Source organism: Amborella trichopoda, chromosome 6, assembly GCF_054954075.1.
Source record: "Amborella trichopoda isolate Santa Cruz 75 chromosome 6, AtrichopodaSantaCruz75HAP2 v2.0, whole genome shotgun sequence".
NCBI classification, from domain to species: Eukaryota; Viridiplantae; Streptophyta; class Magnoliopsida; order Amborellales; family Amborellaceae; genus Amborella; species Amborella trichopoda.
Window position 1 is genome coordinate 28306963 of NC_142341.1, and position 72089 is coordinate 28379051.

Here is a 72089-nt window from a genome sequence, read left to right on the forward strand (position 1 = left end):
ACCTTGGGAAGCTAAGGTGGGAGTTTACTGGAGTACCCCATTGTGCGGAGAGGATGATGATAGGTGGTTGTGCTCCCCACGTTTCGGTTTCTATGGGTAGGAGACCGTCCCATAGGGGGAAGGTCCCTGTGGAGGAGGATGGCGCTGCTGAGTTAGTGATGGTGAATCTAGTCAGCCTTCGACCAGAGGTGCTGCTCGATCATCAGGGGATGCAGAGGGAGTTGGGCGCGACACTCCCGATCTTGGTGATGGGAGCGCATTTTTTGATGAGGATACAGTGCCTCCTCAGGTGTTGCTTACTGATGAGGAGTGGCGAGAGCAGAAGAGAATGAGGATCCGGGATGCACATGAGTAGGCTATGATCGAGGACAAGCTGGAGGCGTTTCGGCAAGAGGTGGATCTGATCATTGATCATGGTCCTCTTTCAAATAGTGAGATATATTCCCTACGGGCAATCCTTGCGTACTTGTTCGGGGAGTTTCTATTTGTGGATCGATCCAAGGGTCGAGCCCATTTGTCAATGGTTTGGACAACCAGGCAACTAGACTACTTGGAGTGAGTGGCGTGGGGTCTAGCGATCGTGGGCTGGCTGCATCATCACCATTGTAGTGTGGCTAGAGGAGCCTGCTACTTAGGGGGTTGTTCAATCTTCCTTCAGGATTGGGCGTGGGAGCACATCACCATTCCTCGCCCTCTTCCCGGTCGACTGACGCCATCATTCTCGATGATTCATTGCTGGTCATATGGAGTGTAGGATTCTTAGAGGATCCCTTTGCAGTTGTATTGCTCACTGTTCTTGGACACTCAGGCCGTAGGGGAGATGAGTTATGTGCTTTATTTTTCCTTTCTTCATTTTCTTCTTCTTCTTCTCCCCTTTATCCTTCTTTATTTGACTTTGACATATCCTTTTTTGATTTCCAGATCGACTGGACTATCATGAGAGTTGAGCCCGTCCATGCTGCCTACACGTCTTCTTTTCAAGCTTTCAGGACGATGATTCACCTGATTTGCATGTTTCTAGTGACGCCCACTTTCTCTAGTCGAGTCCGCCATCAGCTTGGCCTTCCTCAGACATCTTGTGAGATTACCCTGCCCTGGACTCCCATTATGGTTAGCATCTCTGGTGAGGATGCCTTTCTGAGAGAGATGGCTCCTTGGATAGAGGAATGAAGTAAGGCTGCCCGAGTTATTGGCGAGGAGGAGGAGGAGGAGGGTATCTCCCTATCTCAGTATGAGGATAGATAGAGGGCTAACTTGAGGGATATAGCTACTCTGACTGATCATGGTGAGGGGGTGATGCAGGAGCTGAGGACTGCTTATCTTGATGAGGGCCGATCTTCTACCGATGAAGTCGCTTCCATTCGTGCTGAGCGTGATTGTCGAGGAGCGGGATTCGAAAACAGAGGATTTCGAGCATCCACACCAGATTTTTGATAGGATGGTGGCGGAGCATGACTCCACGAGGGATGAGCTGGAGAGAGTACGATCAGCACCATCCTCTTCTTTGTTGCTCCTACCCTTCCTGGACCATCTCCCGACCGCATTAGAGATTTAGAGAGACATGTAGACCGCTATCGATCGGAGAGGGTATGCTTTGCTGTTATATCTTTATATATATATATATATATATATATATATATTACAACCTCTCTCATGTCATGTTGCTGTTTCAATAGGATTCGGTCAGAGATGAACATCACAAGCTCCTATTGGCTGTAGGTGGAAACCCTTCTTAAGTGGATATGAATCCTTATGTGAGGGTGCCATTACCATCTTCTATTCGAAGTCAGTCACAATCACGGGCGTCTACTCAGATGACAAGGGATCCGAGGAAGGTTTGATCGAGGTTGGAGGGAGTGGCGAGCAGTCGTACAACAGCGGTCAAGGAGGATTCAATATCAAATATGTGACCTTGAACACGTTTCTCTTTTCTTTTTTTTCTTTTTTTTTTTTTTGTTTTTTTTGTGTAGGGACTACTCTGGAACTTCATATATATATATATATATATATATATATATATATATATATATATATTGCTTCGCTTTTCTTTCTACTCAGGCTTCTTTCTCTTGCTCGGTATGCTTGCTCTTTTTTCTTTCTTTTTCGTGTGTGATTGATTCATCGAAGTAGAGGGAACATGTTAATTACACACTTTTTAAACTGAATTTTTTACAAACTCTGCCCCATAGTTGTGCGGTTTTTTATCTCGAATTCCTGGCTATTGGGTCATCGCACGCACACACAGGGATAAGTTTACGTCATTTTTGCCTCAACGGATTCAGTCGAGAGAAAAACGCTCCCAGACTAGCCAATTTCGTCATTGGCGAGGGTCACCTATCTCTGATATGTGGTAGTTGGTAGTTATACTCATACAACCATCGAGTTCCTGACTAGTTTTAAGCCTTTATAACAGACATAGGAAGTTGGCTTCGAGAACGAGGCCAGATTGAGTAACAGTTTAGCCTCTTGTATTGATGGAGGAAGTCCTTTATAAAAGGGTTTTTGAAAACAAATGGTTTTAACAAATCAAATTGAAAAAAAATTTCGAGGGGTAGGTGAACATCAAAGATTTCTTCTTGAGGTCACGTGGTCAGAGGGCACACCAACTATCCCTCCAAGTCATTGTGCTCATCGAGCTCACCCACCTAGGGCATTTTTCCTCCTAGGGTTTTCGATGTGAGATGTCGATGAGTTACACAAGAGGCTGAGGAAGACACTTAAATTGAAAAACTTAATTTGGACAAGTTTTGGTTTGGGCGACATGGGGCGTGCCGCCCAGGCAATACAGGGCATGTCTCCCAAGTCATCCTACAATTGCCCTATTTTACCAAAAAAATCATTAAAAATAGTAAAAAAATTCGCTTCGATCCAAAGTTTCTTTGAGAGCTTCACAAGAGACTGAGGAAACAATATGAAGTGAAAAAATTTAATTTTGACCAAAATTTGTGTGTACGACATGGGGAGTTCCGCCAACACAACCAATGCTACCCAAATACATGACCCTCAAAACGTGCATCTTTGACCGAGGGATTTGTTTGTTTCGTGTGCATATCTTTCCCAAGAGATTTTGACCCCTATAAGGCCACTTTTCATGGTCATTTGGAGGGAGGAGAGGGAGAAAAACCCTGCATAGAGATAAAAACCCTAAGAGAGAGATCAGAAAACTTTAGAGAGATAGAAACCTTAGAAAAATTCAGAGAGAAACCCTAGCCTTCAGAGACAAACCTGAAGCCAAAAGAAAGCCTAGACTAACGGACACCTAGAACCATCTATAGGGCCCAACCACCCTATACTGAAGAGACTTGCTGGCTAACATCCGGATCAGAGAGACAAAAGAGGACCGGTTCTGATACGGGCAAGCCCTAAAAGGCTCGAGAGCCCGGGCCATCCAGCCTGGTTCAGTATCATTTTTCCTCCCATTTCATTTTTGTTTCTTTATTATTTTCATCTTATTTTGATCTATTCTTTTTCTTAAAGATGGTGTTTTGGAGGTTTTGGATCATGCTGGCTCTACCACAGATCTGAGAACAGATCTGCTTGTTTTCGGGGCAGATCTGCCCTCAGATCTGAATTTGATTTGTCTCACCTTCTCTACCACACCATGTCAATCATTTATTTTTTATCTGTTTAAGGTGTCAGATCTGAGAGATCTTCATTGGAAGATCCGTTAGATTTTTTCATTATAAACAAGTCAAAGCTATGGTACGCCTCTGAGAGACGAGCGCATGCCTTGATGATTACATGCTTTTGCTTCAAAGCCTCACAGTCGAAAGTGTGATACGCCTCTTTGAGATATGGCTTTGTAGACGCGGGCACATGCTCTGCTTTGAAGCCTCACAGTCATGATTGAGGTACACCTTGATTTGGGAGGATACCTCAAAAGGGTGGTGTCCTTTCACTGGGAGCTTATGAAGAAGGATATAGTAGAGGCTGTGTAGGAGGGTGTCATGCGGTAACCCCATGGAGACATGTAGGAACAGGAAGCAGTTTATAGTCGTGCGAATGGACTATATGTGTGCAATTTAACATCCTGCTACAGAGGCGTTTGATATTTTTACTCGTGATGACCCGTAGGGGAGGATCAACATACCAGTCATTTTAGAGTGAGTGCCCCGAAGGGTTTTCATCGCACTCCCTTTATTGTGACAATCGTGCCCATAGTGCCCTTGCATGGTTTCACTATGCCCGTCTCTTTTGTTTTTCTTTTTTACATATTTTGCCCATGGTGGCCTTTGGGGGGCACACCGTGTCCGTCATCTTTTTTTTGACATTTTTTTAGGGGAAGCATGTTTAAGGTGATGCCACCATGACCATCAATTTGGCATGTTTTAAGGTCATCCGCCGAGACCTGAGGGCATGTTTAAGGTCCTTCCTCGGAGACCGTATGTTTTGCAGTTTAACGTCGTGCCACTAGGACATGTGCTGTAGTTTGGCGTCGTATAGCTTAGACCATACAGTTTAAGGTCGTGCAATTAGGCCTCCGCTACAGTTTAAGGTCGTATAGTTTGGACCATGCAGTTTAAGGTCGTGCATCTAGACCGTGGTATTTGACCAAACCTTCAATTTGAACTGCCTTGTCGACCATCTCGGTGAATGTATTGGGCCATGATGAAGGGGCATAATGAGCCAATTCTAGGTGCATCCTGTCTATGCAGTACTTTATCTCCTGTGGCTCACTTATCGGTGTGGCCAGATTGATGGCCAGATTATGCCACCTTTCGATGTACTCAATCACTGGCTTGTGTGGCTTTTGTTTCACCTCAAAGAGTTCAAAGAGATGCACTTTCTTTTCTATGTCCCAGAAGCACTTAAGGAATTCTTCCTCCATTTGTGCCCATGATGAGATTGACCCTAGTAGTAACCGAGAGTACCATTTGAATGCTACTCCTGTAAGGTTTCCCACAAATTTCTGAAATAGTAGGTGCTCATTATTCGTTGTATTGCCAAAGGCTGCAATGAAATGGGCTATGTATTGCCGCGATGAGCCAGTACCGTCAAACTTGGGGAAGTCAGGTCTTTGATAGCTCAGTGGAAATGGTGTTTGATCAACATACACTGGGTAAGGCTTTTGATAGCGATTTGGCTCTTCCATCACTGGGATACTATACTTTTTCAATGCTTCAGCTACCATGCATTTCACTAATTCTTCATTCCCGATCTGAGTTGATAGGGAGGAGACCAACAATGACGGAGGCGAGGGTGCGAGGCTGATTGCCCCAAAAGCTTCCCTTTCATTCAGGGTAGTACCGTCCAATAGAGTTCACTCACCACATGCCTCTTGCTGGGTTTCTCGACCATGGGCTCAACTGCCGCTGCTTCGACAATCTCATTGATGAAGGTCATTGAGCCATCGTTCAGGTTGGCTTCATCTTCCAAGGCTTGGATATCTTCATCATCTAATGAGATACTGAAACTCTCACAAGATGGTGAGGTCACTTGATCGTCATTGGGGAAGAAATTTTCAAGACACGGGGTGAACACGTGATCAGCCTCATAAGGAGCCATGATCTTCAAGGCATGGAGGTCGTATGTAGTCAGCCTCATAAAGAATGGTGGCATTTTTAAGAGCTAGAGGCGTCGTTTCAATGAGGTGGTAAGCGAAGGGAATGTTGCCTATCTCATCCTCTATCAGGGAATGATTTTCCTCAAAAGAGAGTGACAAACTCTCATCAGAGGTAGGAGTCATTGGATACATGAGGACGAGGGATGTGGCCCCATCAGAATTGGGCTCTTCATCACCCAATGGGAATGTGAAACCCTCATAGGACAAGGTCGTACTATTATTGTTAGGAGCACACATGCAGCACACATGAAATGGGGGAAGCATGCAACTGGCTTTGCATGGAATCATTGTGCCTTCAGGGTACAGAGGAGTTTTTTCAATGGGGCTGTCAGCAAAGGGGAAGGGGTTCTCATCATTGGAAGAGAAGTCTTCGATCACTTTCTTTACTTTGCCCCTGAGATTGGCCTTCAATGTCGTGGTCTCCTGGCCCCATTTCCGGGCTTGACCTTGATTTCCCTTCATCATGGCTTGGTAGTACTGCCGTCGGGCGAAGGTGAGTTGTTCTTCCAACTGTTCTCGTGATTGCCCTTGAAACTGGATGTAGTGCTAGATCTGTGCGTGTGCACATGGTGTAAAGGTGTGCTACGGGTACGTGGGGGGATTGACGCTTGTGCGCCCCCAGAAGAAGGACTTCAGGTGACCTAGGGTCGACCCGGGCTCGAGTAGCGTGTCCGGCCTTAAGAGGCCCGGTTCTATGAGCATGTGTGTGTGATGGAACGGTCGTGTGACTGTTCCTCACAGAGTGAGTAGGCATGTGCTGGGAAGGGGTAATAAGAGGGTCCCACTCGTGTGCTCGGGCAGGCGCAGCAACAAGGCTACCCCGAGTGATGCAATGCATATGCAAGGGGTGTACAGCACCAGTCCGAAGAAGAGCTGAACCTTGAGGGTGTCCCGAGGTAACTTGAAGGCTGCCCCGAGGATGTGTAGGGCAGTCCAAGAAGACCCGAACCTTGACAGTATCCCTAGGTAACCTGAGGATTGCCCTGAGTGGTGCAGTATGCATGTGAAAGGGGTGCAGAGCTAGGTCCAAGAAGACCTGAACCCTGACTGTCCATTTGGGTAACCTGACGGTTGCCCAGAGTGGTGGAATGTGCGCGCAAAGGAGATGCAGGGCCAAGCCCAAGAAAACTAGAACCCTGACCGTATCCCAATGTAACCTTAGGGTTGCACCGAGGTGTAGCTAGAATGGATGGTCCACTAGCTTTGGTGGATGTGTGTGAGGTGGTGGCTTCAGAGACTCCTCCTTTTGATGTTGTGCCTCTTGTTACAGGGGACAAATGTGATAGAGAATGGGGGGTAGCCTAACGGCGACCCGCAGGATCAACGACAGATGAACTGTCAGTTGCGGGAGAGAGAGGGGCGACCTTCGGGCTGCCTCGAGCAGTGGGACCAGCAAGTGAGTTGCTGGTAGTATGGTGTGTGCGGTGTGTGTTGGCATATGTGCCACCAATGCAAGGTGCGTTGGCAGAGGGTCCACCATCACAAGAAGGTAAGGAGCGAGGGACTTTTAGGTCCATCCTCACCTTTATCCAGGTGATGACCTGGGAGCGCGACCCACGGTTGACGCTCAAGAGAAAGATCGAAACCTGTTCCCGATGAAGACTCACGAATGCAGGGATTATGAAACCCCCGACTCGGATAAAGGGGTTAAGAAACCCTGAAGACAAGTGTGTGTATAGTGAACATGAATAAAATAAAAGGAAATTCAAACAAGAACGATCCAAAGATGGGGTAGGGTGTCCCCAGTGGAGTCGCCAAGCTGGTTAGATGCTTCGATCTCGCCTCCCCGGTCGCACGTGTCTCGGATTCGAAAGACTCAGGACCTGAGATCGCTCTCTCGGGAACATTGTTCACAGAACAAGGGTAGGTGTCCAACTAGTGAGAGAGGAATTTGGGTCGTGAGGTGGGACTCGCTTCATGTAAGTGTGTGACACACAGGGGCTAGCTCGTGTGGGCTCCCTCTTAGATCACATTGGAAAGACCCCCTAGCCTATGGCTGGTTTGGACTCGCTTCCTTGGATCTATTTCTCCTTTCCTGCAAACACACACACACACACACGTAAGACGCCCCAACAAGTGGGTCTAGGGACCCTGACTTGTCGAAGATAAAATAAAATAAAATGAAGTGAAGTGAAAAGTAAAGTGGAATAAGATGAAATGGAAATTAAAGAGATGAATTGAAATAAAATAAGATTAGAAGATGGAGTTAGGATGAAATCAAAATAACGTGAATTAAAATAAATGAAGTAAAGGAAAATAAAAATAAAGGGGATAAAAGAAAATGAAATAAAATAACATGGAGGAAATAAAATAAAAGAGGCGATTGAAATAAAATAAATAAACGAAGATAAAGTAAGGTGTGGTAGGATAATTTAAGTAAAATAAAATAAAATGATGGAAAATGATTGAAATGGAATAACATGAAGAGAAATGGGTGAAAGAAATAACATATGATGGTTTAATGAAATAGATTAATCAAAGGAGAAAGAAAGAAGGGCGTTGGGCTATTGGGTAAAAGAAAACAAAGTATACAATAATTTGATTAAAAGAAAAAACAAAGAAAAAAGGAAAGAGTTGTATATTTGGGTTATTTTATTGAGAAAGAGAGAGATGATGTGTCGTTGTTAGTTTCATGTGAATAAAAGAAAAGCGTGATATATATATAAAAAAAAAAAGAAAAGAAAAAGAAAGTGGGTTCGTGAGGAGGGCGAGAGACTTCGACGAGATTTGCCTATGAAAGACGGTGTGGACGAAACGAAACGAAATGTGAGAAAAGGGGGTATTCATTTATGGGCTTTTAGAGTGAGAGAGAGCGAAGGTTGCAGAGAGGGGAATGAGGCGCACGAGCTTTCGGAAGGTTAGTACGAGAGGAGAGCGCGAGGCTGCTTGAGGTCGGAGAGGGCAGCAGGAAGCGGTGAGTAGAAGAGACGGAGGTTGCTGGTCACGGGGTGGCGGAATTGGCCTCAAAGAAGAGGGGTGGAGAGACGGAGGTTGCTGGTTGTGAGATGGCGGAGCAGCGAGGGATTAAGTGGTTGGCATGGCAAAGGTAGCAGCCGAGGTTAGGGCTGGTATGGTTCGCGGTTGGTGTGGGAAGATTAGTTGCAGGTGGCTGGTTACAGCAGGGTGGAGAAATGGAGAGTTGGGCGCAGCTGCTGGTTGCGATTGATAGAAAGGCGGAGATGAGAAGTTTGCATTGCTGCTGGGCCGAGGGCGTGATTGAGGTGGCTGCAGCAGTAGGGAAGGAGATAGGGGAGCGATGAGTACAGCAGAGGCGGTGAATTGGGGGAAGGGGGGGGTGATAGCTTGGTGCGTAGCAGGCTGCAACAGACGATTAGGTGGATGGAGCTTGAGGAAGGTGAGTGAAGAACATAAGAACGAAGACTGTTACAATTGGAATGAATGGAATGGAGGAGTAAGAAATTGCTACGTGAGGTGAAGCGTAGCAGGGGTAAAGGTGAGTGGTTGGAAAAGATGGGGCTGTTGGTGCACAAGGGTTAACACAGGGAAAAGGGAATGGGGGCATGGAGACGGCGGTGGAGTTGGGAAGAGTAGAAGCTGGCGGCGATGAGCTTAGGAAAATGAGCGCACGGTGATAAGGTTGGAGGATCGCACGAGACGGCGATAGGGTGGAGGGAAACGCGGCGTACGGCGATAGGGAAGGTGTTTGACCAGCGTTAGGGGGAAAAAGGATTTGAGGAACGGCGGTCTCACAGGATCATGGGACGTGAGAGAGAGGATGTCGTGAGCTGCCCAGCAAAAGAAGAAAAGGCAAGATGGAGGTGAAGGATTACCAGAGAAAAGAGGGGGATGTGGACATGAGGTCCACATGAAGCAAATGGTCATGAAGGACCACAAAGAGGGAAGGAAAATATGAAAGGTAGAAACACTGACACAGATGGCGATGGGCCTCCGTCGTTTGTGAAAGGGGAGAGAGAAAGAGAAAAAAGAGAGAGAAAGAGAGAAACACTAAGCCTAAGGGTACCGATCCAAAACTTTCTCTCTCCTTCCTTTCTCTTCCAAGATGTGACCGAACAATGAGAAGAAAGAGAAACTTGTATTAAGTAAAAACTCTCTCTTTTGTGAAAGGTTGAGTTATCTGGTGCGTACAATGCTGGTACGTATATATAGAATTTACTCTAAACATTGGTGGATGATCAAAAGTAACCCAAATTACTGAAAATTAAGATTAAATTGAATTAAAAGAAAAATACGGTGCAAAATGATAGATTTGCCCCTTCTTAACAATTCATGGAATTTCAGAGCAGTTCCTGTGTTGCCCTAGAACTTGTGTGATGTTGCATGGATGATCCGGGGTCGTTTTGATGCCCGGTTGATTGCAAGATGATTGTTTTCTAGTAGGGCTCAACATGACGATCGATTTGATATCAACTTCGAGCCATGGATCATGTTTTTAGTGCATGATCAGGTGACTTGAAATTTGAGAGGATCTTGTAACTTTGGATCGATAGTGTACTCGTTCCTTGATGTTTTTCGGTGATTTCTTCGGTGAACTACACTGAGCATGTCGTTACGATCGTGGGGCAACAAATGCAACTCGACTTCATGCCCGAACGAATATTTCACAACTTTGGAATTTTGCCCGGAATCTAGAATTCTGACGACCAAATTTGTAGTTGCTTCGTCGAATTCGTGTGTAGAATCCGACCATTCATCATGTACAGGGATCGGGTTAGTGATACCCTGAGATCTTACGCGCACAATGGAATTGGTCCCTTGTTGTTTATATCGAGCGATCTAACGATGTAGATCACCCTGATTTGACACTTCAAATTGATAAAAATGAAAAGGAAAAGTTATGGTAGAGAAGGTGGGACAAATTGAATTCAGATCTCAAGCTAGATCTGCCGAGAAAAACGCACAGATCTGCGGCGGAGCCAGCATGATCCAAAGCATCAAAAACACAATTTTTTAAAGAAAACTAATCAAAATAAGATCAAAATAAAATTAAAACAATAAAAAAAGAGAGGAAGAAAATGATACCAAACCGGGCCGGATGGCTCGGGACTCCGGAGCCTTCGAGGGCTCGCCCGTATCAGCACCAGCGTCCTCTTTGCCTCTTTGATCCAGATGTTGACTAGCAACTTGTGCCCTGGGGATGGTTCCATAACTAGGGTTGTTGTGCCCTAGAGATCTAGGCTTTTGGCTTAAGGCTAGGGTTCAAGGAGGCTAGGGTTTTTGAAGCTAACTCTTTCCTAGGACTTTCATCTTTTTCGAAGAAGTTCATCTATCTCTCTTGTTTCTAACTTCATCTGCCCTTAAGTAGCCACAAAAAAGGGATATACAAGGGTCCAAGACCTGTTGGAAAGGATATACATTCATAATCAACAAATCCCGAGTCAAACATATCAAATTTTGGGGCACGGATTTGGGCGGCATAGGTCGAGTCCCCACAGTCTGGGCTGCACAGGTCCTGTTGCCGGCGTAGCACGCCCCGTGTCGAACAAACCAAATTTGGTCCAAATGGAGATTTTTCACTTTCTGGTGTGTTTCTCAGCCTCATGTGAAGTAAAAAAAAATAGGGTCAAAATAGATTTTTTTACTATTTTCAATGATTTTTTTTGTAAAATAGGGCATTTGCAAGATGACTTGGGCAACACACCCTGTGTCGCCTGGGCGGCACACCCCATGTCGCCCAAATCAAAACTTGTCCAAGTTGATGTTTTTCAATTTGGGTGTCTTCCATAGCCTCTTATGAAGTGCTCAGAGAAAATTTGGGTCAAAACTAATTTGTTTACTATTTTTAATGATTTTTTTCGGTAAAATAGGGCGTTTACAAATATCTTGGTCAAAACAGGGTTTCTACAGGGTTTCGAGAAGGCAAACTGATTCCGGGTCACAAGATAGGCTTTGTGAACTATGGATTTGGGTTTCTTAGGTTAAGTAGGATCCTAAAGGTTCAAGAAACCACATAATTTGCCAGATTTAAAATGGGGTGTCTACAGTTTGTCCTTCTTTGGCACTCCCTGTCCTTCTAGAGACAAGTGAGTGGCAAAGAAGTAGATACTCTGGCGTTCCCTATCCTTCGGGGGGTAGATGAGTGTCAAACATAAAGCAGACATTTTAAATTTCATCATGAAGTCATGTGATCAGGGGGCAGACCAACTATCTCTCCAAGTCATTGTGCTCACCGAGCTCACCCACCTAGGGTTTTCGGCTTGAGATGTCGATGAGTTACACAAGCTTGAAACTAGAGTTGGGTTTTCTGGCCATGCCACTTAACTTCATGGGTGTTCACAATTTAAATTTTTAACCCTTGCATTTTCTTTGATCTCCTTATGGTTTCCTAAGGCTGTCTATAGGGAAAGGCTTTCTATAGGAAGAGACTTGTCTGACCTAATCCGAAGTGAGAGACGAGGCAGCGACGCGGCAATTGCAGCAAACGCGGTATTCATCCTATACGGGTGTCCAAGCTCCTTTGTTTTAAAGTACTTTTTAGAAATTTTGAAAGTAGGAGGAGATTTAAAGTAGAACCTACAACAGGGACAGGCTACGATTTTAACAAAAGAATTAAAGTTTTTTAATTCACAAGACATATAGTGAAAATTTTGAAAAGAGAGATATTTTGAAACACAAGGTTGGTTAGCAATTTTAACTCCTATAACTATAGAGCCCTCTAAACAGTTTAATGTCATGCAGCGATGGACCATACACCTGAGCTCTTGACTTCCCAATCCATAGCCAAGTTGGAAGCCTTGAGAGAGGAGCATGTGCCAGGCTTCGAGGGACCCAAAGCCGTATCGATGTTGGCATTGGATAATCTCCTCCATCGATGCGGAAGTTTACAAATTTGAGGAATGGGGTCGCCGGCCTCTTTGCCGGCCTTTAGGTGTAAAGTAGCACAATCAACTTGCTCGAAGGAAGCGAGTGGGATTTCCTCGAGCTCGACCCCTATGGCTAGCTTTTCGCTATGTGTGCTAGGATTAAGAAAAGAAGGGGGATCGGCACAACCTTTGGAACGCCATTTTTTGTTCGAAATTTAGGCATTGATGTAGCGTGGAGGCGACCACGAGGTTTTCGTGGAGCTAGGGTCTTCTTAGCAGCATGTTGAAAGAAGGTTTTATGTCCAAGACATAAAACTTCACCAGCTGAATGGTGGGGCCAATCTTGAGTGTGAGAGGCAATATGCCCTCAGCCTGCCTCTTGGTCCCATCATATGTAGCGATGGTTGGCTAACATGGTTAAAAGTCATCTAGGCTTTTGCCTATCTACTTCACCATTTTCATAGGGCATATATTTCGGGATGCCTCATTATCAACCAGCACTCTCCTTATCTCATATCCTTTCATGAAAATAGTGATATGAAGAAGCTAGACGTGAAAGTGATTGACATTAGCCGGGATGTTATCGTTTGTAAAATTGCTTGGCATTGGTGCCATTAGTTGGTTGATCATCCCGGACAAATCTGGTTGTGTGTTGCTCGGGATGTGTGTCTTAGCAAGAACCTTTTCAATTTGTGCTCTATGTGCCGGAAAATTCACAAGCAAGATGGAGATTTGAGCCTGTATCTTCCTGAGATGAGTCGGTAGATCGTAGGTGGTTGCAGATCCTTGATTTCTTTTATTAGGTTCATGATCTGCAACACCTGCTGGTGGTTTGGCTGTTGAATTGGCTTCCATTCTTTCATCAAGAGTGTCCGCCATCAATTGGCTAGGTTTGAAGACTCGACCTCTTAGGGTTAAGGAATAAACTTTGCCAGCTTGGAGCTTGATAGGGTCAGCCCCTAATGAGAGTAATGGGAGACCTCGGGGTGTTGGCCCCTTGTTTGGAAGATGATCCCTTTTCATAAGCTTTGACCATGTCAATCTCGAGGGCATCATCTTCGTCATATTGGTCCCACTTAGGAGGATCATCAGAGTTCGAGGACGAAGAATTTCCTTTGAGAAGGTTCGAAAGATCTTCTTCAACTTCTTGGAGACGAGTCAGCCCCTAGCGAGAGTAATGGGAGACCTCGGGTGTTGGCCCCTTGTTTGGAAGATGATCCCTTTTTATAAGCTTTGACCATGTCAATCTTGAGGGCATCATCTTCGTCATACTGGTCCCACTTAGAAGGATCATTAGAGTTCGACAACGAAGAATTTCCTCTAAGAAGGCTCAAAAGATCCTCTTCAACTTCGTGGAGACGATGATCACAAGCAACTATGAATTGGCTGGGATCATCTTCTTTGTCTCCGTTTTCAATCATGTGAATGATAACGTCCTCCTTTGAGTTACTCGGAGCTCCTGTTTCTTCGGTCATTATGGCCGTATTTTTGGGGAGGGGGTTTGTAAAGATACCCATCTTTTGATTAGGTTCTTCAATAGGTTGATTTCTAGGTTCGATAGTGATGTCACCCCTATTAATCAAACCTTGAATCACCCGCTTCAAGTAGAAACAATTTTGGGTATCATGGGCATAGATTCTATGCCACTTGCACCATCTGATCTTATCCTTAACCTCAAATGGTGGTTCAGATGGTGGCGGGAGTTGAACCATGTTTTTTTTTTAGAGTAACTCCAGCACTTTTTCTAGCTAGTCTTTGAGAGGAGTGAACTTGTCATCTCGCCTTCGATTGTTATTTTTAGCGTTAGCTTTAAGCTGACCCATTATTGTGCTGGGTGGATGAACCTTGAGCCGGTTCGTTAACGACAATTTTGTTAACCTGACCGGAAGCTTTCCGCTTGCTGTTGCTCTTATTTTTATTTTGGGGAGTCGCGATGGGTTATTATCGGGCCTAGTACTGAGGGGTGTCCCTCTCGCCCTTTCATGTCGTGCCACCCGCTCGATCATGGAGTCGAAAGAGTGGGGGATAAGTCCATGGCTAAAGAAGGTATTGTATTCATGGAGATTTTAGCTGAGTCCATAAGTGGTGATTCGATGACCCGCATCGCCGCGTCACGGAATCGATCGATAAAATACTCAAAGGATTCTCCTGGGTTTGGTTTGGTTGCATTGAGCTCGCCTTGGGAAAGTGGTCTTGGTGTCAACTCACGTTAATGAGAGATGAACTAGTTGAACATTACATCTGGAGTTATGTGTGGTTGAGCGGTCATTATTCTCCGATGCCAATTTAAAGCCTCACCAGTCAAATTTTGTGAAAACAGGGCCTTCAACTAGTTAGGCCTGTCTTGTAAGGCTCGAATGGAGAGGAGGTACTCGTTGACGTGAATATTTGGGTCATTCTTCCCATTGAATTTGTTTTTAAACTCTGAGATGACGAACCCTGGGGGAAGGTCTTCCATTCCTCCAAGGGTCTCATGAACATAGGCCTTTGGGGGTAGGATTTCATGCATACCCATCCTTACAAGCATAACTTGTATCGTTTTTAAGGTGCCTTCTTGTTAGGCATTCGACATGAGAGTAGGCCCACCGGTCGGTGGGTTCCCAAGGGTAGAATGGTAAGTTGAGATTTGGGGTAGATGTGGGTCTGTATGGGCCTGAGGTTGATGGGCCACGGTCACCGAGACAGTTTGATACATTTGTGCCTGAGGGGTGTATTGACCCATAGGTGTAGCCACCGGTTGCGAAAATGGCACAGTTTGTTGGACTGGGTGAATTAGGGGGACTGATTGAAGAATCGGCTGACTCGGTTGTGCTAGGGGTTGGCCTATACCGCTAACTTGGTTTGGGTTTGACCCGTGAGCTGGGGCATGAACAATATAACCTAAGTCAATCAGACTTTTAAGGGTAGTTTGGATGCCCATCTCGCCAAGGGTTGATCTAAATTGATGCCTCTTCTCTATACAGTGTTAAGAACATCGTGAGCAGTACTATGGTGGCTCGAGGTTGGATTGAATCTCCTAGACTTATGTGGGTCTTGGTTCTAAGACTGCTGCATCTCGGGGTTATCTTGGTTCGAGTTGTGGGAATTAACATTAGATGCCTCATGAACTTCATCCTTAGGATGGCTCCTGTTTTGGTTGCCTAAGGTCAGACCACTCCTACTGTGGCTACATAAGGTTCCTTGTAGGACAATGTCCGGCTGGACCCCTTGATTGTTCAATGTTTTTTGGGCAGAGCCAACTTTTTGAACCATACATAGCTCAGGGTTAGGAGTGGATCCCTGGGACTCGGCTTCTAATTGAAGACCTGGACGATGGATAATGGATTGGCCCGAGTTCTGGTCGTAATCCCAGGGGATTGCGGCATACTGGTTCCTAGGTTTGGGAAGGTTATTTGGCTGGTTCTAGAGTCGAGGCTTAGGTAAGATCTAAACTCGATGACCTGGGGCATACTCGGCCTGACTCTAGGGGCAAAACCTTAACTAAGACCAAGGCTAAGATTAGGCCAGAATTTAGACTTGCTAGACTCAGTGGGTTTTGGTTCAGACCCTAAACTAGGGTAAGCCTAGTCTAGCTTTAGAGGCAACTCTAAGCTCAGACCTATGCTAGAACCTAGACTAAGATCTAGACTAGATGAGTGCGAGTCTCGGCTTGGACCAAGAGTGGGTCTAGGTTCGGACCTGGCTGTGAGCCTGGTAAAGACCTGAACTGAGCTGGGTGCAAGCCTGAGCTTGGACCTAGAGGGTTGTGAAACTTAGAATTGGTGTAGACTCGGACTAGATCAAGATTGAACTAGGAACGAGCCTTCGGCTCGGACCAAGAGGGGGCTTAGGTTCGAACCTAAGTTGGGTACAAACCTAGACTTCGACTCAGAGAGTTTTAATGATCAGACCAGGTGTGGACCTGGAATGGATCAAAGATGAGCCAGGAAGAAGCTTTCGGCTCGGACAAAGAGGGGACCTAGGTTCGGACCTGGCTGTGAACCTGGTTTGGATCTGAGCCAGGTAAAAGCCTTAACTTGGACCCAGAGTTCAGCTTGGACCAAAGACCGGTCCTGGCTAAGATCTAAGATTAACCAATCAGAAATAAGCAAGCAAGCACACGAAAGTGTTTGACTTAGTATAGTATTATAGGTAGGCTTGACTTGAGAGTGGGTTCCTAACTACTGAAATGCGGCTAGGCTGATATATGTCCCTGCATAGGTCCTGGCCTCCTGTTATAGGATTTTTTCAGGTTCTACTATACGTGGAGTTTCTTTGAGGCAAAGGATTACGAAAGGGCGCTCACAGTTAAAGTTAAGCGAATCCCAACTGCCTCGGCTCTCAAAGCTGGGTTCCCCTCATGCCGTTAACGAGGATTTTGGGATTTCGAAAAATTGTTTTTCTGGCTTTTCAGGATTCCCGGTCGGTGTGTGCTAGAGTGTGAAAAGAACATGCAAATGAAAATAAAGTCAAGCACACAAGCACACAATAAGAAAGAAAACAAATGAGCGCTCGACGCTGATTGCGCCTAGCGATGTGCGCTTCGAGGCGAAACTCGCTCAAGATACAATATAGATGGAGGGATGAAGAGCCCCTAAGAATGTATGGTCAAAGCAATGAAACCAGGCACAGTTCGTGCTAAGTTGAGTGTGAGCCGAGTCGAGGATTATTTGAACGGGACACGGTTCAAGGAGGGTGTGAGCAACACTCGATGTATTCTGTTTTTGTTTTTTGTTTATAACTTTTTTATCTTTTTAAATTTTGATGAAGCATAGTTAAACTAAGCGTGGTGAAAGCAGGAAAAACATGGTATCAGTCAAAATTAACAAACTAAAATAAAAAAAGAAAAAGTCAAGAGTAGGACAGACTTATTTGAAGCAAAATATTTCTTTATAATTTTAAACAATTTATTTTAAGCCAAAAATTGGTGAACAAGCACAAAACGCTCTCTGGAATAGGCCTGTGGGGGTCCCAAAATTTTTCTGGGACCTCTGTGATAGGGCAACACTAGTCGTGTCGTCCCTGTAGGTTGGACGGCATAGGTCGTGTCGCCCAAAAAAAAGAAATTTTTTTTGGTTTGTTCTATTTTTATCTTGTTTATCTTGATGAAATAAGGCTATTGAAAGTTATAGAAATAGAAAAATCAGAATTTTTGATGAAATAAAACTAAAACAAAGAAAAAGAAAAGAACAACAGATAGAACAGACCTGTATCAAGAAAAATATTTTTTTGATATTTTTAAAAATTTTGTTTTGCTCTAATTGTTTTTGAGTAGTCATAAAAACGTCCCAAGACCTAGCCTAAAAAATTTTAAAAAATTATGAATTGGGCGATGGGGGGAACCAGAGAGCGTGTCGGCCTGGACCTGGGCAGCACGGTCCGTGTTGCCTAGGCGGCATGCCTTGTGTCATCAACGCGGCACGCCTAGTGTCACCCTAAGAAGAATTTTTTTTTATATATTTTTTCTTGTATATATTGATAAAATAAGCTTACTGTAAACTTGGAGAAATAGCAAATAAAATTGTTTTGATGAAAATAAATTAAAATAAAGTGACAGCAGATCTAATAGAAAAATATTTTTTTGTGTTTTTAAATATTTTATTTTGAACTTAAATTTTGAGAAAAATCACACAATGGTACCTAGAAAATTCCAGAAATTTTCAAAAAAAATTTTTTCGAAATTTTGATTCTTGGATCACGCTCATTTTGCCCCACGGTGGGGGCCAAACTGTTTACAGCACAGAACCAACAGATCTGTGATCTACAGGGTGGTTGTGCCCTGGAGATGGTTCTATAACTAGGGTTGTTGTACCCTAGATATATAGGCTTTTAGCTTAAGGTTTGGGTTTCAGAAGTCTAGGGTTTTTGAAGCCAACTCTTTCCTAGGGTTTTCAGCCTTTTTCGAAGAAGTCCATCTGTCCCTCTCGCTTCGAACTTCATCTGCCCTTAAGTAGCCACAAAAAATGGATATACAAGGGCCCAAGACGTATATGAAAGGATATACATTCATAACCAACAAATCCTGAGTCAAACATATCAAAATTTGGGGCACGAATTTGGGTGGCACGGTTCGTGTCACCTAAGGTTGGGCAGCATGGGTTGTATCGCCTGGGCGGCATTCCCCATGTTGCACAAACCAAATTTAGTCCAAATTGAGAATTTTCACTTCTGGTGTGTTCCTCAGCCTCTTGTGAAACTACTAGAAAACATTTGGGTCAAAAGGAGTTTGTCTTACTATTTTCAATGATTTTTTTGGTAAAATAGGGCATTTGCAGGATGACTTGGGCGACACCCTTTGTCGTCTAGGCGGCACACCCCATGTCGCCCAAACCAGAACTTGTCCAAATTGATGGTTTGCAATTTGGGTGTCTTCTTCAGCCTCTTGTGAAGCCTTCAGAGAAAATTTGAGTCAAAACTGTTTTTTTTTTTCTAATTTTAATGATTTTTTTGGTAAAACAGAGCGTTTACAAAAATCTGGGTCAAAATAGGGTTTCTACAGGGTTCCGGGCAAGCAAGTTGATTCTGAGTCACAAGATAGGCTGTAGGAATTATGGATTTGGATTTCCTAGGTTAAGTGTGATCCCAAAGGTTCAAGAAACCACAAAATTTCTCAGATTTAAAATGGAGTGTCTACACGCGTCAATCGGGCTCGCGAACGACGTCATCCGATCGCTTGAGCGAGGTACAACACTGCTGAATTTCATACACTTTCTTCACGGATCAACAACTTCTCTCTAGTTTTCTTCGCGCTCGATTGTCGTCAAGGGGCATGCCACATATCGAATTGCTCGTCTTGACTAGACGAACATGCTCACAAAATTTATCGTGATCTGACTTGAGACGGGTGAGATATGGGTGTCGAGAGTCACTGGTTGTGACTGTCCCTTTCATGGTGTGGAGTTGTACGGTGGCCGCATAGGAATAGCGTGCGGCCCCTCCTGTTTCACTCATTCACCTATAACTTCTTCTTGGAGTGTCCATTTGAGATGAAATTTGACCCCTAGGGGTTTTCAACTGTGCCGATTCTAATGGTAATGGTGGTGGTCCCACAACAAATTGATACATCGAAAATATAGCTCTAGTTATAGGGTCTGTTTCTGGCTGTGAGAGGTCGATTTTGCTGACATTGTTTCTCAGTTTGCACTGCCTTAGACATGTCAGAATACTAACCAAACTTGGCATGAGACTTTTGAGAGACCTCATGAAGATCTGGGCCAGTTCTGGGGCTATTCTGATAGTGTCAGAATTTCCACTGTTGCTTGGCCTTTATTGAGCAGAGGCCCCATGTTGATGAAAAATACCTTCCAATAATGAGAAGAAGAGAGAGAGAGATAGAGATGAGAAGAAGAGCGAGAGAGATAGAGATGAGAAAAAGAGAGAGAGAGATAAAGATGAGAAGAAGAGAGAGAGAGATAGACATGAAGAGGAAAGGATAGAGAAAGAGGGGAGGAGAGAGAAAATTACCTTACAGAAGGATATCGACCCACCCTTTTCTTCTCTCTCGTCTCTCTCTCTCCAAGATGCACCCACGAACTCAAGAAGAAATTGAAACTTTATTGATCTTTTTGTCAAATGCATCGAATGTTTCTTTACAAATTGGCTTTGCATGTTTATATAGAATTGGGCCTAAACATGGGTGGACACTCAAAAACTAGCTAAAATTGAAGAAAACTACAATTCAATTGAATTAAAAGAAATTCTAAAAATGGGTACAAAAGGACTATTTTGCCCTTGCCTAACAATGTCTGAAATTCTAGAACAGCCCCTGCTGCTGCCTGAGAACTAGCATAATCTTCGATGACTGATCTGGGTTGTTCTGATGCTCGGTAGATCGAAAGATGATTATTTCCTTGTAAAGCTCGGCATGACGGTCGTTTTGTTACCAACTTTGAGGCATGATCATGAGACTTCAAATTTTCTTAAAACTTGAAAACTTTGGTTTGATAGTGTGTCTGTTTCTTGATGTTTTTCTTTAGTTTCTTCACTGAATCATATTGAGCATTCTGTCACGATCACGTTACAACAAACATGGCTCGATTTTTTGATCAGATGAAGATTTCGTCATCTTGAATTTTTAGCTGGAATCTTGAAATTAGCTGCTGGAATTTAAGGCAACTTTGACTCCTTCGTGTGTGAAATCCAACTGTACATCATATGCTAGGTTTAGACCGAGTATATCCATTGGACCTTATGCGCATAATGCAATTGGTTTCATGGCAATTGGGTACGCGAGCGCCATGATATGGCCGCTCGAGTGAGGCATGTTGCAGCTGAATTTTTTACAATTTTTTGCACAGATCAGTAACTTCTCTCAATTTTTTCCCCTGCTCTGGCATTGTCATGGGGCATACCAAATATCGAAACACTTGTATTGATGAGACGGACATGGTCACAAAATTTAAGACTTATCTGACTTGGACCGAGTGAGATATAGACCCCAAAAGTCACTGCCTATGACTAAAAAAAATATCCACCTTTAATGGTGTTTTGGTGCAGGGTGGCCACACGAGAATAGTGTGCAGCCTACCCTCTTTTGGTATTTTACCCATAACTTTGTCCTGAAGTACCCGATTAAGCTGAAACTTGACCCATAGGGGTTTTTGACCATGTAAGATCCAGGCGTCCCACAGTTGTTTGACATACCAAAAATATAGTTCTTGTTACGGGGTCCATTTAAAGGTGCTCGAGGCCAATTTTTTTGAAATTGTTTCTCTGTGTTCATTGGCTTAGACATGTTTGATCATGAGGAGACTTGGCAGGTGGCCTTTTGGAGCACTGATGAAGATATTGACTAGTCCTGTGGCCACTATGAGAGTATCAAAATTTCCAATATTTTGTAGGCTTTATTGACCTGTTTCCTCTTTATTCCGTATCAAGGACCAAGTTGCTGACAAATGCGTTCAAACAAAAGGGTACGTGTCGAAGGGGGCAAGGTTTGAGAGAAAAAGTAGGGAAGGACAGTGGGTCAGGGAGATAAAGATTTGGGGAAGAGGGAAGATTTATGAGAGAAAAGAGGAGAAAAAGGTCGCGGGAGGTGGAAGGGAGAGAAAGCCAACGTGGAAGAGATACTGATTTGGGTATGCAATATGTGAGGGGAGAGCAGGTTTGAGAGAGGAGAGATGAGACAAAGGTGTTGGAGAGGAGAAAGAGGCACGTGAGGAGAGAGAAATATTTGAGAAAGAAAGAAGGAGAAGGAAGTTGTGTGGTAGAGAGAGAGACAGAGGTAGTTGAGATAATGATGAGGGGGGAAGGTTGCATGGGAAGATGTGCACGATGCACATGGATAAGGGAGAGAAAATATTAGGGGCGGATAGGAAGTGTTGGGTGATAGGCGCGAGTGGAGAGAAAATAGGAAAGGGGTTGTTGGGAACGCGCTGGTAGGAAGGGAAAGTAGGGAAGAGAGTGTGCGTTGGCAACAGATGGAGAGAAAATAGGAAAAAGAGAGAAAAATAAGGAAGAGAAGGGCAAGGGCAAGGTATGGAGAGAAAATAGGGAAGAGACAAAAATAAGGAAGAGAAGGGTGTCGCTCCAGATTTTCCAGCAGGTAGGGGATGATAAAGAGGAGAGAAATAAGAAAGAGAAGGGAGAGAAGAGGTACAAGGGCAACTACCCAAGGTGGTAGAGTTTTCTCTCTCCTCTCTCTTGAAGTGAGAAGCTATACACAATGCAAGCCTTGAAAGGGCAGAAGCCCAATTTTTATTACGCTTCACCAACTTAGTTTTTACAATGACTTGAGCGCTCTTATATAGAGCAACCACAAAACAGGGGTGGCATGCTCAAAACTAAGATAAACTGTGAAAAATTAAAATTTGACGAAATTAAAAATAAATGCCTGTTTTATGACAAAATTACAAAATACCCATTAGTTCTTTTGAGTAAATGACAAAATCATCCCTCCATGAGGAGACTCATGTTCTGGCCTGTCTTCGGGAGCTTCTCCGGGTTCTTGTAGTAGTGATCTGGATGATCCATCATCGTAGAATTGATGTTTGGTCTATTCTAAACATTTTGATGGCCTTTGATCTTCTTGAAACAGATTTTTCACAAAGGAGGTAATTTGGTACCATGCGTGTTCTTCCAAGTCCTTTTTTTGGTCTTGAATTGAAGAGGACACTGTGACAATCATTTTGCACCTAATTCCATTCGATTTGGTGTTCGTTTGCATCTTTTCCAAATTTGTGAAGTCGTCGGAAAATGGGACTCCGGAGACAAGGAAAGCGTGTTTCCTTTCAACCTTGAGTCTACGCTATCCAGCCATTAATCGAGCATAAAACTTATACCTGCTTGTAGCCCTTCGTGATGCAGTACCAACAGACCCAATTTCATGCCAATCCGATTTATGGATCTCAAGTTATCTCCTCACGAAGCTCTAGATGTCTTCCTTCAAAGTTCTATTTTTTTTGGTTTTGGGCTCATCTTTTCTCTCGAAAATCTCTCGCCTCAGGTCACCTCACGGGTCGTTCCATATATCAAAATGACCGAGCCGTCGAGACCTAGCTTGTGTCAAAATTTGAGCTTGTTCTGATACTAGACGAGCGATTTGTGAGTGAAAATTTTCCCAAGAGGTGAAAATGCAGCCTCCATTAGTGGGTAATGGTTCACTAAGGCCACACAGCAACAGTGTGAAACCCCCCACTTTTATGGTAATTTGAGCACAGAATAGTCGTGGGAGGTCCTATCGAGCCCAAATTTGGTCTCTAAGGGTTTTTTGAAGTTCTGGATCCAATAGATGTGGTCTTTTTTAGTTCTTGAAAATGGGGTTGTAGTTATAAGGACTATTTTCAGCATGATATGAGCTAGAGTTGAGAACTGAGTTTCACCTTGATTGTACCAAAACATATTGGAATGTGACGAAACTTTGTGAGCATCCTTCGAGCAACCCAAGCTACCTTTTCATGCTTTTCACAACCGTTTGAGTGCATTTTCAGAGGTTTCCCAGTTTTAGCCTTATTTTGCTGTGTTCCCATGGTCTGGTGGTATCTTAGGTATCGGCAAGACTAGATTGTCAATGGCTCTCTCCTTATTCACCTGGGCTCATGGAAGTACATCAAAAATGACGTACAATAGTGCTGCTCATGCTTGTCACGTCCCCGACCCCTTACCCCTGCCATACTAGCCGGAGGGCAGTAGGGTGCGGGCCTGTGATCAAAGGTAGCAAATTCCACTCAGATGGGACTGTCCTCAATGCTTTTAAAGAGAATGAATCAAAGCAAATCACAAAAGAAAACAAAACTCCAAACAAAACTTGGCAAACTAAAATCAGATTATATACAATTTCCAGAGTATTTACAAATTATCCAAGGCACCAAACGCCTAACAACAAAATACATAGCTTCAAAGAAAAACAACCATATGGCCAACTGCCATCTAACACCTGCAATCAAAAGGAAGCTTCCTCGTCAAGTTCGGGGCTCCAACCGTCAGCCTCAATCACCAACGCCAGTCTTCACACCACGAGATATCACTCTACAGAGATGAAGGTTAAAGGAATGAGCTATAAAGCTCAGATATAAAGTTTAGGACCAGATTGGTGCATCCCGTAAACCTCGGAATGGACTTCCTTGAGCACACGTTTCACCTCTTTCTGTTTGATACATCTGAGCAACATATCGTTACAGGAAGTTCGAAACAAAGCATTGTCTCAACACACATATCGTGTGGCTGATCTTCGGATCCTGTTTTGTTTGATAAAATCTTCAGGAAGTCGATTTTGCTACAGATACATTTTGATGGGGCCGTGTCAATCTGTTACCTGCTCTACTTCCACACATACGTGCTTTAGTGGTTCTGATCCTTCTCCCTCCTCTTCTTATTCTTTGATCATAGCAGATTTTGGGGAGATGGATGAGCTTTGCACATCAGCAGTGTTCGCCTCGATCGATTCAGGAGAGCCATGTTTGGGTGATTGCTCTTTGCCTTCTTCCTCGAGTACTCTAACGAATTCGTTGCATCTCCACTCCACCACCCATACCAGCGTGGGTCCTTTTAGTGCCATTTGGATTGTCACTCCTAGTTTGGCGAGTGCGTCATCTTGTGCATTAAGCCTCCGGAGTACATGTTCTAGGACAACCTCTTAGAAATTGGTGATTATTAATTTGGCCTCATTGAAGTAAAGTTTGAAATTTTCCTTCCTTACATTGTATACCCCTTTGAGCTGTCTAATAAAAAATTATGAGTCACCGTAGATGTTCAAACATTCAATTCCATATGGGGGGCGATCATCAGGCCTATGATGAGTGCTTGATATTCTGCTTCGTTATGTGACTCTATTCCTGAGAGAGAGAAGGACGAGGGCACGAGACCGTCATAGGGGGTAGAGAACACTACTCTTGTGCTGCCTTTCTCAGATTGGAACTCCCCGTCAAATGCATCTTACATCCACACAAGTTTTCAGTGTGGAAGACCTCTTTGTAAGGAAAATCATCGATCAAAGGAGTAACGACCTCTGCAAGGTCTTTCCCTTTGACAGCTTTTTGCGGCATGTTTGAGATGTCAAACTTCATGAGGAGTAACGATCATTTTGCGAGTCAACCTGTCAGACAAGGGCACGATAGGAGGAATTTTATTGGATCGTTCGAGAAATGAGCTGAACCGGCTATGCGAGCAGATAGTGATGCAGTTTTTGTACTGCGAATTTAAGAGCTAGGCACATCCTTTCTATTGGTGAGTAATTTTCTTCTGCCCCTTGCATCCTCTGACTTAGGTAAAACGGGGTCGTCTCTTTTCCCTCATCATTATTTTGGGCCAGCAGAGGCCCGAACGACTTGTCGAGCGCAATCACATAATGGATGAGGGGTCTCCCCTGGATTGGAACTAAGAGAACAGGGGGTTTGAGAAAATAACTTTGAATGTCGTCGAAAGCCATTTGACATACCTCATCATACTCAAGGGGCATGTCTTTCTTCAAAAGGTGGGAGAAGGGCTAGCATCATCCTGGCAAGTTAGAGAAGAACCTCCTTATGTAGACCAACTGGCCTTGGAGAGACCTGAGCTCTCGGAGGTTCCTTGGCGGTGACATCTCTTAGATGGCTTTAATATTGATGGACTCGATTTCCAAGCCTCTATACTTGATAATGAATTCCAATAATTTTTCGGACCGTATGCCAAAGGCACACTTTAGGGGATTCATTTTGAGTTGGTGAAGGCGAAGCCTATCAAAAACGTTTTCAAGATTTCTTCTATGATTGCTTCTATTGTCAGATTTGACCACAAGGTCATCCATGTAGCATTCTACTTTCTCATGGAGCATGTCTTCGAAGACGGTGGCCATAGCCCTTTGACATGTGGCTCCGGAATTTTTGAGACCAAAAGGCATCACATCCTTTTGTGGCTAGAAAAGCCGTAGACTCTTCGTCTTCCAGAGCCATCTTTATTTGGTTATAACTAGAGTAGACATCCATTAAGGAGAATGCTTGACAATTGGCGGTCGAATCAATCAACAACTCTGTGAAGGGTAGTGGGAAATCATCTTTGGGACAAACTAAATTCAAATCCTGGAAGTCAATACAGACCCTGATTTGTCGGTTCTTATTTTTTACTGAGACAACATTAGCCAACCATTTTGGGTATTTGACTTCTCGAATGAATCGTGTGGCTTTAACCTTGTTCACCTCAGCTTCGATCTGGATTTCCAAGTCCGCTCTGAATCTCCTCAGTTTTTGCTTGACCGGCTTATGTGATGGGTTGATCCCTAATTGGTGAATCGCCACGCGCAGATCAAGACCCGGCATCTCCCCATAATTCCAAGTGAATACCTCTCGGTTAGCCCTTCAGTATATTCTTATTTTTCTTCGGGAGACATGATGGCTGAGATGAAAGTGGGCCTTGGATTGGTCTCATCGCCTAGGTTTATTTCTTCTAAGTTGTCAACCGTGGCTTGCCCACAGTCTTCCAAGACTTCTGGGGCCTCTTCTATTTCTTCCTCATCTGGAGGTGGTGAGTCGTCAGCCGTTCCACGCATCTCGGGCATCTCAACTATTTTTTTCATGGTGGTTCTTCTTCCTTTGTCTCTCTTGCTTCCAGTCCCGCAGACTCTTATACTGCTTGGCTAACCTTCATCATCTCTTGCAGTTCCTGTGTAGGGACTTCCTCAAGAGTAAATTTTTGAGGGGACGACAATGGTTTTTGAGACACTGTTATGTGAGTAATTTGCTCGGTAGGGAGTGGCCATGGGGGTAGGCTTGGTCACCCCAGATAACCAAGGCCTTACTTTTGATGGTGCTGAGACGATGTAATTTCGACGATAGCAAAGGGTGTCAGCATTCCTATACCATTGTTCAAACCATGATTATTAGACAGCTCGTAGTCTATCTTTTTAATGATTTGACCTATCTCATGGCTGTATAAGTCCCATCTAGATATGATTGTGGCATCTAGTAGGGGATCAATTCACGGATTTAACCGAACAACCATATCTCGAGTTTTTGGGGTCAGCCCTAGCAAAGAAATGGTAGTGGACTTCAAAGGGGCAACCTCCTCCATCTTAGCCTTTCCTTTCCTTATAGCCTCCTCTTGGTCAGGAAAATATTTTTTTTTGTTCCTTTGGCTCTGGCACCATGACTTGTACTTGAGGCTCATAATGCCGATTGAAGGTATCAGTGAGGTTGTGGACGTGGGAGGCTGGACCACTCGTCGCCCTCCGGTAAGTGAGTTGAGCCTCTAATAAGGAGGTCAGGAAGTGCAGAGTCTTTAGAGAGTCTTAAGTATGGTAAACCTGTATTGTGAGATTGGTATCATTTCTTCCTTTTTCAAGGTCGGGGATGGATAGGATTTCGGGGATTTGTAGGGTTTTGAAGGAGCTTTTTTGATGTATTGCGGGGTATTGGGATAAGTCACCTTTGTCCTTTCCAACGTGCAACACCTTAAGCATTTGCAAAACTTTGAGCCGATTTGTGGGATAACCGGCCTGAGGAGTGAAAGCATCCTCCCCCTCTTTTAGAGGGATAGGGATGCGTAATACCCACTGGTCAGCTTTTTACTCTACCTCAGTTGCACGTGCGGCCTCAACTTTGAGAAGGGGGATGGGGATATGTATCACTTTCATGTCTTCCTGAGCATAAGTGACTGTAGATGTCAGTGGGCTCAAACTTGTAGCTGCGCCTTGTTTATAGTGCAAAATCAAAGATATCTTCAGAAGAAGAATCCTTAGATCTGAACACCACCAACTGATTTTAAAAAAGTGATAAAGAATATGGGGAAAATAGAAGTCTGATCTGAGGGCATATCAACTCTGAAATGAGCAGATCTGCTCTCAGATTAGTGGCAGAGCCAGCATAGATTCGAAATATGAAACATTGAATAAAAAAGCAATAAACTAATTATTTCTAATTAAAATGTAATGAAAACAGAAAAGGAATAACAAAAGAGTAAGAAACAATACCAAACCGGGCTAGATGGACCAGGACTCTCGAGCCTTTGAGAGCTCGCCCGTATCAGAACCGGTGTCCTCTTTGTCTCTCTTTCTCCAAGTATTGACCAGGCCCTTAGGCTGGTTGAATGGTTTTTCTGATCTAAAGATAAATTAGAACAAGGGTTTCTTAGGTCTAGGATTTTCTTTGTCTGGGCTCTCTCTCTAACTTCTTGCCTCCCACGTCCGAGCTCCTCCCCTTCTAACCTACACATCACGTTTTAAGAGGTGTCCCTAGTCTCCCACATCCCACCTCCTTCCCAAAAAAGGGACGTCAGTTTTATTTTTCTTAGAGACTTAATAAGGATGTTGAATAGATAACTACTAAGACATGGGAGTTTGCTAGGTGTGGAACGGATAACTACTAAAAGCTGAGGATTTGCTAGGAGTAGAAAGGATAATTATTAAAAGCTAGGGATTTGTTAGATGTGGAATGGATAACTATTAAAAACTAGAAGATTTTCTAGGTGTGTATCATAGGATGGGACCATGGATTGTGGTGGTCTATGGTTTAGGGGTTTACTGAAAAAATGTGGTCAAGAAATCATGGAGTTGAGTTTGCCAATTTTAAAATGGGGTGTCAACAGTTGCTCCTTTTTGGAACTTCTTGTCCTTCGAGAGACAGGTGAATGGTAAAGAATTAGATACTCTTTGGCGTTCCCTATCCTCTGAGGGGTAGGTGAACGACAAAGATTAATGTAGACATTTTAAATTTCATCCTGATGTTTCATGGTCAGAGGGCAAACAAACTATCCCTCCAAGACATTGTGCTCCCCGTTCACCTACCTACGACATTTTGCTCCTAGGGTTTTTGGTGTGAGATGTCGGTGAGTTACACAAGCTTGAAACTCGAGTTGGATTTTCTGGCCATGTTAGTTAGCTTCAGGGGTTTTCACAATTTCAAATTTCTTAAACTTGACATTTTCTTCGATTTCCTTAAGGTTTCCGAAAGGTCTTCTATACGTTTTACCTGTTTAGGAAAAGGTTACGCCAAGTCTATTCTGAAGAGAGAGATGAGGCGGCAACGCCGTCATCATCATATATGGTTGTCAAGGCTTCTTCTTTTTTTTTAAGCCTTTTTAAAATTTTTAAAATAGGAAGACATTTGAAATAGAACCAAGAACTTGGACAAGTTACAATTTTAGCAAAAAAATTAAAGTTTTTGAAAACATAAGGCTTATAGTGAAAATTTTGAAATGAGAAAGATATTTTGAAAAACAAATTTTAGTTAGCAGTTTTAGCTCTAACAACCATAGAGCCCTCTAAGCAGTTTAACGTCATGCAGTGATGGATGGGGTAGTCGTCAGTTATACACATACGACCGTGGAGTTATTATTATTATTTTTTTTTATTATTATTATTATTATTATTATTATTATTATTATTATTATTATTATTATTATTATTATTATTATTATTATCATTATCATTATCATTATCATTATCATTATCATTATCATTATTATTATTATTATTATTATTATTATTATCATCATCATCATCATCATCATTAGTTGTTGCCCCTGTTCGAGGGTCGTTTTCTTTTAATGTAAGTCTTACTGTTTAAGCACTTGTGACCCCTTTTGTGGAACCTATGTGAGCGTATCAGGTCCTTGCTTGAATCTTCAGGACGAGAAATCATCAAATATTTCTGTCTTCCAACCTCAGCTCTTGTATTGCAATTCAAGGTGAGTTCTCTGAGAGACCTAATAGGGATATAAAATAGATAACTACTAAAACATGGGGATTTAGTAGGTGTGGAATGGATAGCTACTAAAAGCTGCGGATTTACTAGGTGTAGAATGGATGACTGCTAAAAGCTGGGGATTTCTTAGGTGTGGAATGGATAACTACTAAAACCTAGAAGATTTGCTAGGTGTGGATCATAGGTTGTGACCATGGATTGTGGTGTTTTATGATTTAGGGGTCTACTGAAATAGTATCGTTCTATGTCAGGAAACCCATGGAATTTGCCATTTTTAAAATAGGGTTTTTGCAGGTTCCCCTCTTTGGCACTGCTTGACCTTCGAGAGACAAGTGAATGGCAAATAAGTAAACACTTTTTGACGTTCCCTATCCTTCCAAGGGCAGGTGTATGACAAAGATAATGCTGACATTTTAAATTTCATCTTGATGTTTCACGGTCAGAGGGCACACCAACTATCCCTCCAAGACATCGCGTTCGCCGTTCACTTACCTAGGGAATTTTCCTCTTAGGGTTTTCGGTGTGAGATGTCAGTGAGTTACACAAGCTGGAAACTTGAGTTGGATTTTCTAGCCATGCTAGTTAGCTTCAGGGGTTTTCACAATTTCAAATTTCTTAAACTTGACATTTTCTTCGATTTCCTCAAGGTTTCCTAAGGCCTTCTATACGTTTTACCTGTTTAGGAAAACTTAGGCCAAGTCAGATTTGATGAGAGAGATGAGGCGGCAACACTGTCATCATCATATATGGTTGTCCAAGCTTCTTCATTTTTTTTAAGCCTTTTTAGAAATTTTAAAAATAGGGAGACATTTGAAATAGAACCAAGAACTTGGAAAAGTTACAATTTTAACAAAAAAATTAAAGTTTTTGAAAACAAAAGATTTATAGTGAAAATTTTGAATTGAGAAAGATATTTTCAAAAACAAATTTTAGTTAGCAGTTTTAGCTCCTACAACCTTAGAGCCCTCTAAGCAGTTTAATGTGATGCAGCGATGGACGGGGTAGTCGGCAATTACACACATACGACCATGGAGTTATTATTATTATTTATTATTATTATTGTTATTATTATTATTACTATTATTATTATTATTATTATTATTATTATTATTTTATTTATTATTATTATTATTATTATTATTATTATTATTATTATTATTATTATTATTATTATTATTATTATTATTATTATTATTATTATTATTATCATCATCATCATCATCATCATCGTTATTATTAGTTGCCCCTGTTTGAGGGTCCTTTTTTATTAATGTAGGTCTTACAGTTTGACCACTTGTAACCCCTTTGGTGGACCCCATGTGAGCGTATCAGGTCCTTGCTTGGAGCTTCAGGACGAGAAATCATCAAGTATTTCTTTATCTTCCAACCTCAGCTCTTGTATTGCAATTCAAGGTGAGTTCTCTGAGAGACCTAATTGGGATGTAGAATAGATAACTACTAAAACATGGGGATTTGCTAGGTGTGGAATGGATAACTTCTAAAAGTTGGGGATTTGCTAGATGTAGAATGGAAAACTGCTAAAAGCTGGGGATTTCCTAGGTGTGGAATGGATAACTACTAAAAACTAAAAGATTTGCTAGGTGTGGATCGTAGGATGGCACCATGGATTTTGGTGGTTTGTGGTTTAGGGATCTACTGAAATAGTGTGGTCCTATGGGTTAAGGAAAACTATGGAATTTGCCAACTTTAAAATGGGGTGTTTACAGTTGCCCCTCTTTGGCACTCCTTATCCTTCGAGAGATAGGTGAATGGCAAATAAGTAAACACTTTTTGGCGTTTCCTATCTTTCCAGGGGCAGGTGAATGACAAAGAGAATGCAGACATTTTAAATTTCTTCCTGATCTTTCATGGTCAGAGGGCATACCAACTATCCCTCCAAGACATTGCGCTTCCTGCTCACTCACTTAGGGAATTTTCTTCCTAGGGTTTTCGGTGTGAGATATCGATAAGTTACACAAGCTTGAAACTAGAGTTGTATTTTCCGGCCATGCTAGTTAGGTTCAAGGGTTTTCACAATTTTAAATTTCTTAAACTTGGCATTTTCTTCGATTTCCTTAAGGTTTCCTAAGGTCTTCTATACGTTTTACCTGTTTAGGAAAAGGTTAGGCCAAGTCAAATCTGAAGAGAGAGATGAGGTGGCAACATTGTCATCATCATATATGGTTTTCCAAGCTTCTTCATTTTTTTTAAGACTTTTTAGAAATTTTGAAAATAGGGAGACAGTTGAAATAGAACCAAGAACTTGGACAAGTTACAATTTTAACAAAGAAATTAGAGTTTTTGAAAACACAAGACTTATAGTGAAAATTTTGAAATGAGAAAGATATTTTGAAAAACAGATTTTAGTTAGCCGTTTTAGCTCCTACAACCATAGAGCCTCTAAGAAGTTTAACGTCATGCAACGATGGACGGGCTAGTCGGCAGTTATACACATACGACCGTGGAGTTATTATTATTGTAATTATTTATTATTATTATTATTATTGTTATTATTATTATTATTATTATTATTATTATTATTATTATTATTATTATTATTATTATTATTATTATTATTATTATTATTATTAATTTCATCATCATTATTATTAGTTGTTGCCGCTGTTCAAGGGTCGTTTTCTTTTAATGTAGGTCTTACAGTTTAACCACTTGTGACCCCTTTGGTGGACCCTATGTGAGAGTATCAAGTCCTTGCTTGAATCTTTGGGACGAGAAATCATCAAGTATTTCTTTATCTTCCAACGTCAGCTCTTGTAGTGCAATTCAAGGTGAGTTCTTTGAGAGACCTAATAGGGATGTAAAATAAATAACTACTAAAACATGGGGATTTGCTAGGTGTGGAATGGATAACTACTAAAAGCTAGGGATTTGCTAGGTGTGGAATAGATAACTACTAATAGCAGGGGATTTGCTAGGTGTGGAATGGATACCTACTGAAAACTAGAAGATTTGCTAGGTGTGGATCATAGGATGGGACCATGGATTGTGGTGGTTTAAAATGGGATGTTTACAGTTGCTCCGCTTTGACACTCCTTGTCTTTCGAGAGATAGGTGAATGGAAAATAAGTAGACATGTTTTGGCGTTCCCTATCCTTCCAAGGGCAGGTGAATGACAAAGATAACGCAAACATTTTAAATTTCATCTTGACGTTTCATGATAAGAGGGCACGTCTACTATCTCTCCAAGAAATTGCGCTCCCTGCTCACCCACCTAGGGAATTTTCCTCTTAGGGTTTTCGGTTTGAGATGTCGGTGAGTTACACATGCTTGAAACTCGAGTTGGAATTTCTGGCCATGCCACTTAACTTCGGGGGTTTTAACAATTTCAAATTTCTTGAACCTAGCTTTTTTTTTTATTTTCTTAAGGTTTCCTAAGGTCTTCTATAAGTTTCACCTGTTTAGGAGAAGATTAGGCCAAGTCAATTATGAAGAGAGAGATGAAGCGGTAACGTGGTGATCATCATATACGAGTGTCCAAGCTCCTTCGTTTTTTTTAAGTCTTTTAGAAATTTTGAAAATAGGGAGAGATTTGAAATAGAACTGAGAACTAGGACAGGTTACGATTTTAACAAAGAAATTAAAGTTTTTGAAAACACATGACTTATAGTGAAAATTTTGAAATTTGAAAGATATTTTGAAAAACAAAGTTTAGTTAGCAATTTTAGCTCCTACAACCATAGAGGCCTCTAAGCAGTTTAATGTCATGTAGCGATGGACAGAGTAGTCGAGAGTTATACTCATACGACCATGGAGTTTTGTTTATTATATATTATTATTATTTTATTTTTTTTGCTGCCTCTATTGGGGGGTGATTTTCTTTTAATGTAGGTCTTACAGTTTAACCACTTGTGACTCCATTGGTGGACCTCATGTGAGCGTATTGGGTCCTTGCTTGAATCTTCGGGATGAGGAATCAACAAGTATTTCTTTATCTTCCAACCTCAGCTCTTGTATTGCAATTCAAGGACAGTTCTCTAGAGTTTCGAGCGAAACAGAGTCTTGAAGCCTCTGGGTATTCAAAATCTCTTTGGATTTTCGATTTCGTTCCTCCACCACTCACCTTTCGAAGTTTTAGATGATTTAGGTCCGTGACACTGTTCCGTCATGCTAATGCTTATTGATTTTCTTTTAACACCACTTTGACTCAGGGGGAGGAGGAGAAGATGTTTAGGGATAAGATATTGGAGAATAGAAGGAAATGAGAGAACTTCTTATTTTCATTGCTCCAGTGTCCCTTTCGGCTGCTCAGCCTGGTAGCCTGTTTGCCAATGCTTGGGACTCCATTCAGAATTTAAGCCCAATGGATTCTTTTTTTTTTTTTTTCGTTGCCCTGGGGTTCCTTTCGGGTTCAGCGCGGTAGCCGTTTTTTCAACGCATGGGGTTTCTTTGGGATTTTCAGCCCAATTAATTTTTTTTTTTGAAAAAGAAAATGATGACAAAGGAAGAGGAGGAGGAGGAAAAAGAAGAGTCAAGGTGCCTTTCTTTCTTTTTTTTAGCAATTCGCCTTAAGATCATGTAAGAATTCAATTAACTTTCCCTCCTCCAAGTGGCAGGTCGCTACATAGCAGGTCCAAAGTCATGGATGACTTAGCCTTCTCAAGGCATCTCCGACATCTTGGAGTACATTTGTAACCTCCTGGATGATGCTTTTCTTCATTAGACTTGTCTTGCTTTCTTGGCAAATCTTCTGTCCTTTGAGTTCTTTTTGCATCTGGACTTAGGTTGTCGGAATCTTTTCCTTTTAGTTTGTATTTTTTCTTTTTTTTTAGGGTCTTAGTATTGTGACACCAGGGATTTTTTTTTTTTTTTTTTGGCGAGTGTGGGTTGAAGCCGCCTATTGAGGCGAGTGCTGCATCAACCTATTTTATTGATCCAAGCATCCTTTGCGGGTTTTCACTTGAACTTGGGAAGTGGCACTGTACAGATGGTTTTCACCAAATTCCTTTTATTTGGGGTTCTTTTACCCATGACTTTTGGGCCATGTCCACCCTTATTCTTCCATTTTTACTCACAGTGCCCTTTCGGGTTTTCACCGTGCCCGGTTTTCGTTCATGAAACTCTTTTACTCATGGTTTCGTGACCATGTCCGTCTGTCATTTTTACTCATGACGTTCCCTTTTTAAGGTATACACCATGCCTGTTATTTTTTATGGAGGTGTGTTTAAGGTCATGCCTTCGGGACCTATGCAAAGCCTTTTAATGTCATGCGGTCAGGACGTGCACTCTAGTTTAGGGACATATAGATGGACCGTGGAGGAGATGAATGACAGTCTATGAAGGCCAGGGAGTGAGTTCTCTCACTTTTGGGGAGATGGCATGAGGCTACCTATGAAAGATGGATAATGTATGAAAGGTGGGTGAGAAATAGTGACCCCCTAGCTTATGACAAGTATGGGTGGTGGGAAGGTTCACCGTTTTGTGAGCACGGGTGAGACTCATTGGGGAGTAGGTTTGTGGATGATGAAGTGAATGGACTCACTGGGGAGGTAGTGAAGGTGGTGCACGCGCACGAACGGTTCAGTTAAGGAAAACGTGCATGAAGATGCTCGTAAAAAGGTGTCACGTGTATGCGGGGGCAAGTTTATGGTCATACCTCCGGGACCTATGCAGAGATGTTTATCGTCATGCAGTCAGGACGTGCACTATGGTTTAGGGTCATATAGCTTCAATCGTGGTTATGAAGTTTAAAGTCATGCAACTAAGACCATGCAGCTTAAGGTCGTGCAACTAGACCTCTGCTACAGTTTATGGTCGTATATTTTGGACCATGGTGCTGAGCCTTTTAACGTCATGCAGCTAGGACATGTACTACAGTTTAAAGTCATATAGCTTGGACCGTGGTTATGCAGTTTAATGTCATGCAACTAGACCAGGGTTGTACAGTTTTAAGGTCATGCAGCACGGACCATGGCCGTGCAGTTTAAGGTCATGCAGTGCGGATAATGGTTATGCCGTTTAAGGTAATGCAGCGCGGACTGTGGCCATGCAGTTTAAGGTCATGCAGTGCGGACTGTGGCTGTGCAGTTTAAGGTCATGCAGCACGAACTGTGGCTGCACAGTTTAAGGTCATGCAGCGCGAACCGTGGTTGTGCAGTTTAAGGTTATGCACCACGGACCGTAGCTGTGCAATTTAAGGTCATGCAGCATGGACCATGGCTTGGGTCGTCATGTAGGGGAGATTCCATGGGAATAGGTTTGTGGACGATAATCAGACCCACTAGGGGTAAAATAGGTAATATCGACAAGGGGTTCAGATAGGAATGCCGACCTCATTGAGGACAACGCCACAAATGTGGGTCCTTTATTTCCTTGAGGACAGAATAAATAAGTGTGAGGCACCACTGGGGGTTGTATAGCAGCAAAACTGACCCTAACTCCACTATGGATAACAAGCTGTCGTATGAGTATGACTCTCCTACTGGGGATGAGAAGTCATGACCTGAGTTTGAACGACCTAGGTACCACTTTGCTGGGGATAATAGATCAGAGTCAAGGAACCACTTTATTGGGGATAATAATAATAAGACACACATGGCTTCTGCATGGGGTGTGTGACAATAGACTGTTTATAACGCAGTCGGCGCCGGGCACAGTGACCACTACTTCTTTTGAGTGCTCAGCCGGCGATGAGTCTTCGAAAATATAACCGGCATTGAAAACAACCAACACTGCTTCTTAACAACCTAGCCTACGTTGAATTTGTTAAAAACACAGTCGGTGCTAAGGGCGGCCGGTGCTATCACATGAACACAGCCAGCGCTAAGTTGCTGAGCACACAGCCGGCGCTAGAGTTGTTGAAACGCAATCGGTGCTAAGGATTGGCGAACATAGCCAGTGGTAAGTGTTGGTAGATGCAGCCAGTGCTAGACTTTCTAAAGACACAACCGGCGTCAACCAAGAACACACAGCCGGTGCTAGATGACTTTGATCGCATAGTCGGAGCTAAGTATGGATTAATAATTGGGCCATGACCCGAGCCCGACCCGATCCTGGTTTGTGTTGCGTGGCATTTAATGAGGTGGTAATGAGACTTTGCCAGGGCCTCGGGTCAAAACCTGACCCAGACTGGCCCATCCACGTTTAGCATTCCTGGACATGGTTGGAATTCCCCGTTTGTGAGGGACATTTGAGGGAAACCATGGCTATATAAAGGGGGTAAAACCCTGTTTTTTTTCCATTTTTCACCGGAGGTTAAAAAAAACTTGGGGTAAAGATTTTTAATGATGAGAAGCAGGCAACCAGGGTTTCTAGACAAGGGTTTGCAGGAGTTTTGCCGGAATTTGTGAAGTTACAGTGACTTACAGTGGGCGCAGTGAAGTTATCGGGGAGTTTCGTTGTGGTTTTCAAGAGTAGAAGAGGCGAAGGAAGAAGGAGACGAGAGTTGCAGTAGCTGGTTGTGTGGGGCTTTCTACTAGCTCTAATAGTTTTTTGACGGGAGAACGTGGTTTTTCTGACAACTTGGGGGAGTTGCAGAGATTTTCATGCGGTTTTTTGTGACTTTTCGGCCAAGTCACAGGCAGGGAAAGTCTCATAGTGGGTTTCTAAAAGAAGACCGAAGGGGATAGGGAAAAAAAACCATCGTTGAAGCTAGACAGTAGCAGGGTAGGCGACGGTTGACATTTGCTCGTGTGTCAGGCGACACAGAAGGACGTGGTGACAGTTGTCAAGCGGCGTAGCAGGGCTCGAGGTGTCACATGTAAAATCCATGGCACGTGTGAGAGATTTGAACACAATTGGTGTTAGACGTTGGCAAACACAGCCATCACTAGGAATTAGCAAGCACAACCGACGCTAAGCGTTAACAGACACAGCTGGCGCTATGGTTTGAATGCTCAGCCAGCACTAAGGTTTGAGTGCACAACCAGCGTTAATTTCAAACGGCACTTATCAGTGCATGGTCAACATCATGATGCGCATGACATTTCTCGCATGCGGCAATGGGTCGCATGTGGGCGCTGTTGCCCACGGGGATGTGCCATGTGCGGCGATATTCACACACGGTGCCAACTTGGGTAGGCAAAGGGTGGTGACCTGTGGTAAGGCCCGGCTTGTGATGCTTGTTGGAAGCCAAGTCCTCCAGCACAACAATGAAGTCCATGTTGTTATAAGGAAGGGCATCCACTGTGAACAGGGTATGCTCTTCGTCATAGGCCAGTTCCTTGCTAGAGAAGTCTGCAGTGCATGTTTGGTGTACTTGTCAGATGAATTGAAGCTGACTCAGAAATGGTTGGCTCTTTCTTTATGACGAGGGTGCTTCTTTGGTGGGTTTGCTTCTTTTAGGAGAGCAATTCTTTCATGGGTTTGCTCCTTCTGGGAGAACAATTCTTAGGTGGGTTTGCTTCTTCTTCATGAGGAGAGGAATTCATTTGGCTTGTAACGGTCCTCTTATCCTCAGATGCAAGAGTGAAACTACAGATTTGGTTTGTAACGGTCCTCTTATCCTCAAATACAAGAGACTTGTAACCTCTCTAATAACGGGCTTTTTGGCTTGTAAATTGTAACTTTTTTTTACGGCAATAAAGAGTTAGACCTTGTTCAGACTGCCTTGCCTGCTTTGCATTGAGTCTCTTTTCTTGAATATACATTACAGATAGTATTTCTTTAGGTATCGCCCATTGATAGGGGGCATTGCCTCCTCTCCATCAGGATGTTCTAATGTGTAAGCTCCATTTGACGAGACCTTTTTTACTATAAAGGGACCCTCCCACTTGGGTTCAAACTTCCCTTTACGACGCCCATGCATACCAATCGGCCATTCGATGGCTAAAACAAGATCCCCACGAGCGAATGAGTGGACCTTGACTGACTTGTCAAACGCCCTCTTCATTCTCCCTTGGTTGAGTTCAAGGTTTTTCTGAGCCTCTAGCCTCTTTTCATCGAGCGCATCCAATTCTTGATACCGAAGTTTGACTCTCTCATCTTTGGTTAGTCCTTGATGTATAGCGACAAGTAATGAAGGAATCTGAATTTCGAGGGGTAAAACTGCTTCACCCCCATAGAACAGAGAGTAAGGAGTGGAATCAGTAGCATTTAGTGTAGTAGTACGTTAAGCCCATAGTGCTTCGGGAAGCTTCTCATGCCAGTTCTTCTTTGTCTTGATACTGAATTTCTTAAAACATTGCACAGAGTCTTATTGAAGGCCGCAACCAAGCCATTTGCCCGAGGGTGGTACATAGTCGAGTACCTCCATTCGAAACTGAATTGGTTAACCAAGCGATCAATGTGATGACTCCTAAATTGAGGATCATTGTCAGATATAATCTGATCGGGCACTCCGAACTGATATATGATGTGATGTCAAAAGAAGTTGGACACTGTTGTCCCAGGAACTTACTTAAGGGGGATCGCTTCAGCCCACTTAGAGAAATAATCTGTTGCATCTAGAATAAAGACATGGCCCATTGCTGAAGGAGGGTCAATAGGCCCTAAAATGTCCATTCCCCATTGTGAAATGGGCCACAATGCTACTGTAGGGTGTAAGGGCTCTAGAGGTTGGTGAACAAGACTTGAATGTACTTGGCATACCTAAAACTTCTTAACGTAGTTCAAGGAATCAGCAATCGTCGAAGGCCAATAATACCCCAATCTGTGTATCTGTTCATAGAGTTTAGGACGGGAATGGTTTTGTCCACAATGCCTGAGTGTACCTCTTATAATACCTTATTTGCCTCTTGCACGTCGACGCATATAAGAACAATGCTTTCAAATGACCGTCTAAAGAGGGCATCTCCTTCAAAGAGAGTATACTTGGTAGACATTCAACGTACGTTGTTGTGTTCTGCATGATCTTCCTGGAGCCTGCCATATTTTAGAGAACTAGTGATGGGATCTCTCCAATATTCTATCTGTTCGATTTTCGCGCATATTGGGTCGAAGAATTCTGGTTGCTGGTTTTGAACCTTAGTTTCTTGATTTTGTGTCATTTGTTGTTCTGTCTTGATTACTTCTTTAGCTGATAGAAGTGCTCCGAATGGATAAGGAGGGAACTCAAGGAAGATATTTCTCTCATCATCCGCGTCTACCACGGTTCTTAGTTCAATGTGTCTCCATTCTGCAACCAGACAAGCGTGGGTCCGGATGAGGATAATTGAACTGTAGCGCCGAATTTTACAAGTGCATCAGCTTGGGAGTTTAACCTCCTAGGGATGTGACTCAAGGATACATCCTCCAATTGTGCCATATATGATTTTGTAGTTTCGTGATAAGGCTTAAGAGTGTCTTTCCTCACGTCATAGATCCCTTTGAACTGTCGGATAACCAACTCAGAGTCACCATACTCCAAGTCTAGGTCGAAGGCTATCTCCAACCCGATTATAAGGGCCCAATATTCTACCTCATTATCAAAACCAGCCTGAGCAAGAGAGAAAGAAAGTGGCAATACTCCTCCTCTTGAAGTTAGGAATACTACTCTGGCACCTCCTTGATCTGATTGGAAGGCTCCGTCGAAGTATAATTCCCATGCATTAGCAAGGTCAACACATAACACTTCTTCATCAGGGAGGTCGCTCGATAACAGAGATTTTGCCGGTAGGAGGTGTGTTGCGAGAAAGTCAACCAAGGCCTGGCCTTCTTTGGGACATACGTGATGTCGAATTCCATCAGCAATAATACCCACTTAGTAAGGCATCCCAACAAGCATGGGCGTGTCATGAGAAATTTTACAGGATATCCTTTTGATATAAGTTTGACTTCATGACCAAGCAAGTAGTGACAGAGTTTTTGTACTGTGAAGATCAGAGTAAGGCATATCTTTTCTATAGGGGGATAATTCCTCTCGGCCCCTTGCATCCTGCAGTTGAGATAATACAGTGCCATTTCCTTTCCCTCATCAATGTTCTGAACCAACAATGCCCCAAGTGACTCCTCTAAAGCGGTCACGTACAGGATGAGGGGTCTTCCCAACACTGGTGTAGAAAGTACTAGAGGTTGAGCAAATACTGCTTGATCTCATCAAGGGCTGCTTGACATGCTTCATCCAAAATGAATGGGGTACCTTTCTTTAACAGGTGCATAAAAGGTTTACAACGACCTGAGAGGTTTGAGATGAACTTGCGAATGTGCTCTATATGCCCTTGAAGAGGGCGCAATTCTCGTAGTGTATTTGGCGATGGCATTTCTTAGGTCGCCTTGATCTTGGCTGGCTCTATTTCAAGCCCTTGATGCCTGATAATGAACCTCAAGCATTTTCATGAACGCACACCAAAAGCGCATTTTAGTGGGTTCATTTTAAGTTAATGTAGGTGTGACTGCTTAAATACCTTTTCAAGGTCTCTCATATGATCATCCTTCTCTTCGTATTTTACCACCAAGTCATCTACATAACACTCCACCTCTTTTCGTATCATGTCTTTGAGGATGGTTTTCATTGTTCTTTGGTATGTGGAACCAACATTCTTTAATCCCAAAGGCATCATTGTGTAACATAAGACCCCTTCTGGAGTCAAGAACATAGTAGCTTCCTCATCTTCAAGTGCCATCTGAATCTGCTTATACTCGAAATATCCATCCATGAAAGAGAAGATCTGGCAGTGGGTCGAAGAGTTGATGCGCATCTCGGTGAATGGCAACAGAAAGTCATCCTTGGGATAGGCAGTATTGAGGTCCCAAAAGTTAATACAAACCTTGATTTAGCCATTCTTCTTCTTGACTGAAACAACATTTGCTAACCATTTCGGGTACTTGACTTCACGAATGAAGCCTGCTTGTCTGAGTTTGGTAACTTTGGTGTCTATCTGCATTTCAAGGTCAGGCCTGAACCTTCTTGATTTCTGCTTGATAGGTTTGACAGTCGGATCAATGCCGAGATGGTGAACGGTGACTTGAGGGTCTAAACCTGGCATCTCATGATAATGCCAAGCAAAGATGTCTCGGTTTGCTCGTAGGAAAGTAGTTAAATCTTCTTTCTCTTCTGGAGATAGATTCGTTGAAAAAAAGGTGGGCTTAAGGTCGGCTTCGTCTCCAAGATTTATTTCCACGAGCTCATCTGTTGTTGCTTGACTGCCTTCTTCCCACTCTTCTGGAGCCTCCTACAACTCTTCATCGTTGTTTTTAAAGGTCTTTTGATTAACCTCAAGTGAAAAGACCCATGATCCTGACATCTCCGCCTCTGATAGAGGTCCAGGGTGATTTATAATTTCTGCACCTTCCCTAGATTGAGGAACAGAAGGTTCTTTTGTAAATAGAGATTGTTTCTCAGGCTGTAGATTTCGACTTGGAGATTACAGGGAATTTGAGATTCAACGATTGTGATGTAAGGAGTGTCCCCGTACGAATCACACAGTCTTTGAATGGGTGTCTGCAGTGTTTGCCTCGCGCTGGATGGTACTTCGTAGACTTCTACCATGTGGCAAGTTTCCTGCGAGTAGAATCTTTGCCCTCTTGATTCTCTCAGTCTCTGCTCAAAGTCAGGTTCAGGGGGCCATCGAGGTTTCTTTGGCTTCGACTTTTTGCACTTCTTTGAAGAAGGTATCTCAGCCTTGGCTTTAGCTGCTAGGACATCAGCAACTGTTAGGAATCCTGTTGCCTGTGCTAGGGTCTTTCTCAGTTTTTCCTTTGTGTCCTACTTATATTGATCCCTTCGAATTCTTTGTCGAGAGCCTTGATGTCGGGACATTTCAAGGTTGTACTCGCAGGAGACATAGGAGAAGAAAGATGAGAAGTAGAAGAAGAAGAAGAAGGAGAAGAGACAGAAAGTGGGGTACTTTTAAGGTCGTTCCCTCATCGGATATAGGTAGCTTTTTACGTCATCACCAGGGTTGGACGTGTGCAGGGAATCTTTTAGGTCTTTCCCTTGCTTAGACCTTTGGGGATTGCTTTTAACGTCGTTACCCTCATTGGATGTGTTCTAAGGAGAAGATGACTCGGGGACGTCTTCTTAATGAGATGGAGAAGGATAAAGGATCATGCTAGGGATAAAGTCTAGCAAAGTTGGCAGTGGGGGAAGGGACCTGAGAAATTACAGCTCAACTGGAGGTCGAGTTGTCTTGTTTCTTTGGTGAGCAGCCCTTGGTACCCATCTTCTTTTGGTTTTCTAAGGTGGTGTTTGCTTCGTCTTGCTAGGCTTGTGAATAGCCCTAGCTTGGTGAACGTTTTCTCGTCTTAAGGACTTGAGTCTGCTTTGCCCATGGTGGACTATCCATGGATGAGAAGTCGAGGGTTCAACATAATCTGATTCATTATTAGGAAGGTCTTATGTTTGGAGATCCTCTTGTATCAGCGGAGCAGTGGCTTGCGGATCACTTACTGAGACGTTGTAAAACTTGTGACATTCCCACATTTGTTTGCGAATATATCGTGAAAACTAGTGCATTCCCATAGGTAGTAACCCCATACCTAGTGATACTAGCACCGACAGTCTTCAGTCCCCTTAGCAAGGCGTTGGGGTTGCCTTGCCTGTTTCGGTATGATTAGGCCTTCTTGAAGCATTATAAGAAAGAAGGCATGAACGATATCAGGGGCTTCATCTTCCTCTTGGATGGTTACTGCATGGAAGGCTTCTGATGCCCCGAATGCCTTCTTTAAGTCTTCAAGGTTTATCTGACCCTTCTGGATCAGGGCCTCGATAATATCTTTTAGCGTGTAGTAGTCATTTGTGGGGTGATTGATCCTTCGATGGTAGAGCAATCTCAAGTCGCATGTTTCGTACACAAGTTTGGCCTGCTTCCTTCTCAGGCATAGGAATGGGATGGCGAGTGGCCAAATTTCCCTATCTTGATATGAACTGATCCATGGCCTCATCAGGTTCTTGAGTCAGGGTGAGAAGTTCAATGGTTTGAACCTCTCTCTCGACCTCATGTTTGGTCTGTTCTAAACATTTTGATGACCTTTGACCGTCTTGAAAAAGATTTTTCACATAGGGGGAAAAAAATCTGGCCAAGTCCATTATCTTTTATTACCGATTTGGTGCCATGCATGTTCTTCCAAGTCCTCTTTTTGGTCTTGAATTGAAGAGGACAATGTGACAATCATTTTTCACCCAATTTCGTCTGATTTGGTATTTGTTTGCATCTTTTCCAAATTTGTGACGTCGCCGAAAAATGGGGTTCCGGCGACCGGGAAAGCGTGTCTCCTTTCAACCTTGAATCTGTGCTATCTGGCCATTAATCAAGCATAAAACTTATACCAGCTTGTAGCCCTTCGCGATGCAGTAGCGTGTTGTTGAGACCTAACTTGTGTCAAAATTTGACCGGGCCGTTGAGACCTAGCTTGTGTCAAAATTTGATCTTATTTTGATACTAGACGAGTGTTCTGTGAGTGTTTGAAAATCATCCTAAGAGGTGAAAATATAGTCTCCATTAGTGGGGAATGGTTCACTAGGGGCACACCACAATAATGTAAACCCCCTGCTTTTATGGTAATTTGGGCACAGAACAGTCATGGGAGGTCCGATTGAGCCCAATTTTGGTCCTTAGGGGTTTTTCAACGTTCCAGATTCAATGGCCATAGTCTTTTTTAATCCTTAAAAATGGGTATGTAGTTATAAGGATTATTTTCTAGTTTAATAGGAACTGAAGATGAGAATTGAGTTTAGCCTTGATCATACCGAAACATATCGGAACGTGACGAAACTTTGTGAGCATCCTTTGAGCAACCCAAGCTGCCTTTTCATGGTTTTCATGGCCGTTTAAGTGCGTTTTTAGAGGTTGCTCAGTTTTAGGCTTTTTTTGGCAATGTTCCCATAGTTTGGCGGTGTCGTGGGTACCAGCAAGACTGGGTTGTCACTCGCTTTCTCCTTATTCATGTGGGCTCATGGAAGTACATAAAAAATGACATACAATAGTGCTGCTCATGCTTGTAACGACCCCGACCTTACCCCTACCGGAATAGCTGGAGGGAAGCAGGGTGCGGACCCGTGATCAAAGGTAGCAAATGCCACTCAGGTGGGACTGTGCTCAACACTTTTAAAGAGAATGAATCAAAGCAAACCACGAAAGAAAACAAAACTCCAAACAAAACTGGGCAAACTAAAATCGGATTATATACAATTTCCAAAGTATTTACAAATTATCCAAGGCCCCAAAGGCCTAACAATAAAATACATAGCTTCAAAGCAAAACAACTATATGGCAAACTATCATCTAACACCTTCAATCAAAAGGAAGCTTCCTCATCAAGTTCGGGGCTCCAACAATCAGCCTCGATCACCAACCTCCAATCTTCACCTCGTGAGCTATCACTCTACATGCATAAAGGTTAAAGGAATGAGCTATAAAGCTCAGATGTAAAGCTTAGGACCAGATTGGTGTATCCCGCAAACCTCGGAATGGACTTCCTTGAGCACACGTTTCGCGTCTTCCTGATTGATACATCTGAGCAACATATCGCTATCGGAAGTTTGAAACAAAGTATCGTCTCAGCACACATATCTTGTGGCTGATCTTCGCATCCTATTTCGATCGACAAGATCTTTAGGAAGTCGATTTTGCTATAAGTACGCTTTGATGGGGGCACGTTAATCTGTTACCTGCTTTACTTTCACACATGCGTGCTTTGGTGGTTCTGATCCTTCTCCCTCCTCTTCTTCTTCTTTGGTCATAACGGATTTTGGGGAGATGGATGAGCTTTGCACGTCAGTAGTGTTTGTCTCAAATCGGTTCAGGAGAGCCTTGTTTGGGTGATTGCTCTTGGCCTTCTTCCTCGAGTTCTCTAACGAATTCGGTGCATCTTCACTCCACCGCCCATACCAGTGAGGGTCCTTTTAGTGCCATTTGGATTGTCGCTCCTAGTTTGGCAAGCGCTTCATCTTGTGTGTTAAGCCTCCAGGGTACATGTTCCAGGACAACCTCTTCAAAATTGGTGATTAATTATTTGGCCGCATTGAAGTAAGGTTTGAGATTTTCCTTCCTTATGTCGTATACCCCTTTGAGTTGTCTAATCAACAATTTATGAGTCATCGTACACTTCAAGTCCATATGGGAGGTGATTTTCAGGCCTATGATGAGTGTCTGATATTATGCTTCGTTATGTGACTCTATTCCTATGAGAGAGAAGGATGAGGGGACGAGACCGTCATAGGGGGTAGAGAACACTACTCCCGCGCTGCCTTTCTCAGATTGGAACTCCCCGTCAAAGTGCATCTTACGTCCACACAAGTTTTCAACATGAAAGACCTCTTCGTTAGGAAAATCATCGATCAAAGGAGTACCTGGTGGTAGAGGATGGGCAGCAGTAAATCTGCAAGGGTGCCCTTTGACAGCTCTTTGCGGCACGTTTGTGATGTCAAACTCCATGAGTAGTAATGACCAGTTTATGAGTCAGCCTGTCAGACATGGTCGCGATAGGAGGAATTTTATTGAATCCGCTCGTGAAATGAGCTGAACCGGCTATGCGAGCAGATAGTGATGCAATTTTTGTACAACGAAGAGAAGAGCTAGGAACATCCTTTCTATTGGCGAATAATTTTCTTCTCCCCCTTGCATCCTCTAACTCTAGTAAAACGGGGCCGTCTATTTTCCCTTATCATTGTTTCGGGCCGGAAGAGCCTCGAGCGACTTGTCGAGCGTAGTCACATACAGAATGAAGGGTCTCCCCGGGATTAACGCTAAGAGAACTGGGGGTTTGAGAAAATAACTTTGAATGTCGTCAAAAGCCGTTTGACATGCCTCATCCCACTCAAAGGGCACATCTTTCTTCAAAAGGTGGGAGAAGGGCTGGCATCATCCCGACAAGTTAGAGAAGAACCTCCTTATGTAGGCAACTGGCCTTGGAGAGACCTAAGCTCTCGGAGGTTCCATGGCGGCGACATCTCTTGGATGGCTTTAATATTAATGTGCTCGATTTCCAAGCCTCTATAGTTGATAATGAATCCCAATAATTTTTCTGACTGTACGCCAAAGGCGCAATTTAGAGGATTCATTTTGAGCTGGTGAAGGTGAAGCCTATCAAAAACGTTTCCAAGATTTCTTATGTGATTCCTTCTATTGTCAGATTTCACCACAAGGTCATCCACGTAGTATTCTACTTTCTCATGGAGCATGTCTTCGAAGACGGTGGTCATAGCGCTTTGATAAGTGGCTCCAGCATTTTTGAGACCGAAAGGCATCACCATATAGCAAAAGACTCCTTTTGTTTTTAGAAATGCCGTAGACTCTTCGTATTTTGAAGCCATCCTTATTTGGTTATAACTAAAATAGCCATCCATGAAGGAGAATGCTTGGCAATTGGTGGTCAAATCGATCAGCAGCTCAGTGAAGGGGAGCGGGAAATCATCTTTGGGACAAGCTAAGTTCAAATCCTAAAAGTCAATAAAGACCTTGATTTGTCCATTCTTATTTTTTACTAACACAACATTAGCCAACCATTTTGGGTATTTGACTTCTCAAATGAATCGTGCGGCTTTAACCTTGTTCACCTCTGCTTCGATCAGGAACTCCTCGATCTTTGCTTGACCAGCTTGTGTCATGGGTTGATCCCTAAGGAGTGAACCGCCACGCGTGGATCAAGACCCGGCATCTCCTCATAATTCCAAGTAAATACCTCTCAGTTAGCCCTCAGAAATTCAGTATATTCCTGTTTTTCTTCGGGAGACATGATGGCTAAGATGAAAGTGGGCCTTGGATTGGTCTCGTTGCCTAGGTTTATTTCTTCAAAGTTGTCAGTCGTGGCTTGCCCACCGTCCTCTAAGACGTCTAGGGCGTCTTCTATTTCTTTCTCATGGGGAGGTGGTGAGTCGTCAGCCTGACTACGCATCCCGGGCATCTCAACTATTTGTTTCATGGTGGTTCTTCCTCCTTTGTCTCTCTTGCTTCTAGTCCCATGAACTCTTGAACAGCTTAGCTGACCTTCGTCATCTCTTGCAGTACCTATGTAGGGACTTCCTCAGGAGTAAATTTTCGAGGGGACGATGATGGTTCTTGAGACACTGTTACGTGAGTAATTTGCTCAGTAGGAAGAGGCCATGAGGGCAGGCTTGGTCGCTCCTGATAACCATGGCCTTCCTTTTGATGGTGCTAAGACGGTGTAGTTTCGACGATAGCAAATGGCGCCAACATTCCTATACCATTATTCAAACCGTGATTGTTAGACGGCTCGTAGACTATCTTTTTAATGATTTGATTTTCCTCATGGCTGTATAAGTCCCATCTAGGTAGGACTGTGGCATCTAGGAGGGGATCACTTCGTGGATTTCTCTGAACAGCCATTTCTTAAGTTTTTTGGGTGAACTCAAGCAAAGGAAAGGAAGTGGACTTCAAAGGGGCGACCTCCTCCATCTTAGCCTTTCCTTATAGCCTCCGCCTGGTAATGAAAATCTTGATTCTATTCCTTTGGCTCTGGCATCGAGACTTGCACTTAAGGATCATATTTCCGATCGAAGGTATCAGTGAGGTTGTGGACGGGATAGGATGGACCACTCCTCGCCCTGCGGCAAGCGAGTTGAGCCTCTAACAGGGAGGTCGGGAAGCATAGATTCTTTTGGGAGTCCTGAGTATGGTAAACCTGTATTGTGAACTTAGTCTCATTTCTTCTTTTTTTAAGGATGAGGATATATATGATTTCGGGGATCTGTAATGTTTTGGAGGAGCTTTGATGATGTATTATGGAGGATTGTGATAAGTCATTGGTTAGGTGCCTCGATTTCACCCTCTATATCCATTTGGAATCGGGCGGCACATGTCTCGAGTTTTTAGAGAAGACCAGGGACTTTTTTGAGATCGCTCTCTCAGGAACCCCATTCAGAAAAAGGGCCAGGTGTTACCAACTGATGAGAGAGGAATTTAAAGGTGGGTTTGGGAGTTACCCGGGCTGACTCGCATGGGCACCGTCTTAAATCACGAAGGAAGTCCCCCTAGTAATAAAACTGGTTCGGAATCACCTCCCTTGGCTTGTATTCTTCTTGCTCTCTGCTTTTCTGCAATCACACACATATATGGCATCGGATATAAAACAGGTGGGTCGGACCTCACCCTTTTCCTCTTTGATGAACACACACAAGCATGCGCATTCATAATGAAGAAGAGAAGAAAACGAGGGAGAGAAGAATTCGACTAAGGGTGACGATCAAAGTGGTGACTAGGCTGATGGATAATTAGCTTGACGTAGTAGTAAAATGGCTTGGTAACTATGGTTGGCACACAAGGTTACTACTAGACGTCGTTACCAATACCGACTAGCTAGGCACGATGGTCAGTCTTTCGTGGCAATAATGTGGGCCAAGTAACCCTAGCACAACAACATTACAGCTAGACGACAGGAGTACCTTGAGAGGCTATTCTCAATCACTCTTAGTCGAACGAAAGAGTAGCAGAATTATGGCTATGAGGAGAGAATAAGAAGAGAATATGGGAAATAAAGAAGGAGGGAGAAGAAAGGAAGAGAAGAGTATGAAAGACGAGAGGGTAAAGGAGATAGAGGGAAGGAAAGTGCAGTGGAGGTTAAGCATTGCCGACTGTGTTTCGAAGGAAGAGAGAGAAATCCAGTATGCACTGGGCTTCACCGACTGACAGGAGAAAAGAGAGAAAATCAGTCGGTGCTAGATCTCACCAACTGACAGAATAAGAGAGAGAAAACCAGTTGGCGTTAGATATTACTAACTGATCGAGGAAGAGAGACAAAACCAGTCGACACTTGGTCTCACCAACTGACAGAGGAAAAGAGAGAAAACCAGTCGACGCCATGTCTCGCCGACTGACAGAAGAAGAGAGAAAAGCAGTCGACACTAAGTCTCGCCAACTGACAGAGGAAGAGAGAGAAGATTAGTCGGTGCTAGATTGCACTAACTGACTGAAGAAGAGAGAGAAAACCAGTTGACGCTAAGTCTCACAGACTAACAAACAGAAGGAGAGAGAAAACCAGTTGGCACTAGGTCTCGCTAACTAACAGAAGAGCAGAGAGAACAAGAGAGAGAAGACCAGTCGGTGTCATGCTTCACCGATTAACATGAAAGGAAAGAGAAAACCAGTCGACATTAGGTCTCACTAACTGATAGAAGAGGAGAGAGAATAAGAGAGAGAAGATCAGTCAGTGTTAGGCTTCATCGACTGACAAGAGAGGAGAGAGAAAACCAACCAGCATTAGGTTTCACTGACTGATAAGAGAGGAGAGAAAAAATCAACCGGTGCTAGGCTTCACCGACTGACAGAGGAAGGGAGAGAAAACCAATCGGCGTTAGGTCTCACCGACTGATAAGAGAGGGGAGAGAAGACCATTCGGTGTTAGGTTTCACCAAATGATAGAAGAGGAGAGAGAAGACCAGTAGGTGCTAGGCTTCATTGATTGACAGGAGAGGAAAGAGAAAACCAGTCTGCGCTAGGTCTTATGAACTAACAAACAAAAGGAGAGAGAAAACCAACTGGCACTAGGTTTCACCGACTGACAGAGGAAGGAGAAAACCAATGATGCTAAGCCTCATCAATTGTGACAGGAGAAACCAACTGACGTTAAGCCTCCTAAGTTATGACAGAAGGAGAAAAACAACCGGCACTGGGCCTCGCCGTTTGCATTAGAAGAGGACAGATGGAGATAGATATGAGAATAAGAGAGAGAAGGAGATAGAGATGAGAAGGAGATTGAGACTAGAAGAGAGGAGAGAGAAAGAGAGAGTTGAGAAGGAGATAGAGACGTGAAGGAAGGAGGAGATAGAAAGAGATAAAGATGGGAAGAGAGGAGAGAGAAAGAAGAGAGAGAATGAGAGGAGGAGAGAGAAAGAGAAAGAGATGAGAAAAGAGGAGAGAGAAGGAAGAGAGAAAGAGGGGAGGAGAGAAAGTATCCTGCCCAAAGGGTACCGACCCTTTTCTTTTCTGTCCTCTCTCCCTCTCCAAGACATACTCACAAACTCAAGTAGGAATGAAAATTTTATTGAATCAATCCAAAAATGAACAGAAGGCCCTTACAATTTAGCATTGCATGTTTATATAGAATTGGGCTAAAACGTGGATGTACACCCAAAAACTAGCTAGAATTGAAGATAATTACAATATAATTGAATTTAAAGAAATTCTAAAAATTGGTGCAAAAGGACTGTTTTGCCCCTGCCTAACAATGTGTGGAATTCCAGAACAGTCCCTACTACTGCTTGAGAACTTGGTGGATCTTCCGTGGCTGACCTAAGATCGTTCTGATGCCCGTTTGATCGAAAGATTATTGTTTTCTTGTAGGGCTCGACATGGCGATCATTTTGATACCAACTTCAAACCATGAATCATGTTTTTGAGGCATGATCATGAGACTTGAATCTTAGATGAATCTTGAAAACAACGGATCGATTGTGTGCTCGTTCCGTGATGTTTCTTCTTGATTTCTTCATTGAATCGCATTGAACATGCCATCACGATCATGTTGCAACGAACGTAGCTTGATTTTGTGTCTGGATGAAGATTTTGTCGTCTTGAGTTTTTGATCGGAATCTTGAAATCTGGCGGTCGAAATTTACAGAAGCTTTGATGCCTTCATGTTTAAATCCAATCATTCATCATATGCGAGGTTCCAACCAGAGATAGGCTCAAACCTCACACACATAATGCAATTGGTTTCGTGCAGATCGGGTATGCGAGCGTCGTGATCTAGCTGCTCGAACGAGGCGTGCTGCTGCTAAATTTTCTGCCACTTTCTTCATGGATTAGCGACTTTTAATTTGTTTTTCTCTCTGCTCAGGCGTTGTCATGGGTGTACCACATATCAAATTGTTCGTCTTGATGAGAAGAACATGCTTACTAAATTTGGGAGCGATCCGACTTGGAACGAGTGAGATATAGGCCTCGAAAGTGACTTCTTGTGATTGTAAACATAGCCACCTTTAATGGTGTTTTGGCGCAGTGAGGCCACATGGGAATAGTGTGCGGCCTACCCCTCTTTAGTCTTTTACCCATAACTTTATCATGGAGTGCCCGATTAAGCCAAAAATTGACCCATAGAGGTTTGCCAGATATAATGGTGGTATTACTTCAGTTGTTTGACACACCAAAATTATGGCTCTAGTTATAGGGTCCATTTTAGGGTACTAGAGGCCAATTTCATTGAAATTATTTCTTTGTGTTCACTACCTTAGACATGTCTGATCGCGATGAAACTTGGCAGGTGGCCTTTTGAAGTGCTGATGAAGATCTTGACCAATTATGGGGCCATTTTGATACTGTCAAGAATTTCCACTATTTTGTAAGCTTTATAGGCATGCTTCCTACTTATTCTTAATCAGAGATCAAGGTGCTGAAGAATACGTTCAAATAGTTTTCCCCGTCGAATGTTGTGCTTCCAAATAAGTGAGAAGGACAATCATTTGGAAATTTTCCTTCAGCTTTTACTTTTTTCTTATCTAGTTGCAGGACCATGTGAACATCGAGGAGATTCACGTAATGGTGTAACTAGGCTGCTCAGACGTAAGGATGCATTGTTGGCGGGTCTGTCTGTGGAAACTTTAGAGGGAGAAGAGAATTTTTGGCAGTGTTTGTTTGCTGCTATACTAGGTTTGCTTTTGACGATCAGCGCATCACTATTGGTCTCGTCTACCGAGTCCACTCAGGGGCAGGTTCTATTAACCGATCTCAAAGGTCTGGTCATGCCGACTAGGCGAGCTGACGTCTCTGGCAAGTTCCGCTCTGGCCTTGTTAGTTTCCAACCTTGGAAGGATGATGACTAGGCTACTTTGTCAGCTTGCCTCATGGAGAGAGGGGTCCATAATAGAAGAAGGAGAGGGCATGCACATTTCATGCATGGGGAGAAGGTCCATAAGAGAAGAAGAAGACATGCACATTTCATGTATGGGGAGAGGGTCCATAAGAGAAAGAGAAGGTATGCAAATTTCATGCATGGGGAAGGGGTCCATAAGACAAGGAGAAGGCATGCACATTTCATGCATGGGGAGAGGGGTCCATAAGAGAAGGAGAAGGCATGCACATTTGATACATGGGGAAAAGGTCCTCGAAGAAGGGGTGGTCCTTGAAGAAAGGATAATGACTGGGCTATGTTGTCACCCAGCCTTAAAGAAGGATGTCGACTGGGCTACCTGTTCACCCAGGATTGAAGAAGGATGTCGATTGGGCTACCTGTTCACCCAGGACTGAAGAAGGATGTCGACTGGGCTACCTGTTCACCCAGGACTGAAGGATATCGACTGGGCTACCTGTTCACCTAGGACTGAAGAAGAAATTCGACTGAGCTACATGTTCACCCAGGACAGAAGAAAGATGTCACTTGGGCTACTTGTTCACCCAAGACTGAAGAAGGATGTCAGCTGGGCTACCTGTTCACCCAGGATTGAAGAAGGATGTCAACTGAGCTACCTGTTCACCCAGAACTGAAGAGGGATGTCGACTGGGCTACCTGTTCACCCAGAACTGAAAAAGGATGTTGACTGGGCTACCTGTTCACTCAGGACTGAAGAAGGATGTCGATTGGGCTATCTGTTAGCTCAAGACTGAAGAAGGAAGTCGGCTACCTGTTCATCCAGGAATGAAGAAGGAAGTCGACTGGGCTACCAGTTCACCCAGGACTGAAGAAGGAAGTTGTGGGATGATTTTAACATCTACACCCTGTTGGATGTGTTGATGATGAAGGGAGTGCTGGCTGAAGCCGCCTGTGGAAGCGAATGTTACATCAAGCTAATTTTATTACTTCTAGCGCCCTTTGCAGGTTTCCACTTGGATTGGGGAAGCAACGTCGTAGTGGCGGTTTTCTCCAATTTCCCTTATTTTGTGGCTCTTTTACCCATGACATTTCAGCCATGTCCGCCCTTTTCTTCCATTTTTACTCACAATGTCCTTTTGTGTTTTCACCGTGCCCGGGTTTTCATTTTCGCATAACTCTCTTACTCATAGTTTTGTGATCCGTCATTTTTACTCATGGCGTTCCCTTGTTCAGGAATACACCATGCTCGTGAATCTTTTCTATTTTTCTTTTTTTTTTTTTTGGTGGGGGCATGTTTAAGGTCATGCCTCCAGTACCTGTGCAAAGCCTTTTAACGTCACACGGTTAGAATGTGTCCTATAGTTTTCGGGTCATACAGTTGGACCATAGCTATGCAGTTTTAAAGTCATGCAGCTAGGACCATGTAGTTTAAGGTCATGCAACTAGACCTCCGCTACAGTTTAAAGTCATATAGTTTGGACCATGGTGCTGAGCCTTTTAGCGTCATGCGGCTAGGATGTGTACTATGGTTTAAGGTCATACAGCTAGACCGTGGTCATGTAGTTTAAAGTCATATAACTAGGACTGTGCAATTTAAGGTCGTGCGACTAGACCTTCGCTACAGTTTAAGGTCATATAGTTTGGATCATAGCTGTGCAGTTTAAGGTCGGGCAACTAGACCATGTGTGGGTCACCATGTAGGTGGAGCTTTATGGGGAATAGGTCTGTGGATGGAAATCCGACTCTCTGAGGATGAAATGGTTAACGCCATACACAAGCAGAGGGCTTAGATGGAAATGGTGACCTGATGAAGGACGGCCAATAGAGGCGGTCTACACTAGGGCTTAGGGGGGGCAAGCTTACTCCCTAGGGTCAAGATAGCTTGGAGTGAAATAGACCAGCTAAGAATTGAAGAGCTAAGAATGACCTTAACTTCAATGGGGATAATGGGCTACAGTATAGGTGTGACTCCTATGGGGATGAGAGATAACTCCTAACTCCATTAGGGAAGATAGGTCACAGTTTGGGTGCAACAACCAGGCGATGACAGGTCACGGCTTGGGTGCAACCCCACTAAGGATAAATGGTAGGACGCACAAGACTCCAATCTAGATTAGATGACAATAGGCTGCTGGAAATACGGTCGACGCCAGGTGGAGCGCTAGTGACTTCTTGCTAATTTTCAACCAGCGCTAAGTTCTCAAAAACACAACCGGCGTGGGGTTGTTAAAGACTCAGCTGATGCTGTGAGCAGCCTATGATATCATTTGAAGACAACCGGCGCTAAGTTTACCGGCGCTAAGCCAACCGACTCTAGGGTTGTTTTGAAAATGCATTCGATGCTAAGTCAACCGGCACTAGGGTTATTTGGAAGGTACCCATCGCTAAGTCAACCGACGCTAGGGTTGGGTCGATGAGAGTTACCTCGGGGCTCGGGACAAAGCCCAACCCGGCTCATCGTCGCTTGGCTTCCCTTGGATGCAACTGGAGTTCCCAATTTGTGAGGGGCATTCGAGGGTAGTTCATGCTATATAAAGGGGGGTAAAATCCTGTTTAACCTCATTTTTCACCGGGCGTAAAAACCTTAAGCACAAGTTTTCTTTAATTGTGAGGAGAGAGTGTTCAGTTGAAGTTCAGGCGAGCAACGGGACTTCAGCAAAAGTTCTGTAGGGAAGGTTTGGGATTCCAAGCGGTTTTTGTAGGGAAGGTTCTCGGCGAAGTTTTTGCCAAGAATTTGGCAAAGTTGCGGGGAGGCATACGATTACCTCCTAAAATCGTGCGACAATTAAGTAGGTACAAATACTTAGGCTTTGAAAACAAGGAGTCTCGAAAAGCGAACAGTGGGACCAAGCTGACGCTAACAGAAGTGCAGCCGGCACTGGGGCAACCGGCGCCGATGGTTTGGAGTGCTGACTCAACCGACACTAGGCCTCAAGAAAGGCAACCGGTGTTAGGGATAAGGAACGTAATCGGCACTAGCCTTTGGAGTGCTGACTCAACCGGTGCTGAACCTTAAGAAAGGCAACCGACGGTAGGGGTAAGGAGCACAACTGGCACTGACCTTTAGAGGGCACAACCGGCGCTCATCAGCACATGTGGCTTATCATGGTGCGAAGAGTGATGCTCGCTTATGGCAATAAGTTTTGTGTGGGATTTGAAGTGCTCGGCGACAAACTACAAACGGTGATGTTCATGGACCGGGCAAAAGTAATGAATGATAGTAAGGCATGGCTTGTGGTTCCTGTTGGAAGCCAAATTCTTCAACACAACAGTGAGATCCATGTTGTTCTATTGGAGGGAATCCACTGTGAAAAGAGTACGCCTTCCGTCATAGGCCAGTTCCTTGCCATGGCAGCCTGCTTTGTATGTTTGATACACACATCGAATGAAGCCTTGGTTGTATATTTGATGTACAGGGCAACTGAGATACCTGACTTGTATGTTTGACATACAAGTTGGGTGGACTGAGGCTAGCTCCTTGGAGTGGCTCTGCTTTGTCTTCTGGCCTGTAACCATCCTCTTACTCGTCGGATGAATTCAAGCTAACTCGCAAAGTGGTTTCACTTCTTCTTCATGAGGAAAGCCTTTCTTTCCTGGGTTTACTTCGTATTCATGGGGCAGGCATTTGTTTTGGCCTATAACCGTTCTTTTATCCTCTGTTGCAAGAGTGAAAGTACAATTTTTGGTTTGTAGCTGTCCTCTTATCCTCAGATGCAAGAGACTTGTAACCTCCCTAGTAATGGCTTTTTGTAACTCGTTTTTACTACAATAAAAAGAGTTAGAATTTTGTTTGGACCATCTTCCTTATTTTCGGTTGGGTCCCTTTCTTTTGAATATGCATTACGGATAATACTTCTTTAAGTATCATCCATTGATAAGGGGCATCGCCTCGTCTCCATTGGGTGAGACCTTTTTAACTATAAAGGGACCTTCCCACTTAGGCTCAAACTTCCCTTTACGCTGGCCATGCATAATAATATGCCTTTTGACAACTAAGACTAGATCACCACGGGTGAATGAGCAGACCTCTTTCCATCGAGTGAGTCCAATTCTTGATACCGGAACTTAGCTCTCTCATCTTCGGTTATTCCTTGGTGGATAGCCACTCACAGTGAAGGGATTTGTATTTCGAGAGGTAAAACTGCTTCACCCCCAAAAACCAAAGAATAAGGAGTGGAATCAGTAGTATTTCGTGTAGTGGTATGATAAGCCCATAGTGCTTCAAGAAGCTTCTCATGCCAATTCTTCCTTGCAATGAAGACGAAGATTGGGAGTGTTTTCAACAATCTCAGTTCCATCTTCGAATGGGATGAGGGGCAATGAGTTCCTGGTTATGAAAAGTGTCCCTCACATGATTTGAATGCCCTCATTGGGAGTGGTCCACACAGTAAATTAGTTGGAGGGTCTTCTCAAAGAGGTGGATCTGAAGCGGCAACTCCTACTGAAGGAGAGGGGAAGAAAATAAAGCGCTCAACTGCTGCCGATACTCATGCGCCGCCTTCAGTTAGTGGGCGTATTCAGAGGCGCAAGGGTGTCAAGCTTCCTATGGCGTCAGAATCAGAAGGTATCTCTTCCACTTCTGATCTTTCAAGAACACTCCGGTATCACCTTCTGCACTCTAGACCACATTCTGCTTCTCTTGAATTTTTTTTTTTTCTTCAGAAATCGAGGCAGTCAATTCCGACCATTCTGAGCCAAATGTCATTGCTTCTGATCGGGAGATTTCTCTGGATATTGGGTAGGCACCCTTGAGTCCCGAGATAGTTCTGGAGTAAGAGGCAGCTCGGATGGAGACTGATGAGGATGAAGGCGATGTAACCATTGCTCCAGATAGGGGCTCTGATGTTGATGTTGCCTCCATTCCTCAAGAGCTTGGTGCCCCGACAGAGGCAGGGGCTATGACTCAAGGAGAAAAGCTTGAAGTTGATGACGGATCTGAGCATCAAGAGGTTGTTGCCTTCGCGGACATAGGTCTTGAATATGAGGGAATTGAACTCTTCGTAGCTGAGGTTCTAGCCAAATGGAAGAAACTGTGGCTAGAGATGAATTGGCTAGCAAAGGCCAATGAGAAGAGGCAGTTCCAGAACCTGATAATGTTGAGGTGACAGTTCAGGTGAATGAAGAAGAAGTAGAGGTCCCCATAAGATAAGGTCAAGCCAACGAGACTGGTACTATGGCTATTACTTCAACAAGCCCGGTCCTTGCAGTCGAGGTTTCTTCAGCAGTCGTGGTCTCAGCAGCACCATCTAGGCCTATTTTTAGTGGTGTTTCTAGCATGATTGCAAGCATGCTTAGAGCAAGCGTCAGGGCTTGAGGGAGCTGCCCCTTGATGAGCTGGGTGAAGCCTTGGCAAAACTAAGGGAGGTCGTCACGACTACTACAGTTGGGAGTTCCCTAGAAGTGATTTCCCATTTCAATGCAACCCTAAATGAGTTGGAGAGCTAGCGGTTGGGTGCGCTTCATCATGAAGTAGAAACTAGCAGGCTAGCCTCTTTGGAAGAGTCGATCTTGCATCATCGTGAGAAAATAGATTCCTTCATCGAGAAGAAGGCCATGATAACTGGCCGTCAGCAGGACCTCAACAGGGAGGCGCAAGGAAGCTTCAAGAGAATGATTGAAATCCGAGAGGCGATGCGAATACTGAAGTAGAAATTCAAGGGCCTCGAAACAGAGATTGTTCAGAGGAAGGCCATGGAGGCCTCATTGGTCGAAGATGTGTCCGAACTCAATGGCACAATTTAGTCGGAAACTGTCGTGATGACAGAGGAGACTCAAACGGTAGCAGAACTGAAGGAGCATATCCAGGGCACTGAGACCTCTCCTACAACGTGCAATGCAGAGATCGACAAGATCATTGATCGTTTCTGAACATGTCATTTCCTCTTGCCAGTACTTTGTAAAAAATTTAAGTTGATGAATAAAGTGCTTCTCTCTTTTGACTTTGTTGTATGATTTCATTCTCTTGTTACTTTTACTGCACCTCATGTGATTTCTTGTTTGAATGCCTCTCAACACTTTCATTGCCCCAGGAGGCTAATACCCTAGGCCTTGTCTAGCCCCATCATGGGCTGCCGCGGCTTGGATAGCTTCGAAATGAGAAGTTGTTGCTTTGTCTCCTTTTAATGTCTGATTGGTCATGGGCTCATAGTTCTTCTTCATGATTTGGTGAGCCTAGTATTATAGATAGTTTAGTCAGGAGGGGCCTCGGCCTCCATTAGTGGCGCGTTTACCTCAAGCTCATCATAGCTTTTAGTATCCAGAATGAACTCTTTGAGATGCTTTGAAGCGATACGCATGACCTCCAATTGACTCTAGAGACTGCGAACTTCGGTTCTTAAGTTTGCTAAAGGATTCTGCCCTTGACGGAAAGAAAATTGCTCTTTATTGAACTGCTCTCCTGAGAGGTCGAGGAGAAATAAAACTTTTAGCTGATCATCAGTCTGAGGAGTATCCTTTATACTTATTATAGCAAGCGAATTTTGAAAAATATTTCGAGGCGGTTGCTGTGCCGCTTCCGCTCTCAAGAGAGCAATGGGGATATGCAAGACTTTCTACTGGTCTGGCGTGTATGTGATACGTGGAGCTAGGAATTCTATCCCCATGGTTGCTCAATCTCAAGAATGACCTTTGGTTCAACTTTCGATCAAGGTGGCTCATATGGGGGGCAGAGGGCAAAGACTCCTTTTCGAACAAAAAAGGAGTTTCTTGAGGGATGATGGTTGGGATGTTAGAATGAAGAGTAGTTAGGGGTAAAATTCTACCCTGCCTTTCTTCCTATTTGAACGTGTTCACTAGCGTCCTCCCAACATCCTCAACATCTTCATGAGACAAGGGCGCAGTCTTGCTCATAGACTTGTGACCTTCACCATTAGGCTTCTAAGGCGAGGCAAAATCTGTGAAGTAATTTTTAACATCTGCATAGTGAGTTTCAACCACAGGGAACGATCTCTTATCAGCATAGACTGTATGATGTCTCCCTTCTCGACTATATTTGATGCACGAATGTAATGTTGATGGAACCACCCCATGGTAATGGAGCAACGGTTGACCGAGGAGAATATTACAGGAAGTGTCGATGTTGATTACATGAAACTGGGCGTAATCGTTCAGCTCACTGATCGTAAAGCGAAGGCGTACTGTGCCGACTGGCTTCTCTCCTAATTGGTTGAACCCTTGAACTGTGACGTGGGTCGGGGTAAGATCTTCGGATCCCAACCCTAATCGAGTAAGGATCCTCCTTGGAATAAGGTTGACCGCCGACCCTCCATCTAACATAATTCGGTTGATGGGACATGCATGTAATTTGCCAATAACAAAGAGAGGGCGATTATGGAATTTTTCTCCTAGTTGCAAATCGTCATCTGAAAAGGCGATTGGCATACATCCTTGTAGAATTGCTGGGTCTACCTCAATGGGTTCCACTTCAGTTTCGTACACTTTTGGGTTAGAGAGAGCCTAAACCAAATCCATTCGGTAATCCTTTGAGAGCATGAGGGCATCGTAGACACTGAGAAGGGCTGAAAGCTTCAGTAGATGCCCTATCACATCATGATTCACCTTTTCTTGATTAGGGCCTTGTGCTCTTGGTCCTAACACCAATTTGTGTCGTATGCTGGGTTGAGGAGCCAGTTTGGGTAGAAAAGGTTTATTTTGGCCGGCTGGCTGTCTTGATTTCACAACGGGCTTGGTTTGAGTGATGGAAGTTTGAGGTTTTGAAATGGGTGCATGGGATAAAAGAGGTCCCAGGAAATTGGAGAATAGCTGGACTACTTGAGGTATTAGGATTAGGAAGGAGCCCAGGGACCTGTAAGATAAGCAGACTAGTATTCTGATTAGAGGGCAGTGGCAGACTGTGGAACTTCAAGGTGCTCAACTTTTGTAGTAAAGGCTGCAGCGTCCTCCCTGATTTGAGATTTATCTGCCCCGTGGTGGGTATTGCTCTTGAAATTTGCACCATGTGTCAAGCTCCCTGAGAATAGGAGCTTTCCCCATTTGATTCTCTCAATCTCTACTCAAAGTCAAGCTCAGGTGGCCACCGGGGTTTCTTTGGCTTCGACCTCTTGTGCTTCTTTGGAGAAGGTGACTCTACCTTGGCTTTAGCTGCCAGGGCATCGGCAACTGTTAAGATTCCTGCTGCCTGTGCCAAAGTCTTTCTCAATCGTTTTCTTGCGTCCTACTTATATTGGCTCCTACAAGTTCTCGGTTCAGTGCCTTGAAGTCCGAGCATATGAAGGTTATACCTGGAGAAGAGACAGAAGAGGGAGAACGAAAAAGCAGGAGGGGGACTTTTAAGTTCGTTCCCCTCATTAGACAGATCTGGGCAGCTTTTTATATCATCACCAAGGCTGGACGGGTGCAGGGGGTCTTTTAAGTCTTTCCCTTGCTTAGACCGTTGGGGAGTGCTTTTAACGTCGTCACCCTCATTGGACGCAAGTTGAGTGGGAGATAGCATGGGGACGCTTTCTTGACATGATGAAGAAGGAGGAAGGATCGTGTCAGGGATGACGTTCAGTAAAGCTGGCAGTGGAGAAAGGGGCTTGAGAAATTCCTGTTCAATTGTGGGTTGAGCCGTCTTGCTTCTTCGGCGAGTAGCCCTTGGTGCCCATCTCTTTCTAGTTTTCTGAGGTGATGTTTGATTCATCTCGCTGGACTAGCGAGATTGTAGAACTCCTGACAACCCACATTTTCTTTGCGAATATATCAAGGAATCTTGTTCACTATAATAGATAATGGCCTCTTATCTGATGGTATGGCCACCAACTATCTTCAGTCCCCTTAGCAAGGCAACGAGGCTGCCTTGCTTGCTTCAGTGTGATTATGCCTTCCTGAAGCATTATAATGAAGAAAGCATAAAGGATATCAGACATTTTGTCTTCCTCTTGGATGGTTACCACATGAGAGGCCTCGGCTGCCCCGAAGGCTCTCCTTAAGTCTTCAAGATTTACCCTTCAGAATCAGGGCCTTGATAATATCCTTCAGCGTGTAGCAGTCATTTGTAGGATGATTGATCCTCCGATGGTTGGCATAATAATTCGCCTGAGTGTCAAGGTCAGGCTGCTCAGGGAATTTGGTTTCTGGAAGCTGGATCATATTTTATGTCAATAATAACCGGAACAACGCAGGGACCCATTCCTTCTCGAAGGGGTAAACCTTGTTCTTGTGCCTGGTGAAATAATCACCTCAATCAAGGTTGGTTGGTGGGGGTACCCAATTGTACGATTGTTGTGGCTTGCCAGCCTGGGGTGCTACCTTTGCTGAGCTTACCCCTTTAGAGAGGTCCAAAGTTTGGGAGGGAGTCTTCTTTGAATCAATGACCATGATGGCCGCACTGATTACTCCTTTCTGTTGGCTGCCCCTTGTGTTATTCCAAGAGTTACCATTGCACCGATTGTTTGCTGTACTTGTAGATAGTTGTCGTGTCGCACCATGCTGCCATGATAGACTTTCTATGCGAAATTATTTAGAGATTAACTCTGACATGGAGGTCGGATTAGAGGCCTCGACATGTAAAGAGATTTCGAGTCTCATGTTTCGCACGCAAGTTTGGGCTGCTTCCTTCTCAGGCATAGGGTTACGATGACGGGAAGCCAAGTTTCTCCATCTTGATATGAACTGATCCATGGGCTCATCGAGGTGTTGAGTCAGGGTGAGACGTTCGATGGTTTGAACCTCTCTCTCGACCTCATAGAAATGTTGATAGAACAGCTTCTCCATCTCCTCCCACGTAAGGACTGAGTTTGGAGGGAGTCGGGCATACCATTGAAATGCTGGGCTATCGAGGGTCTCAACGAACTGTCGGAGAAGAATTCCCCCATCAGCCTCTGTTTCTCTACATGCTTCCTAAAAGTGGACATTGTGCTAGTTCAAGGACGTGGTTCCGTTGAATAAAGGAAACTTCCCTTTCTTATAATCTAAGGGAAACAAGACCTGATGAATATACGAGGGGTATGACCTTTGATAAGGCGTTGAGCCCTGTATCCCCAGGATTTGTCTGTTCTTTAGGCTATGGGTGACCATAACATCAATGTCTATCTGAGAGACGGGATGGGGGAGAGAATTGTCTTGTGAGGTGGAAGGAGGGGGCTGCCTTGGAGGTGCACCATCAGAGTGATGGGAATTGACCTCATGGTTAGCTGATTGTCGTGTAGCATCGATACGATCGATCTTTTCCATCATCATATGCACCATATCCTCGAATTTATTCATATGCTCTTCCTGCGTATCGTCGGGCTTGCTTACGAACATTACGCTAACCGTTTCACTATGAAGGTCAACGTTAGTGGCAATAGAGGGCTTGCAAACCTGACGGGTTGTACGTGGTAGGTCAATCAGAAAGGGGACCAACATGCCCAGACTGAACTCGACTCTTGTTTGCTGATCGTGTTTGGATCGGTTCTCGACGGTCTTGAGACTGTGGCTGCTGAGCGGTTGGGTCTTTTTCTACAACAGTAACCACATCACAAGGCTCATGGAGCTCTTCTTCAAGCTTCATCATCTGAAGGAGGTAGAAGGGTTTCAGGCAAAGAGGTTCGTCGAAATTGTTTGTTTTGACCGCCTTGGTCACCTCCCTAGTCAAAAATTGCAGACCCCTATCACCTTTAATCTTGAGGTTCTGATGGACCTCAAGCCAAAATTGCATTCTTGGTCGCGGCTGGTCAGCTCTTCTTGCACAGGAGAGCGCTATCTCCATCAGGTGCGACAATAGATAAGGGCCAGGAACTGGAATCATCTTGGGTCGAGGAGGATGAAGAACTCGATCTGCTATCAGGTCGATGCCCCGAGGTCTCTTGTGGGCTCAAGAGACACGACCAAAGGGACAGGGCTGATTCAAGATGGTAGTCTTACGGAAAATGTTCGAGTACCAAGGCTGAGTAAGCTTGCTCGATGAAAAAGGATCAGGCCAGAGCAGGGTTGACTTATGAGGAGGCCTGAGTAGAGGGCGAGAGGGCGTCTGTGATGTCGACGAGTGTGCGTACGAGAGACTTGGGGGTCAACCCGAGCTCGAGCAAGTGTTTCCAAGGGAACAGGTAGATGTTTGCCCCTTACAGGGTACATTGTGTGTGCAAAGTAGGAGAACGAGAAGGCCGTCTCCTGTGTACTTGAGGTAGCAGGAGGGTTGCCCCGAGGAGTGGCTCGAGTGGGTAACCCACGAGCCTTGTGGTGTGTGTGAGGGGTGGAGATCGTCGAGTTTCCACCTCGACGAGATGAGCCTCTAGGGATAGAGAGCAGTGGTGCAGAAATGTGGGGGGTAGCCCTATGGCAACCCACAGAAGTAATGGCAGGCTTTTTCCTTTTGCAGAAAGAAACTGAGCAGCCTTCCAGCATCCCTTGGAAACACGACCGGCAAGTGACTTGCCAGTGGCTCGGTGCATGCTGTGTGGGGCAACAAAACTGCTGCCGATGCAGGCCACGATGGTGGAGTTTTCGTCAGAGCGAGGAGATAGGGAGTGAGGAATTTTTAGGTCCCACCTCACGCCGGTCCGGATTGACTTGGGAGCTAGACAAGGGGTCTTTGCTCAAGAGGATGGTTGGGAAAAAAGTTGAAGGAACTTGTTCTTTAAGGACACTCTCGAATACGGAGATAAGAAAATCCCTGATCCGGATAAATGGGTTACAGAACCCGCAAGCCATAATAAAGAGTGTAAAGAAAATGAAAGCAGATAATAAAAGAAGAAACTAGCCAAACAAGAATGATTCGACTAAGGGGTAGTAATTCCCCAGTGAAGTCACCAAGCTAGTTAGATACCTCAATCTCGCCCTTCAGATCCTTTTGGGATCAAGCGACACATATCTCGGGATTCGAGAGAAGACCCAGGACGTTTTTGAGATCGCTTTCTCGGGAATCCCATTCGAAAACGAGGGTAGGTGTTACCAACTGATGAGAGAGGAATTTAAAGGTGGGTTTGAGCCTTACTCGGGCTGACTCGCGTGGGCACCCTCTTAGATCACAAAGAAAGGCCCATACTAATAAACTGGTTCGGAATCGCCTCCCTTGGCTTGTATTCTTCTTGTTTTCTGCTTTTCTGCAATCACACACATATATGGCAAAGGTTATAAAACAGGTGGGTCAGACCTCACACTTTTCCTCTTTGATGATTGTACACACGCAAGCGCATTCAAAAAGAAGAAGAGAAGAAAGATGAGGGAGAGAATAATTCAACTAAGCGAGAGAATCAGAGCAGTGACTAGGCTGATGGATAATTGGCCTGACGTGGTAGTAAAACGGTCTTGGAAACTAAGATCGGCTCACGAGATTACTACTAGACGTCGTTACCAATACCGACTAACTAGGCACGATGGTCACTCTGTCGTGGCAATAACGCGGGCCAAGTAACCCTAGCACAACAACATTATGGCTACACAACAGGACTACCATGAGAGGCTAATCTCAATCCCTCTTAGTCAAACAAAAGAGTAGCAGAATTAAGGTTATGAGGAGAGAATAAGAAGAGAAGAAGGGATAGAAAGAATGGAGAAGAAAGGAAGAGAAGAGTATGAAAGACGACAGAATAAAGGGGAGAGAGGGAAGGAAGGCACAGTCGGGGTTAAGCAATGCCGACTGTGTTTAGAAGGAAGAGAGAGAAATCCAGTAAGCGCTAGGCTTCACCGATTGACATACCGAAGGAGAGAGAAAACAAGTCGATGCAAGGTCTCGTCGACTGACAAAAGAGGAGAGAGAAGAAGAGAGAGAAGACAAGACAACACTAGGCTTCATCAAGTGACAGGAGAGGAGAGAGAAATTCAGTCGGTGCTAGGTCTCATCGATTAATAGAAGAGGAGAGAGAAGAAGAGAGAAAAGACCAGTCGGTGCTAGGGTCCATCGATTGATAGTAGAGGAGAGAGAAAATCAATCGGCTCTAGGTTTCACCAACTGACAAAGAAAGGGGGAGAAAACCAGTTGGCACTAAGTTTCACCGACTGACAAAAGAATAGAGAGAAGAAGAGAGAAGACTAGTTGGCACTAGGTTTCATCGACTAACAGAAGAGGAGCGAGAACACCAGTCGGTGCTAGGTCTCACCAATTTTGCTGCTTAATAGAGGAAGGAGAAAACCAATCAGAGCTAAGCCTCGTCTGTTGTGACAAGAGAAAACCAACCGGCACTATGCCTCGTCAGTTGTGATAGAAGGAGAAAACCAACCGGTGTTGAGCCTCGCCGTTTGAATTAGAAGAGGACAAATGGAGATGGAGATGAGAAGAAGAGAGAGAAAGAGATAGAGATGAGAAGGAGATAGAGATGAGAAGAGTGGAGAGAGAAAGAAGAAAGAGAAAGGGAGGAGGAGAGAGAAAGAGATAGAGATGAGAAGAGAAGAAAGAGAGGAAAGAGAGAAGAGAGAGAAAGAGAGAAGGAGAGACAAAGAGGGGAGAAGAGAGAGATAGAAATGAGAAGAGAGGAGAGAGAAAGAAGAGAGAAAGAGGGGAGGAGAGAGAAATAGATAGAGATGAGAAGAGAGGCGAGAGAAAGAAGAGATAAAGAGGGGAGAAGAGAGAAAGAGATAAAGATGAGAAGTGAGCAGAGAGAAAGTTACCTGCTTGAAGGGTATTGGCCCTTTTCTTCTCTCTCCTCTCGTTCTCTCCAAGACGTACTCACAAACTCAAGCAGGAATGGAAATTTTATTGAATCAATAAAAAATGAATCAAAGGCCCTTACAATTTAGCTTTGCATGTTTATATATAATTGGGCTAAACCAGAGGTGTACACCTAAAACTAGCTAGAATTGAAGATAATTACAATTTAATTGAATATAAAGGAATTCTAAAAATGGGTGCAGAAGGACTATTTTGCCCCTGCCTAAGAATGTTTGGAATTTCAGAACAGTTCCTACAGCTGCTCGAGAACTTGTGTGATCTTCTGTAGCTGACTCGAGGTCGTTAGGATGCCGATTTTATCAAAAGATTATTGTTTTCTTGTAGGGCTCAGCATGGCAATCATTTTGATACCAACTGCGAGCCATGAATCATGTTTTTGAGGAGATCATGAGACTTGAATCTTGAATGAATCTTGAAAACTTAGGATCGATTGTGTGCTTGTTCCTTAATGTTTCTTCATGATTTCTTCAATGAATAACACTGAGCATGCCATCACGATCATGTTATAATGAACGTAGCATGATTTAGTGTCCGGATGAAGATTTTGTCATCTTGAGTTTTTGATAGAAAATCATGAAATCCGACGACCGGAATTTACAACAGCTTTGAAGCCTTCGTGTGTGAAATCCAACTGTTCATCATATACGAGGTTTTGATCAGAGATAGCCTCGAACCTCACAAACATAATGCAATTGGTTTCATGCCGATTGGGAATGCGAGCATTGTGATCTGGCTGCTTGAACAAGGTGTGCTGCTGCTGAATTTTTTGCAACTTTCTTCACGGATCAGTGAATTTTATTTAGTTTTTCTCTTTGCTTGGACGTCGTCACGGGACGTACCACATAACGAATTGTTCGTCTTGATGAGACGAACATGCTTACCAAATTTGGGAGCGATCCGACTTGGAATGAGTGAGATATCAGCCCCAAAAGTGACTGCCCGTGACTGTTAAAACAACCACCTTTAATGGTGTTTTGGTGTAGTGAGGCCACATGAGAATAGTGTGCAGCCTACCCCTTTTTAGTCTTTTACCCATAACTTTGTCCTGGAGTCCCCGATTATGTTGAAACTTGACCCAAAAAGGTTTTCGACAGTATCGGATCTAATGATAGTGGTCCCACAGCTGTTTGATGTACAAAAATTGTGGCTCTAGTAACGGGGTCCATTTCAGGGTGCTAGAGACTGATTTCATTGAAATTATTTCTTTGTGTTCACTACCTTAGACATGTCTGATCGTGATAAAACTTGGCAGGTGATCTTTTAAAGTGATGATGACGATCGTAACCAATTATGGGGCCATTCTACGACTATCAAGAATTTCCACTATTTTGTAGGCTTTATTGACTTGCTTCCTACTTATTCCTTATCAGGGATTAAGGTGCTGAAAAATACGTTCAAACAGTCAACTTTGTCCTATCCAATGTATAACACCTTAGGTATTTGCAAAAAGTTGAGCCGATTGTGGGATAACCTGCCTGAGGAGTGAAAGCATCCTCCCCCTCTTTTAGAGGGACAGGGATGCGTAATACCCTATGGTCAACTTTTCGCTCTACCTCAGTAGCGCATGCCGCCTCAACTTCAAGAAGGGGGATAGGGATATGTAGCACTTTCATGTCATCCTAAGCATAAGTGACTGTAGATGTCGGTGGACTCAAACTTGTTGTTGCCCCTTGTTTATAGTGCAAAATCAGAGAGATCTTTAGAAGAAGAATCCTCAAATCTGAACACCGCAAACTGATTTTTAAAAAGTGATAGAGAATATAAGGAAAATCGAATTCTGATCTGAGGCCACATCTACTAAAAAATGAGAACATCTGCTCTAAGATCATTGGCAGAGCCAGCATAAATCTGAAATATGAAACACTGAATAAAAAATAAATAAACTAACTATTTCTAATTAAAATGTAATAAAACATAAAAGAAATAATAAAAGAGTAAGAAATGATACCAAACCTGGCCAGATGGCTCGCCCGTATTAAAACCGGTGTCCTCTTTGTCTCTCTTTCTCCTAGTGTTGACCAAGCCCTTAGGCTGGTTGAACGGTTTTTCTAATCTAAAGAAAGATCAGAACTAGAGTTTCTTAGGTCTAGGTTTTACTTTCTCTGGGCTCTCTCTTTAACTTCTAGCCTCTCACATCCTAGCTCCTCCCCTTCTAACCTACACGTCCCACCTTTTAAGAGGTGTCCCTAATCTCTCACGTCCCACCTCCTTCTCAAAAAAGGGACGTCAGTTTTATTTTTTTTAGAGACTTAATAGGGATATAGAATAGATAACTACTAAGACATGGGGATTTGCTAGGTGTGGAATGGCTAATTACTAAAAGTTGGGGATTTACTAGGTGTAGAATGGATAACTACTAAAATCTAGGGATTTGTTAGGTGTGGAATGGATAACTATTAAAACTAGAAGATTTTCTAGGTGTGGATCATAGGATGGGACTAGGGATTGTGGTGGTCTATGATTTAGAGGTCTACTGAAATAGTGTGGTCCTATGGGTTCAGGAAAACCATGGTGTTTGCCAATTTTAAAATGGTGTGTCCACAGTTGCCCCTCTTTGGCACTCCCTGTCCTTCGAGAGACAAGTGAATGGAAAAGAAGTAGACACGCTTTGGCGTCCCTATCCTTCGAGGGGTAGGTGAACGACAAAGATTAATGCAGACATTTTAAATTTTATCCTGACGTTTCGTGGTCAGACGGCACACCAACTACCCCTCCAAGACATTGTGCTCCCTCTCACCCACCTAAGGCATTTTCCTCTTAGGGTTTTCGGTGTGAGATGTCGGTGAGTTATACAAGCTTGAAACTCGAGTTGGATTTTTTGGCCATGCCACTTAACTTTAAGGGTTTTCACAATTTCAAATCTCTTAAACCTGACATTTTCTTTGATTTCCTTAAGGTTTCCTAAGGTCTTCGATAGGTTTCACCTGTTTAGGAATAGGTTAGGCCAAGTCAATTCTGAAGAGAGAGATGAGGCGGCAACGCGGTGATTATCATATATGAGCGTCCATGCTCCTTCGTTTTTTTTAAGTCCATTTAGAAATTTTGAAAATAGGGAGACGTTTGAATTAGAACCCAGAACTTGTACAGGTCACGATTTTAACAAAGAAATTAAAGTTTTTTAAAACACAAGACATATAGTGAAAATTTTGAAATGAGAAAGATATTTTGAAAAATAAACTTTCGCTAGCAGTTTTAACTGATACAACCAAAGAGCCCTTTAAGCAGTTTAATGTCATGCGACGATTGACTGGGTAGTCGACAGTTATACACATACGACCATGGAGTTTTTATTATTTATTAATTAATATTATTATTAATATTATTATTATTGTTATTATTATTATTATTATTATTATTATTATTATTATTATTATTATTATTATTATTATTATTATTATTATTATTATTATTATTATTATTATCATTATCATTATCATTATCATTATCTTTATCATTATCTTTACCATTACCATTATCATTATCATTATCATTATCACTACCACTATCACTGTCACTATCACCTTCACTATCACTATCACTATCACTATCACTATCACTATCATTATTATTATTATTATCATTATTATTATTATCATTCTCATTATTATTATTAGCATTCTCATTATTATTATTTTCTACCCCTGTTTGGGGGTGGTTTTCTTTTAATATAGGTCTTACAATTTAATATAGGTCTTACAATTTAACCACTTGTGACCCCTTTGGTGGGTCCTATTTGAGCATATTGGGTCCTTGCTTGAATCTTCGAGATGAGGAATCATCAAGTATTTCTTTATCTTCCAACCTCAGCTCTTGTATTGCAATTCAAGGTGAGTTCTCTACGAGACCTAAAAGGGATGTAGAATAGATAACTACTAAAACATGGGGATTTGCTAGGTGTTGAATGGATAATTACTAAAAGCTGGGGATTTGCTAGGTGTAGAATGAATAACTACTAAAAGTTGGGGATTTGCAAGGTGTGGAATTCATAACTACTAAACTTAGAATATTTGATAAGTGTGGAACACCGGATGGGACCATGGATTGTGGTGGTCTATGGTTTAGGTGTCTATTGAAATAGTGTGGTCCTATGGGTTCAGAAAAACCATGGAATTTACCAATTTTAAAATGAGGTATCTGCGGTTGCCCCTCTTTGGCACTCCTTGTCCTTCGAGAGACAGGTGAATGGCAAATAAGTAAACACTCTTTGACGGTCCCTATCATTCGAGGGGCAGACGAATGACAAAGATTAATGCAGACATTTTAAATTTCGTGCTGACATTTCGTGGTCAAAGGGAACACCAACTATCCTTCCAAGACATTGCTCTCCTAGCTCACCCACCTAGGGCATTTTCCCCCTAGGGCTTTAGGTGTGAGATGTCGGTGAGTTACACAAGCTTGAAACTCGAGTTGGATTTTTTGGCCATGCCACTTAACTTCAAGGGTTTTCACAATTTCAAATTTCTTAAACTTGGTATTTTCTTTGATTTCCTTAAGGTTTCCTAAGGTCTTCTATAGGTTTCACCTGTTTAGGAAAAGGTTAGGCCAAGTTAATTCCGAAGAGAGAGATGAGGCGATAACATGATGATCATCATATACGAGTGTCCAAGCTCCTTCGTTTTTTTAATTCTTTTAGAAATTCAGAAAATAGGGAGAGTTTGATTCGTTTCCACTCACTGCTTTTATCTTGAGTATCCTTAGTCATTAACTCCTGGGTGAGGTTATGCTCATTTTGTTCTTCAACTATTAGACTTTCTAGTTGATTTCTTCTTGTGCTCCAAGGCCTTTGTGGATGTTCTTCGGTTTTGGGCACAGCTTGTGATTCTCTTGAGTTAATCAAGTTGACATCAGTATTCTTTGTCGAGATATCTAGAGTTTCTAATTGTTCTTTGTTGTCAACATCTTCCTTTTTGACACTTGTCATGCCGTCATCGATGAGATCTTGAACTATATGTCTAAAAGCTCGACATTCCTCAGTGCTATGAGCATAGTTTTGATGCTAATCGCACCATCGAGATGTATCGCTTCCACAAGAAGGAGGAATCTTGGCTTCTGCCAGTATTTCTATGAGCCTTTCCTTGAGCAACTTCTTAAGAACATTAGTCATAGGCTAATCAATGGGAGTGAACTCCCTTAGTGTGGAAGTCTGCATTTTAGTCTTTTCTTGTGAATGGTTCACATAAGGGTTTTCTTGATTATGTTCACCTGTCCTTCTTGAGAGGGTTTTTTGACTGTGGCTTTATCTTTCTTAGTTCGCTTGTATCGTGATATTCTTTCAAGCATAACATCAAACGAGTAAGGGACTGTGCCCATATTGAAAAACGTGACATATTCTAGAGTCATATTCTTTAATGCCATGCTTACATTCGCAGCTTCAAGGAGTGGAGTTTCAATAACCCGCAAAGCGGCCTCTCTGAATCTGATTGTAAAGTTAGAAGGAGACTCGCTTGAATTGTTTTTTATAAAAGTTAACTCACCAAGGGTGACGGGTCTTGGCCTTCCTCCATGATAGCAGGGTGAAAATTGACTGAACATTTCGTCAGGAGTTTCTTGAGGGTCATCCTTCATGAATCTTCGGTGCCACTTCTAGGGTTACCTTAAGTTTGTTGGGTCGGTCTCGCAATGTGTGGACTATCAATAAGTAGGCGTTGATGTGTACCTCAGGATCTTCTTTCCTTGAAAATCTGTTTCTGAACTGTGGCATCACAAACCCCACTGTATCTTCTAGGTGTCCTAGAATTTATTGTACATGAGCTTTAGGAGTTGAGAAATCCCATATTCCCATTATCTCTAAACAGTCTTAGAGGTGTTTCATATGAGCGAATTAAACCGTCGTTATAACTGTGAGCTAGCACGGTTGTATGGTCTGTTGAACTTGACTTTGTGGTATGTGGATCGTATAAACTAGCTGTTGGGCCCATGTAGCAGGTTGCCCCAAGGACTGAGCCTGAGGAATGTCTTGAACTTGATGTGCCGGTTGTCGGCTTGTAGACTCACATGAGCTGAATTAGGGCAGAGAATACCCATCACTCGGAGGGTGCACAACTTGGCCATGCAAGGAGTCTTGTAGGATAGGATCAACACTTAACTGGGATGGACGACTCAAGTTACTATGACGACTAGACCTCTGACCTCGGGTGGCTAGGTCTACTTGCCCTTGACCTTGATTGGGTGATCTATCATTAGGGCTAGGGTATTCTCTTGCCCTGACACTTGACTGAAAGAGTGAAGGAATGCTATAGCTACTGCCAGATGGAGTCTGCCCTTAAGGTAGGCTTGGGCTCGGGTGAGGATTAGAATTAGACATTTTGCCCGTAATGCATTGGATTGGTAGGCTAACAGCCTTAAGATTATCCTGGTTTGAGCTAAAATGTTGGGCTTGGCCTATGACTTGAGCTTCTAATCTAAATTTCCTTGATTTAGTTCACTGGATTTTGTATCCTTTATTGAGCAGGTCTTGAAAGTAAGGATGCGCCTTAGGATTGTCTTTA